The following is a 72,089-nucleotide window of genomic DNA, read 5'->3' on the forward strand; positions in this document are numbered from 1 at the left end:
ATACAACCGATGCAGAATTCTGAATTCCAGCCCCTTGCCCGTGAATTTGGCATCAATTCACGATAGCATACTGTAATTCTTAGGGTCATTTTGGGCAATTCATATCAATTACCTAATTATGAAAAGAAAAAAATCTATTGCCTAGAACCAGCCGCGGCGCCGTAGTGGCTACGAAATTCACAGGAACCAAACAGGCAAAACCAGTTGGGTTTATGTTAATTGATTTGTCCAATCAATGTCAACGGATGGACTCTCTCTCTCTCTTTTATTACTTTACTTATGAGATAGTCTCTCGTATTCGTATAAAAGCAACCCAACTCACCAAATGGCAATTATTTCAAACTAGGTGATAGGTGAATGAAAAAAAGAAAGACGGAAAACAGAATTCTCAGGAAGGAGAGCTAGAAGCAGAGGAGATGAAGTTGGTTTGGAGTCCCGAAACAGCTTCCAAAGCTTACATCGACACTGTTAAATCAGTAAGCTCTCTTCTCAGTTCAAATCCAGAAAGATTCCTCCCTGTTTCCCCTTCGTCGGTTCTAACGAATGGTTTCCAATTTGATTTGCAGTGCGAAGTCTTCCAAGAATCCAGTGTCGCCGAGCTCGTGTCGGCCATGGCCGGTGGGTGGAACCCGCGGCTAATCGTCGAAGCGTGGCATCGGGAAGGAATCGTGGCGACCAGTGTCGGTCTCGCCGTTGCCAGCCGTCACACAAGCGGGAGACACGTCTGCATCGTGCCAGACGAACGGTCAAGATCCGAATACGTGGATGCCATGCGTGAGGCAGGCATGTCGCCGGAAGTAATCGTGGGGGAGGCGGAAGAAGTGATGGAAGCACTCCCTGGCATCGATTTCCTGGTGGTGGATTGCCGGCGGAAGGACTTCGCCAGGGTTCTGAAGCATGCTAAATTGAGCACCCGGGGTGCAGTCTTGATTTGCAAGAACGCTGGTTCAGAAACTAATTCAGGTTTCAGGTGGCGCAGTGTTCTGGGCGTTGGGTCTCGGGTGGTCCGGTCGGCGTTTCTTCCGGTGGGCAAGGGTGTGGAGATAGCCCATGTAGGAGCTAGTGGTGCAGGCCTCAGTGCACCGAAGGGTAAGAGCCGTTGGATCAGGCATGTCGATCAGGAATCAGGCGAAGAGTATTTGTTCCGGAGATGAAGTTATGCCTCTAATATTTTTCTTTTGCCTGTTTCTATTGTATATATTTAGAACGAAGGAAAGTCTTCAGATTCTATTTGTTCTTTCTTGAGTTCTTCGCTTCTCTGTAATTTCTTCTGAAGGTAGAGGGATGGGAGGTTGCAGTCATATCTGATTGGACTGAATATTTAATGAGAGAGAGAGAGAGCGCGCAAAAATCAGTTTCAGCCAATACTAGAGGAATATAATATATTAATCAAAGCAATATCTTTACCAAAAATCAACTGGCAACCTTTGGGTAAAGCATCATCTTGTTGTTTTCTTGGTGGTTGGTAATCGATGATGTTATCGGCTAGGAACTACTAATTGGTTCTATTATTTTTAACTGCTTTAACTAACCCACTAAATCCACAACTTGCCCATAATTATTATTGTTTGTTAAGCAAGATTCCAGTGATTGCAATTGGGGGAATTATGAACGAGACAATTTGGTGAATCGAGCCCATTTGATACTGATTATGAAGTTCAGATTCAGACCGTGTTTATTTCAAGCCAAACTCATAACAAAGTGGAAGGATTATTTGCACTGTTCTTAATTACCTGAACTGTAGGTCATCCTCATCCTCATCATCAATTATTTGCACTGATCTTAATTACTCGGCTATCTGAATACTATTTCATAAATCTATTTTATTTAAGTCATATATATAGATAAATTATTATTGCTTAAATCATTTTTTTATTTGATACAGTCGATGGTATTTTATACCGTAGGGGGGTGTCAATTGAACTGGGCTGCCCAATCCGATCCAATCCAATGTGAGTTTATTATAAATGGATCAGGTTCAATTCAATCTAATAAATATTTTGGATCGGTTCAATCTATTTGGACCGTTCAATCTATATTCTTATCTTATATCAATGGATTAGATATTGGCTTAATCCAACCCAATTCAATATAAATTTATTATGGATGGACCTAGTCCAATCCAATCTAATAAATATTTTGGATCGGATTGATCCAATCTAATATGCCTTGTTGGTCCATCTAATCTGTCCTAATTGATTTTGGACTGAACGGGTCCAATCCAAAACCAGTCCATTGACACCCTTATTTATGCCATATGCCCAAATCATCTTAGGCTGTATTTGGCATTCTTTATTTTAAAAACATATCTCTTTTTGTATTGAAAATTTCATTGTTCAATCATAGGGGCATTTTAACTGAAAAAAAAAAGAGATAAATCCTTAAAATAAGGAATGCCAAATGCAGCCTAGTCCATCCTCTCTCATTTTACCATGGGTAACATTGGTAAATTAGACCTCTAATATGAGAAGGCAAAAGGTATCTCATGCATGTCATTTTGGACTCAAGATATAATTTTTTTCATCCGATCGCATTTCAACTTTTGGAATATTTAAATGCTATAATATCTCGATCAAGTGCTTAGTCACTTCACTACTCTACTTTTTATTTTCTTTTTAGGGGGCGTTGGAATTTTGAGAGGGGGAAAGTTGGTCAATGGGGATTTTGGTTTCCATTGATCAAGAATTTCATGTTCTTTTTTTATATTTATCTAGAGGCTAGGAAAAGTTTATTTTCCTGGGTATCGGGTAAGTGATACCCATCTCCTAGGTAAGTAAATAACTTTTCCACCTAGGGGAAAGTTGCCAACACTTGAATGGGACAAAAATGCCCTTTTTAATAATGGATTTTTATGGCTAAAATGATCATTGCCTGGGCCTTAGAATGATAATTTGCAAATATATTTGTTAAGATGAATATTAACTTTTAAATTTATTAAATAGGCCTAACTCTAAGTGTTCAATGAGTGGTCCGGAAAATTGATACACATCATACTATATACGCTAGGGCCGTTAATGGACTCCGAAAGTTCGATATTCAATTCCTCTTCAAATCCAATTGTTCCAGATTTGGATGTTAAACCTTGCATCCAATTAATAGTCAGATAAGATGTGGATTTGAACACAATAAGATGTATGGGATTAAATCTGAATCCAATCTGAAATTCGACATAGTAAATCATATGCAGATGTGAATCTAATGATTTCTAATGATGCGTGATTTGAAAGCTCCAAGTTGGAAGGATGTCTGGGCATTGTTCACGCAACGAGTTGGACCAAGCTACAAAACAAAGATCAAAGAGACCAAGATGGATGACCCGGGGAGGTCACTCCGATGCTTAAGTTAGTATCTTTGTTGTGGTTGTGAGCTGAAAGATTGAATGCTAGAGAGCTTGTGTGTAAAGAATTGCGCGTACCTAGGCCCTAGAGGGGTTGATGTCCTTATATAGTTGAGTTGTTGTGGGTCTCACAAAATGATTCCAGGATCCTCAGCTTGAGTAGATGAGATCCGTTTCCACTTTAGACAAGGACTAACGTACCAGTCAATAAAGTTTACCGTTACCGCCCGATCCGGGCAGGGAGAGGATAAGGCATGCCATTACGCGGTGTGATCTCGGGAGGTTTAGAGTCCGCTAACAAGCTTTTGGAGTTGATTATGTGTCACTTCGGTTCCGAGGCCTCGAACTGGCTTAGGTGTCGAGGTGACTCTGTTCCGAGGTGACTCTATGTCGAGGTGACTCTATGCCGAGGTGGCTTTGTGTCGAGGTGCCCGAACACCCGGGATCCCAAATCGCTGACTAGGCTCCCCTTGCCTAGTTGCCATCCTGCTAGAAAATTGCGTCCATGTGACCTTTACTTACTAGGTCGTGCCAAATTACCCCTCATCAATTGCCCCCCAATCCTCATGCCAGGGGTCCTGACCCAGCGCGGGGAGTTCATGATGAGCCTAGGTGGATTTGGCATGATGTCTAGGTGGTACGGAGAGTGGACCTTCGGTTGGACCTATTCGACCAATTGGCTCGCCCAAAAAATGACCCTAACACCGGGGTGAACAGACATTGTAGGATAAACGCCCTACCTGTCTATGCACGGGCTACTTTGCCTTACCCATGCCAAAGCGACTGGTTTTTCAGTTGCCCATGCCAAAGCGACTAGGTCTTAACGAGCCCGTGCCGAAGAGGCGACTGGGTCTTAGGCTGCCTATGTCGAAGAGGCGATTAGGACTTCTCTGCCCATGCCAGAGAGGCGATTGGGTCTTATATAATGCTGAGGTCTCTTGTTAGCTTGGCACCATTGCCCTTAGGCTTTTGGGAGTGACTTAAGGTCCTCTCTCCAGTTCGTCGTCTTTAGGATCAGCTCGATGATCCTGTGGACTTAGTCATTTTTTCAATTGCGTTGAGGTTTCAGAGATAGTATCTCCTTAGGTTGTCAGCGTTCCAAGCTTAAGGTACCTATTTTCCTTCCATGGTCTCGAGCTCATAGGTTCATTCTCCGAACACCCGTCTCACCCGTTATGGACCTTCCCAATTCAAACCGAGATTACCCACGCCGGGCTCAGGTACTATTACCTTATAGAGGACTCGGTTGCCGACTCGGAATAGTCGATTCCTGACCCGGGCATCATAATATTGAGCTACTCATTGTTGGTAAGACGCAATTCGAATGTGGGCCAGATCGCGTACCTCCTCAACGAGGTCCAAGTTAGTTCTGAGCTCATCGTCGTTCGCCTCTTCATTGTAAGCTTCGAGCCACAGCGTCGGTACTTCAATCTCTATTAGGATATAGGCTTCCGTCCTGTATGTGAGTTGAAGGGTGTGTTTCGCCAGTCACGGTCTTGATGGTAGTCTGGTAGGCCTAAAGGACACTAGGCAGCTCGTCCACCCACAACCCTTTAACTTGCACAAGGCGAGCTTTTAGTCCGTAGAGGATAGCCCTGTTCGTCACTTCAGCTTGTCCGTTTGCTTGTGGATGTGCTATTGAAGTGAAATTTTGTTGGATCCCCATCTTGGTGCACCAGTTCTGGAATTTGATGTCCTCGAATTGCTTTTTGTTATCCGAGATCATGACTTTGGGAAGTCCGAAATGACACACGATGTTTTTCCAAAAGAAATTTTGCACATTCTAGGTTGTAATGCTTACCAACGGTTCGGCTTCCACCCACTTCGTGAAGTAGTCCACTGCCACGACCAAGAACTTCCTCTGCCCGGTTGCCGACGGAAATGGACCGAGGATGTTGATTCCCCACCGTGCAAAGAGCCACGGGCTAGTCAGATACTTCAAATCGGTAGTAGGTTGATGGAAGATGTTAGCATGCCTTTGACATCTGTTGCATTTCTTAACGAGTTTGAGTGTGTCTGCCTTCATAGTGGGTCAATAGTAGCCCTGCATTAATGCTTTTTGGGCAAGCGCTCTACCCTCCAAGTGTCCTCCACATAATCCTTCATGGATATCACGAAGTACGAACTCTGCTTTGAGGGTCGCAGGCAACGTAGGTAGGGGAGCATAAAGGATCTCTTGTACAGTCGTCTATCAATAAGGACATACTGAGCTGATTGATGCTCTACCCTCCTAATTGCATTGTGTTCTGTAGGTAGGGTCCTGTGGAGCAAATAATCAATGAGCGGGTCAATTCAGCTCAGTTCCGCTTGTAACATGGGAGTGACCTCTTCTGCCCCCTAGAGAATGCTGGGCCGGGGCAGGTCTTCTATGTACACAGTTCGCATGGTGTTGTCACTGGTACTTGCTAGTCGTGACAAGGCGTTGGCCTCAACATTCTCGGACCTCGGTATTTGCTTGATGAAACAAGAGCTGAAACTCGGTAGGATTTCCCTGACTTTAACTAGGTAGGCCACCATAGTTGAGTTGTGTGCTTCGTAGTCGCCAGTTGAGAATCGCAGCACACGATGAGATGTTTTGTCCCCATTTCTTTCGCTAAGTTTAGCCCGACAATTAGTACTTCATACTCTGCCTCGAATCCGAACCAGAGAGCATACTCCAGCTTCACCTCGCTCAGGCCATACAGTACCAGTCCTGCACCGCTTCCTCGTTGGTTGGACGAGCCATCTACGTGGAGGATCTAGGGCTCCTCGTCCCTGGTCGGTATTGATCTGATCGGGACCAGTGCCACACTGGTTAAAGCCTCTAACACGCTAGCGGGCTTAGTTAGTTCAGGGGCCATTGTGCTGAATGTGCATTCTGCTACGAAGTCCGCCAAGACTTGGGCTTTGATCATTGGCCGTGGCTCGAACCGGATGTCATAATCGCTAAGCTTGATGGACCACTTCGTCAATCTCCCTGATACCTCGAGCTTAAATAGGATGTGCCTCAGAGGTCTATCGGTAAAGTCGACAATGGTATGGGCTTGGAAGTATTGACGCAATTTCCGAGCTGCTACTACTAGCGCGTACGCCAGCTTCTCGATGTCGGGATATCTGGTTTTTGCGTCCTACAATACTTTACTTACATAGTAGACTAAACGTTGGACCCAGTCTACTTCTCTAATCAGTACCAAGCTGACCACCTCATCACTCACGGAGAGGTACTACTTCAACTTATCTCCTTCCTCAGGTCGGGTTAAAACTGGGGTGGTACTTAGGTACCTTTTCAGCTCGTCAAACGCGAGCTAGCACTCTTCAGTCCATTCGAAAGTTCCGTTCTTTTTAATTGCCTTAAAAAAGGGTAGGCACCGATCTGCCAATTTAGACAAACCGATTTTGGGCAGCTACCCAGCCAGTCAGCCATTGTACCTCCTTGATTTTCTGGGGTGGTCGCATTTATAAGATAGCCTTGATTTTATCTGGGTTAGCTTCGATGCCACGTCAGTTCACTATGCAGCCGAGGAACTTGCTCGACGTGACCCCGAAGACACACTTATTTGGGTTTAACTTCATATTGTATTTCTGTAAAATTTGAAAAGCAACATCTAAATCATTGATTAAAGATCTAGAAAATTGGGTCTTCACGATCACGTCATCAACATAGCATTCCACTTTATTGTCAATCAAAGGTTCAAAAATTTTGTTTACAAGTCTCTGGAAAGTTGCTCCAGCGTTTTTCAAACCAAAGGGCATGATTTTATAACAGTACATCTCGAGTTCGGTTACAAAAGCAATTTTATCTTGGTCAACTGTGTTCATCCTAATTTGGTTGAAGCCGGAGTAAGCATCCATGAAACTCAACAACTCATGCCCTTAGGTCGCGTCTACCAGGTGGTCTATTCTAGGCAGGGGGAAGCAATCCTTTGGGCAGGCTCTGTTCAGTTCGGTGTAGTCGACGCACATGTGCCACTTGCCATTGGCTTTCTTCACAAGCACGAGGTTAGCGACCCAACTCGGGTAATAAACCTCCCTGATGAAGTCTATGGCAAGGAGCTTCCGACCTCCTCATCGACTACCCTCCACCGCTCCGGGGCAAGGTTGTGTTTTCTTTGTCTAACTGGCCTAAGTAAAGTGTCCACATTAAGTTTATGAGTTATCACACTAGGGTTGATTTCGGATATTTCTGTTGCAGACCAGGAGAAAATATCTAAATCATTGAACAAGAAACTTACTAGATATGTTCAGAAAGGTTTGCTTATCAGGGCACCGATCTAGAGAGTTTTGGTCGGCTCGGCCTCGAAAACTGGTACGTGGACTATCTCTTCCATTGGGACCGCTCGCTCCTTAGTGTAGTTTGTTGGTTGCTCCAGTTTGACGTATTCCACCAATTTTTCCTTTCCCTTGAGGGCAACCACATAGCACTTATGGGATTCGAGTTGACTGCCTCGTATGATCCCTACTCCGTAATCTGTCGGAAACTTCATCGCGAGATAATAAGTCGATACTATCGCGCGTAAAGCATGTGTGATGGGCCGACCTATAATTGCATTGTAGGGGGACGGAGTCGCGACCACCAAGAATGTATGCTCAAACCGTACAATGTTCGGCCACGTGCCCGCCTCCACTGGTACTATGACCCGACCTATAGGCCTAACTTCTCCGCTGAATCCTACCAGTGGGGTATCTGCCGGTTTAAAATCACTCTATTGTAGTTGTAACTTGTCAAAAGTTCTTTTGAAGAGGATATTGGCCGAACTGCTTGAGTCCACCAAGACCTGCTTCACCTCGAAGTCGTTGATGATCAACTTTACGACAAGGGCGTAGTCATGAGGATATTGAATCCCACGAGCATCGTCCTCGGTAAAATAAATGGGTTCTTCGACTTGAGGTCGCTTTGGTGGGTTCTCTTCTCATGCTCCAGTTCTCAGACCGAAGTCTTCCCCGTTGTTGTTGTGCACCCTGCTACAATGGATCCCCCGATGATCATATTGATCACCCCGCGGATCGATCTTTCTTCTGGTAGCGAGCGAGGTGGTTGTTCATTCTGCCTACTAGTTTCCAGGGCGTCTTTCTTCTGATTTCCCTATCGGTCCCCCTGTCCTTTCTCCGTGCGCAAAATGTAGTTCTTCACTTCTCCGTGTTGTGACCATGGTCCCGATGAAAGTGGCAATAATCATTCTGGTTCCTGGTCGTTCGGTCTCCCCATAGCCTGGGTGGCCATTTGACGATGTATGAGTCTTTAATGGCCATCAAGATCTCTCCTCACTTCGCGTTGAGGGGAGTATAGTTGGTTCTCTCTACTAGTGGGGTTCTGGAACGTTGACTTGACCTATAACTTCGGGAGGGGGACTTGCTCCTGGAGCGCGATGACTTGCTTCTTTGCCTCGAGGACTTACTCAAAAGACTCATCATACTTGTCTAGTAGTGGTACCTTGAAATCTTTCAGCATTGGGGCCGCCAGGAGTTTGGGTGATAGGGAGATGGCCGGCTTAACAGAGCAGGTGTTGTTCTTGTGGCCACCGAGCTTACCTCTTCTCTTTCTTGGCTTTGATCTACTAGATGGCTAGGCTTTGCTGGTGGGATTTTCCTTGCTGAGGAACAGCAAGTCTTGCGACGTCACCGTTGCTGCTTTTTTGGTGGTGCTGCATTTGTACTGCCGACCTCAGTGTTGTCAAGTATCTCGATCTTGCTCCAAATGATGGGGCGAGGTGGATCGGGGGTTCTTCCCGCCGCTTCTTCTTCGCCATGTGACCGGCGCTGGTTGTCAAGGGGTACCGAGTGGTCTCCTCTCGAGCCCATGCCTCAAGCCCTGAGCTGATGATCTACATTGTCTTGATGTAGAAGCTATTGACTATGCCTCTCGGGCTGGCTGGGTTCGGGCCTATCCTTCGAGTTCTCTGTTCAGGAGGTTGGGGGAGTACGTCGATCACCTACTATGCCTCGTGGCAGGGTCCGTCCCGAGGGAGGGACCGGTACCTGTGAAGTTCTCTCACCGTGGGGAGGAGATTGGCTGACGTTCTAATGAGCCCAGTGTTGGTTTTGGTTCTGAGTTTTTCATTGATGTTGTTGGCTGGTTCGACTACAGTGGTGGGAACTACTGCTGGTGCTGTTGATAGAAGTAATACTGCTGAAACTACTGGAATTGGTGAATCTGCATCGTCTGGATGCTCTGAGTGAGGTCGTTAAACTGTGCCCGACCCTAGGGGGAATCATAGAAGGCTTCGAGAACGTGGTGTTCACTTGGGGGAGCAGGACACTCACCTGTTGAGTAGTGTGCGGCACAGACAGTGATGGAACCCCCGAGACTATTAGGGGGATGGTGAACTGGCCAATGGCCACTGAGGGACCCTGGGGAATGACCATTTGCTACTCTTGTCCCCCAGTGACGTTCATGTCGCTCTTTCCGGTGTGGCTGGAAGATGCCATTGAGGTTGAGATTGAAACTAGGATGGGTATGACCTTTTGATCGTTTCCCACAGGCAGCGCCAATTGATGATGCGCGATCTGAAAGCTCCTAGCTGGAAGGATGTATGGGCGTTGTTCGCACAGCGAGTTGGACCAAGCTGCAAAACAGAGATCAGAGAGATCGGGATGGATGACATAGGGAGGTCACTCTGATGCTTAAGTTAGTATGTTTGTTGTGGTTGCGAGCTAAAAGCTTGAATGCTAGAGAACTTGTCTGTAAATAATCGCGCGTACTTGGGCCCTAGAGGGGTTGATGTCCTTATATAGTTAAGTTGTCGTGGGTCTCACGAAACGATTCCGGGATCCTTAGCCTGAGTAGATGAGATCCGTTTTCGCTTTAGACGGGGAGTAGCATACCAGTCAATGAAGTCTATCGTTACTGCCCGATCCGGGCGGGGAGAGGATAAGGCCTACCATTACGCGGTGTGATCCCGGGAGGTTCGAAGCCCACTAAGAAGCTTCTAGAGTCAATTATGTGTCACTTCGGTTCCTGGGCCTCAAATTGGCTTAGGTGTCGAGGTGGCTGTGCCAAGGTGACTCTATGTCGAGGTGGCTTTGTACCGAGGTGCCCGAACACCCGGGCTCCAAAACTGCTGACTTGGCTCCCCTTGTCTAGTTGTCATCCTGTTGGTAAATCGCGTCCACGTGACATTTACTTACTAGGTCATGCCAAATTACCCCTCATCAATTTCATAGTTAGATATGGATGGGGATGTAATTGGATACGATCTGAATCTGATCAATTTACAACCCTACTATCTACTACTAGAATTCTAGGATACTTTGAACCTTGGTAGCACCAAGACCAGAAAAAGGAATAAATATTTGAATATTCAAATATTTGAATTCTAGGATACTTTGAACCTTGGTAGCACCAAGACTAGAATTCTATGAATTCAATTAAATATTTGAATATTCAAATCGATTCAAATTCAATCGATTAATTATTTTAGATAATTAATAAATATATAAAATAAATATTTTTATTTATATAAAGTATATAAAAATATATATTATTTATATAATTTAATTATTATATTTATAAAATATTTAAATATTTTATATAATATATATAAGAATTAAATAATTGGTTGAATTCGGATATTTATCAAATTGAATCAAGTAATATCCAAATTCGATTCGATTATGTCAAATCCTGTATTTGAAATCGGATTTTCGAATATTGTTGACACCCCTAGGTGCAAGCAGGATAAGATCCCAAGTCTCCTCTACAACTAGTAGGAGACCCTACCAACCAATTGATTCACACCTTGCCTCTAAGTTTGTAAATTAAAACTAAAGAAATTTTGATTAGGTAAACATGATGGTTGTGTAATAGATTAGGTGAATATAATTGAATCGAATTCAGATAATTTGAATATCATGATCATCTGAATTCAAATATCCCATTCATACCGTTTAAGTAATCGAATCGAATTCGGATATAACCTTATTTGATTCAATAAATATCCAAATTTGGTTGATTATTTAATTCTTATATATAATATATAAATATATAACTATTTATATAATTTATATATAATAATTAAGTTATATAAATAATTTATAAATTTATATAAGTAAAATATTTATTAATTATCTAAAATAATTAGCCAGTCAATTTCAAATCAAATCAAATATTCGAATATTTAATCAAATCTGAATTCAGACATTAATTTTCAATATCCATTGGATATTAAATTATCTAATCGGAATCAAATTCGTACATTACCTCATTCAATTCGAATTCGATCCAATATTATACCCCTAATGGGGTATTGTCATTACTTATTGATTCTACAATCCCCTACACAATCAACATCAACAGCAAGTTCATGATCAGCTATATGATTTCTTATTACCGAGCTTCTTCTCTTACATCCACACATCGAAATTTCCTTCTCAAAAATCGGTCCTCATACCCACCCCACAGCTTTTGTAAACATTTTAGTGGAGATGTTCCCTGTGTGCAGCTGCTAGAGGTGTGAGGACCATTTTTTTGTGAGGAAAGCCGATTTCCCATACACCCATCTTTCTGTTCCTGAAATATGTCATATCAATAAATATACAAAAAATGTTAATTATATATTTTTTGAAAACAAAGTGATAATACTTTTTAGTTTGATTTTGGAAAAGTATTCTTATTTCTGAAATTTAAAATAATATTTTGAAAAATAAAACAAAAAAAAAAATTACTTCGATACGACTGATACGGATTGCATTTAATGTGTCCTAATTAGGGGTGTCAATTGGACTGGATTTGGTCCAATTGGATTCAGTCCAATGTGAGTCCATTACAAATGGATCAGGTCTAATCCAATTCAATGGATGTTTTGGACCATTTGGATCGATCCAATTTAATGTTTGGACCATCCAATTTATTCAAATTTATTTTAATTTAGATTTGTTTCAACCCAAATCTGGTCCATTGACACTTATATTCTTATCTTATATTAATGGACTAGATCTTGGCTTAATCCAACCCAATCCAATATAAATTTAATGGACGGATTAGGTTCAATCCAATCTAATAAATATTTTGGACTGAATTGGTCCAGTCCAATATATCTTGTTGGTCCATCCAATCCATCTAAATTGATTTTGGATTGGACCCCATCCAATCCAAAACCGGTCCATTGACACCCTTAGTCCTACCACACTTAATTAATGTGATATTTGGGAGTGATTGTCTCTAAATGGGTTTTTAGACAAGTCCTTATTAAACAAGCAATTTATGAGTGTTTGTGAAAAAAACCCTTCTTTCAAACATGGGCTGGTATAGGTATTTTGATAATTAGCTGGCGGGACAAGATAGGCCCACAATGCAATAAGCACTTATTAAAAAGTCCAAATTTTGAGCTTCTTCAAACATACTTATTTAGTTGAAAAAACGCTTATTGGAATTTTTCACCAAACAGCTGTAAGTGCTTTTTTAGGTGTTTTTAGAATCCTTTAAGCGCTTTTCCCAAAGTACTCACAAACAAAATGTTGATCTCTTATGCACCCTCCTACAAACGCTGGTTTAGAACTTTCATGGATGATGGATCATACCAACCCACGTTTAAATGGATTTAGTGTAAAAGTAAAAATAGATAAAATATAAAAGAATGAACTAATAACCTTTGGATCAGAATCTCCATCTCTATCTGAATATAAAAGGAAAACATGCTTCTGAAATTAAAAATCCAAGAAAAAAAATTCTAGTTCAAGTTTTGTACCCTTCACAATGAAAGGAGTATAGATATAAATACGACCTTGTATTTTGTATTATTTTTGTATGTATTTATTGAACCTATAAGATGCATCCCCCCTAAGTTTGGAATTCTAGTTCAAGTTTGGTCCATATACCATACTCACAGCCCTTTGCAAGTGTGCATTAAGAATATCTTCGATGAATAAAAATATACAAATATGAAAATGTTCCCAATGCAAACAAAAAGGCTGTGAAGACTCTGTGAAGACAATTTTGTGAGAATCCGGTCTCACTTTTTTTTTTATAATATTCGGTAAATCCGGTCTTCTAAGTTTGCGAAAGATGATGCAAATACTCAAATGTGAAGTATGAATATCAAATTTGCCCTTTTAAGACAAGCAGGTGTGCACGTGAACACTGTTAGATAAATTGTATGGAGAGATCACCCAAATTTGGCATTCAGCCGAGGGTATAATTTTATGCTGATCAAAGGGCCGTTTGTTCTCCAAAACGTAGAACAAGTTGGTTAAACTGAATGAGACATCTGAGTAATGCTGACAACAATAAATGCTGAAGTTGCACCCCTAGATTTAGATCTAAATCGGTTTGGGCCTTGGTTGACCTTGAACTTGAACCTAGTTCAGCACTCATACTCTCAGGTTTAGGCCCATATCTTATGCTTGGGCCTGGATTACTCTTAAACCTATTTCAATCCATTCAAATTTTGGGCCTGGGTTGACCTTAAATCTAGTCCAGACCGCTCAAGTTTCAGCTCTAGGTTAACAGTGTATGCCCATTCCTTTTCTCAAAAGCTACATGCTTCAGCTTCCATTGCAGTCTCAATAAGAAACTTTGCCCTCCCATCCAGAAAGGCAAAGGCTGCATTTGGAAACGATGTAAATGGAGTGTAAATTCTGGTTCAGGATAAATTTGCATTCTGCTGGTTCAGTTTTGTTTGTATTTGACAACATTACATTTATACATTGATAAATGACCGAAAACATATTTTTCAATATATATTTATATTAATTATAAGATGTAAAAGTACATTAATAAAAAAGAAGTAAATTTGCATTCAAGTGAGATTTTGATAAAAAAAGTCATGATTTATTGGAATTTGTATTTATATCCATTACAGCTAAAAGTCTGTTTTGGTAAGAAGGTAAATTTGTCAATACAAAACTAACCCAACTTTACAATTTATATGAACTGTTTTACACTCTACATATTTGCATCGTTTCCAAATGCAGCCAAAGTGTTTTAAACAGATCTGGTGAATGAGCATAATTAGGATTAATTAAACACGATAATTGTATAGTGGGTTGTGAAAATGATAATGCCCCATACCAATCATAAAATATATAGTGTGGATTATTATCATTGATTCCACAGCACGCTGAACAAATATTGCTTTCAGCTAATCGTATCTTGAGTGAATAGGTGCTACAACTGCACATCTTGACTATGTTTCATACTTGAATATTGTCACTGATGATTATTGATTCCAGATGTGCAGCTGTACAATCCAGGATTCAACCGATGATAGTGACGAAACCACCAGAAGGTCTAACAAATAAACGTATTCACAACACCCAATCCTTGCTGATTCCCATCTTGATAAACATTGAAAATTTTCAAAGTTATAATGAGACGTATGAATATACTGAAGTCGTGGGCAAGGTTTAAAGTATTGAAAACATTATGCGTAATGGAAAGGCAAATTTAAGAAACGTATTAGGATACACGTTGGATATGCATGGATACGGACGAAAAATTAAGATACACATGAAAATACATGAAAATGCTATAAATAATCTAATAAATCATAAATAAACATTAATATCACTAAATATAAGACATAAATGAGCTATTTATGCATAAAAATAACATGTTTTAGTGGGTTTTATGAAAAACATATTATAATCAATAAATGGAAAGTCGTGAATAGAAACATACTATCTAATTATGGACATAATAGATCAAGTAATTATTTTGCAAGTTTTATTCTAAAAATTAAATTAAAATTAAGAAAAGTAAATATGTAACAAAAAATTGAATGGATTTATGGACATAATAGATGAAATAATTATTTTGCATATTTTATTCTAAAAATTAAAAATAAATAAATATCAATGTTTTAAAACACAAAGGCATTCCACTACCTAGGGTAAGCCTCTTGAAGTAGTTCAGAATGCAAGAGGCGTAAGCCTCTCGAACACAAGGAGGCGTAAGCTTCCTTAAGAGGAGGAAGGGGGATTTCATTTTTTTCTTTATCTTTAATAAAAATGTTTTATATTAAGAAAAATAAAAATGTATAACATTTGTTAAAAGGGGGGGTCTTGTCGAAGGGGCAGGGGCAAACCACTTTATTTCCTCTTATCTTTTCTAACATTGGCTGAAAATGCAAAAAAAAAAATGAAAAAACATATTTATTTTGGCTCATTTTTTCACAACCTTGAAAAATTTATTGAATCTTGCAAATTTATAGATGTTTTGGCAAATTTTTACAAGATTTGAGTCTTTAGAAAGGTTAAAAAGTTTCTTAGAGAGTTTGGGAAAGAAAGAAGGCTTCTGAAATGGGTTTAGAATCCCTCTTTCAAAGGGAGTTTTATTTGCGTTTCCGCCAGAGTAAATTCGTACTGTCTCAGTCGACACGCTACCTTATTGGTGGCATATCGGCCAATACGGTGCCAAAACACTCTGAATCTTCACGATACAGCTATAATACAGTTATGATACAGCTTCGATACGACGAGAAGATACGACACACTCGATTTGGTATTGTGTACCATGTCGAGAACTTGCTGAAACGATATGTATCGGCTGATATGGGCCAATACGTGATGAAATTTTGAACCTTGGTCGTGGGGTGGTGTATGTTTGAACAGATGACAACATTTTTTTCTTTTTCCGAAAAATGTCTGATGTTTGGTTAGTGGTTTTTTGGAAAAATGTTTTTTCAAACAACGCTTTGGAAATGGGGAAATGTATGGTTTGAGAAAACATCATTTTTATCATTTCCCCACTTCTTCTACTGTTGCTAGCAATAGTATATTGATATTGCACCGAATAGAAAACCCAAAAAAAAATGTTTAATGAGAAAATAATATGTCTATGCAGCACCATTTTCAAAGAAAGTGCCTTTCAGGAAACAGTATTGGTTCCAAACACCGCCAAAAAACTCCAAGAGGCTTCTCCTTGCTTTGGATGAGGAAAAGCTAGCCCAAAGCAAACAGGCCTTCCATGTAGTAGGGCAGTAACTAGATCAGATTCGTTTGGATCCAATTATCTGATCTGATTATTAAACTTTGGTTTCCAAATCTGGTTCGAGTTTAGCATATTAGATATTGAATCAGATTCGGATTTAATTTGTATTTAGTTTAGGGAGAATGACGGTTCACCCCAGGGTCAGAATTTTTAGGCCTAAAGTACAGTTGGAGTGGGTGCCAGCTCAGAATTGATGCCATTCATGGTGAGTCATTGGTGTGTAGAGTGGGGGTTTTTGACATTTTGAATGTTTATAGCTCTGCAGTGGAAATCATAAATTTGCATTGGGCCGGTCCGTACTTTTTCGTTTAATTTATTGTACTTGTAATAATAAAAAATTAAAAAATAATTATTTTTAATTTATACATTTATAACAATATAAAATATTATATTTATCAATTATAAAATTTATATAATCATATATAATATCTATATACATATATTATGCTATATAATAATAATAAGAATAATAATAATAATATGTTTTAATCAGGCTCAAACCAGGTCGGACAATTGAGTGATTAATGATTTTTACAGTTAGAACCAATGTTTTAAAAATTGACTCAGACTCGAAACCGCTTTGGCCATCGGTTTCTGGGTCAGCAGTTCAATTATTTAATTTGAACAAATGACTTGTTCCAATTTAAAAAGAAAAGAATGGTTTTTGGCCAAAGAACAGGTTAAGGATGAAACAGAACCAACTATTTGGATGGTTTTCTGGCTGAACGGTCCTACCATCTGAGTCAATAACGGTTCAAAAACCATGATTTAAACTATCTAATTGGTGGGTAAACCAGTAAACCATGACCTAGTGAGCTTTTCCCTTCCTCAAATTTTTTCTCTCTCCTTGAAGTATGTAATTCTGCGGAGAGAGGAAAATAAAGCTCATCCAATCCAAGTATACCTGACAAGGTTAGTTGAAAAAAGAAAAGTGAGTTTTAAAAAATCAAAGGTTTGGGTTGAAAATTGCACGCTGTTGATGGTTTGATGTTGGAGTCTAATATAAAAACCTCCCTTGAAGTTTATGATAATCATTAAAACTTCTCCTGATGTTTCACTTTTACAAACACTTCCCCTATGGCTTTATATAAACCTACAGTTACCTTCCTCCCATCTTTATCTTTTTCCTGGTAATGGAGACTTCAAAGTTATAAAATTACACTTACAACTTAATAGGGTATATTTCAATATAATTCAAAATTCTATATATGCCCTTCCAAATTTTATTAGACCTAACATTTTATAAAGTAAAATAACTTTATTCTTTCCAATCTAATTCAGTGATTTTTTAGTTAAATGTGAAAAATTATTTTAGGGGTATTTTAATAAATTTTCATATAAGGGTAAAATGGGTACTTTTGAAAAACTAACGCATTAGACCAATGTTTTCTGTCCAAGATAATAAGAAAAGGGAGGTAACTGCAGGTTTTTTTAATGCTATAGAGGAGGTTTTTGTTGAAGTGAATCTTGGGAGGTTTTTATGATTATCAAACCCTCAGGGAGGTTTTTATATTTTACCCTAATTTATATATTCTTTTTGTCATGAAAAATAATGTATTTATAATGAATGAAAATGCAAAATAGAAAAGAAGAAAGTTGTGGGCTCTCTTTCTTTTGCAGTGTAAATCTAAACTGGATACAAATTTTTCATCTGGTGCAGTTTTAGATGATTGTATCTATTTGTTTGTAATTATGATTTGAACTCTTATAAACTTAGTTTCTCTTTTTCATCTGCCCTGCATTTCCTGGCAGTGCAAATTTTGCTTTTTAAGATTTGATACAAAATTTACACCTGCTTCTTTCCACCTCAATTATCATCTCATATAAAATGGGGGCCATAGCATCTTGCTTCCTACCCCCTTTTTTTTGGTGGAAATGCTTCCTGCACTCTCTTTTGGGGACCACACCATTTTACTTCTCACAAATAAAAAATAAAGTCAAATCTAAAGCAAAAAATAAAGTCACACCATTTTAAAAATATTTGTACTCCACGTGCATTTACAGTTACACCAGTGCAAATGACACTCATACTGCAATTAAACAAACCGAGCTTAAGGAACAAATACACAAAGGGTACAAGCCTACAACCACACATGATAAGAATATGATACACCGAAGGCAAAAGAAATACTATGCCTTCCTAAAAGGCATTAGAGCATTTCCTCTCACAAATCTAAGGGTCCGTTTGGTTTGCAGTTAGAATTGGAATCAGATTTGGAATCAAAATTCATCGAACATTTTCATAGTCTGTTTGGATCAGATAGGAATGGAAATGGAAATTGAAATCAGCAGGAATGGGATTTCATTCCCAAGGAAGGGGGAGGAAAAATACCATTAATTCTAGTAGGAATGGAAATGGGATTCCGATTCCGTCCAACCAAACAGTTGGAATCGGATTAGCCCTATTCCGATTTCGATTCCAGACCTCTATTCCTACGAACCAAACGGGACCTAAGTTCCTTAATTCCTCCTATGTAGGGGTGTCAATTGGATTGGATTTGGTCCAACCCGATCCAGTCCAATGTGAGTCTATTATAAATGGACCAGGTCCAATCCAATTCCAATGAATGTTTTGGACCAATTTGGACCGGTCCAATTCAATGTCTAGACCGTCCAATCTGTTCAAATTCATTTTGATTTAGATTGGTTTCAACTCGAACCCGGTCCATTGACACATATTCTTATCTTATATCAGTAGACCAAATATTGGCTTAATCCAACATAAATTTGTTATGGACAGACCAAGTCCAATCCAATCTAATAAATATTTTGAACTGGATTGGTCCAATCCAATCACTACAAGAAAATGGGGTTATAGCTACGGCACTTTAGCTACAGTAAAAAAACCGTAGCTAAAACATGGGATATAACAAATAGACAATTTGATGTCCGTGGCAAAAAGTTGAGCTTTAGCTACGGATATTTTGTTCATGGTTAAAAGTTATTGTCTATGGCTAAAAGACATTTATAGCCACGGTTATAATGCATCCGTGGTTATAAGTTACAAAAGTAGAAGTTGAGCTTTAGCTACGGACCACTTGTCGTGGTTAAAAGTTGAGCTATAATTCTGTGGCTATAATTACTAAAAAGCTATTTATCACTATAACCACGGATAATTAAAATTCCGTTGCTATAATTACGAAGCTAATCATCTTTAGCTACAATCATTTTATTCCTTGCTCATAAATAATAATCATATAATATTCATTTAAAATATTTATTATTTATTAATTACTTTTTATAGTAAATTAATAATTAAGAATTTATTAAAGTAAATAGATATAATTAATAGTTAATAATTAACAAATTATTAGCTCATTACTATTGCATAACAATAATAATTAATGATTTTTATTTAATAATAATTAAACTAGAAAATAAATTATTAATAATTCATAAGTACATTAATAAAAAGAAAATAATTTCTAAAATAGAAATAAATAAGTATTAATTATTATTTGATTAATTAAAACTAATCATCAAAAATTAATTTAATTATTTAAGTAAATTAATAATTAATAGAAAATAATAAACTAAATATGAAAACCACTAATACTAAATTAATTAATTGCCTATGAATGAAAATAATATTGATAATTAAATTAAATTATTTAAATTCATAAATAAATTATTAATAAAGTAATAGTGATACAATATAGATAAATAATTATTAATTAAATAATAACTACTAAATTATTTCAACCACTTTACCATTTTTTTGCCTCAAAGTGTAATTTTTAACTTTTTTTATTTGTGAAAGATGAAAAACTAAAATAAAATATAAATAAATCAATATATTCTACATATTTCAAAGCATCATTATTTATTCTATATATAATAAAACATATAACACTAACCAATATTTAGAAAGTTGGACAGACCAACTAGTTAGATTATTGTTAAACCAAGACCCAACCCTTGACCAATTCGATCATATAGTTAACCCTATTTACTCCAAAAAAAAAAGGGCCAAAACCGTCCACCAAACTAGTCTAACCCAAGAACTAATGAATTGGTCTTCGGTAACTTTTTTGCTACCTATGTGTTTTAAAGTACTGAAGGCACCTTACCCTACTATTTTTGCCATAAAACAAGCATGATCATTTGAGCGAGTTGGAAAATTTCGCTCTTGGACCTAGATTTTGTGTTTAAGCCCTGGCCGAGGCTCAAGCCCCCATTAGAGCCCCAAATTTTAGGGTTGGGTACATACATTTAACTATATGTATATTATAGATAATATATATGTATTTTATATTACATAGAAATAGGGCATTGAATGGGTTAGGTTCAACCCAACGAACCCAATGTTCATGAACTGATTAGGTTGGTTATGGTTCTAGGAATCGGAACTAATGAGCTGATTCTGGTTCCGAATATATTGTCCCAATTATTATCGGTTCGGAACTGGTTCCACCTAGTCGTGAACCGATTCAAACCCAACCCAATAATTAGATTTCTTCTCTTCTCCCCTCTTAGTGAAGCCTTTTTGTGTCGCGGCATTATCTTATTTAGGTCATAGTAACCAAAATCTAATGTTCAGCCTATAACACAGATGACCAACTATCCCCATTGACCTTTATTCACTGATGACAAAGAGACAATAAACACACTACAACCAAAGCCATGGGCCATGGCATATTTGTTGTTTCATTTTTCATCTCAAAAAGCAAATGTCATGCCACAAGCAATGAAAGCTAGGGATACTCAAATCTGGTCACTGAAATGAAAACAAATCGAACCAAACTAAATAAGCAAATTTAGTTTGATTTTTGGTTGGTAGGATCTCTAGTCATTGTAGCAAAGACCTAGGATCAAATTCCGTTGCCACTAGGGTTGGGGGATATGGTACTTCCCATTGTGTAGCCCCTTGAAGCATATATATATATATATATATATATATATATATATATATTATACGTATTAATAAGAATATATTATTCACAAGTTTATAAATACTCATATAAGTGGGTCCAAACCGAACCAAAAACTGAACCAAACTATATTAAATTCAGTTTGGTTATGACATCTAATTCGGTTCAATCCAGTTCATAAGAATGGATAAATTGAAATGCTACTTAGATTCTTAGTTTTTTTTTTTTTTTTTTGAAATGATAGGTTCTTAGTTCTAACCGAATCGAATTGAGCCAACTGAATGAAAACCACTAAAAACTTATAATTACAAAATTTTATTAAATAACTAGTAAAAATCATGAAATAATTAAAAATTATAAAATATAATTAAATAGTTAATAAAATAATAAAATAAAATATTCAATGAAATTATTAAATAACTAAATGATAGAATTATCAAATAATTAAATAATTAACAAAAACTACTAATTATTGCTGAAATAATATAATAACCATGTTAAATGATTAAGCAACTAATAAGACATTAATATAATTAAAATGACTAAAACATTAGTGGCTTAGTGCATGCAATTAACTATTTGACTCTTCGTCTCTCTTTCGCGCGCGGGGTGTTTTTGCGCGGGCTCCATTTTCCCGTCTAAACTCTCTGCCTCTCTCTCTCTCTCAAATACTTAGAAGTTAGAAGAAAAATTGACCACTCATTCAAACACCCTTCTCTCCGCCTCTCTTCTCTTTCCATCCTTCCTTCACCAAACCTGAAGCAAAACAATCCTCTCTTCATCTCTCCATTCTCTTTCATCCATCCTCCACCAAACCTCTCTCTCTCTCTCTCTCCAAAGAGTGAGATCTCACTCGCACTCCGAAGCAAAAAAATAGAGGTCTGTGTGGAATCTGTTGCCATGGGATCCGTTGAGATGATATTGCGGTCACCACTAGATAAACGCCTCAATCAGCTCACGGAAGAGGACATCCCTCCGCTGACCTTGTTACTCACTTGCTCCCACCGCATCGGCTAAGGAAATGAGTGCCGATTTCCAGGTTTTTGTTTCAGCAGATGAATCGGTTTCGTATCGGCGAAAAGACTCCCTGAAACTCGTGGTTCTCGGTGATGTATCGTGCCGTCTCCCAGTCGTCAACAATGACACAATTTCCCCTAGGTTTTCTCCTACTGTCATTTTTAAATTATTGTTCTCTATCTTTTATCTTTTCGTATATTTTGCTTACATGCACTGCAATGTTCTTCCGGTTTGATTTTATTGTTTGATTCTCTTCAAGGAAGAACCTGCTTGTACCATGCTACGTACTATGGACATTCCGTTTGTCTGCAAGCCATTCTAGTTGCTGCTCAGTCAATTGATGTTGCAGATTCTTTGAGGGTATTTTTTATGTTATTTTGGTTTTACTTTTGCATCTTCTATAGAGAATTGTTTCAAGGCTTGATGGGTCATGATCAAAAGCTTATTACATTTCATTTGTTTGATTATTTCGTGGTTGGGTTTAAATTACAAGGGGTTTTCACACTTTGTAAATGTTAGAGATGGTAAAGGAGCAATTTCCATTGGTCCTTGTAGACTGATAGAGACGACCTGATTGTGTCAATATCATGTTAGACAGAGGAGCTCTTGTATGTTCTTTGATGGGTGGATATGGGTAATAAACCCCTTGCAAAGTATACTTTTTTCCATAGTTTCAATAGTTGCTTCTGTAATACTGATCATGCCCTAATTGCAGCTTCATTTGGTGGCTCGAGGGGGCTCTTTGGATTGTTTGCGTGAGTTGCTTTCATGGGGAGCAATCAGCTTCAAAGAGATTCTTCTGGATAAGAGTGTATGTAACTCATGGAAAAGATATAGTGAATGATGACGTTTGATCTCCCGGTCGTGGTTCAATCTAAAATTTGAAATTATTCCCGGGCTAACTGTAGTTAAATTAATATGTCTTATTGGTCCGTCCAGTCCGTCCAAATCGATTTTGGACTGGATGGGGTCCAATCCAAAATCGGTCCATTGACACCCTTACTCCTATGAATATCAAAAATGTGATCAGAAATATAATTCAACCTCTGCGAACAAAACTGAATTGATTAATCTTTAAATCTTTTCTTTTAACATTAGCATAGCAAACAGACTTTTTCTTTTCCTGTTGATGTGAATTGTGAAAGAAAAAGGGGAAGAAAGGAGAGGGGTAAGGGCCGGGACCGGCCGTTTGGTTGAAGATGTCTACATTGCTTTATCAGTCTGTCTTCTAGTAAGTAAAAGCAGGCCATGCGAGCTGTTACATTCTGTCCAAAGCAGCTGGACCCTGACTATTACTGAAGAAATGTAGCCGTGTCACAATCATTTCTTACTGTCCATTGCATCGTTTGTAAGGAGATAATTTACAGCCAGAGAGGCAGAGAGTACTTGTGTTCTCACATTCAATGGAGCGAACACCACAGTACTTGAGTGAGGTACAGAATGTATGTCTCTTCTCTCTCTCTCTCTCTCTCTAAGATAGACAACCGGCCGGAAAAGAAAATCTGGAAATGATTACAAGGGGTTTGCTTAATTAACAAAATTTTCAAAGATAAATACAAGGTAAGGAACAAGAAAACCCCTCAAAAAACAAAAAGGCTATGTGGGTAATACATGTCCAAAGCAATATTTACAAGTTTGCTCTCTCTGTACTCTCTCACAGCAAACGCTCAGCGGAGATTTGTTCTAAGTTCTAACCCACCGCTCGGTATTCTATTACCTGGCTAGCAGGAAGAGTTTTAACTTTTAAACATATATAGAGACAAAAGATCTAAGCTTGAATCCCGTTCCTGTGTGCAGATGTGATCCTGAACACATGCTCCTCACCTGTGCACTTGTCTACTGTAACAACCCACCGACTCCTCCTGGAACTACCACCATCACCAACTTTGGGGGTTGCCGGAATCCGGGTCACCAGCAACCCCTGTCCTATGGGCAACAACTGCGTATTCGATCCACTTTTCCACCCAGAGCCTCTGCTGGATGCATTATATCCCACAACCACAGCCCCACCATTCTTCTTTGCACCCGCCTGCACTACTCGGAAAACACCTTCGTAGTCCCCCAGAGTACAATCTATGAGAACGAAGTCCGCTCCTCTATAATCATTGAACAGGAGGGTTCGAGCTTCTCCGATCACGAACTCAACGCAATCGGCATTGACTCCTAGAGCTTCTTCTGATGAAAGGAGTTCCTCCAGCCCAGGAACGATGCACACCACATTCCCACCAGTCTGATGAGCCGCGGCAACTAGAGCTAGCGTGGTTGCGCCTGCAGCCCCCGCGCATACCTCCACCATCAGTTGCGAGCTGTTTCCTGCGGCCAGCGCAGAGACGAACTCGGCCACGTCTGGCTCCTTTGCATTCTTTCCCTACAACAAAATCAAAAGCAACCCATATGAGATCAATTGCAGAGAGTTCAACCTAGCTAGTCCAAGCAGTAGCAATGGTGGGTCTGTGAGATTCATGGAGTTGCTCATACTCACCATCTTCAGGGTTCGGAGATAAGCTTTAGAAGCATTTTCAGCAGACCAGCAAGCCATATCTGTGTTTCTCAACTCAGACTCAATCACTCAACCCTTGATTGTTTCAACTTTCAACTACTTTTGAACTCTATAGGGCTTTTGGCCTAGCGTGTGGGTGGATTTATATAGCAACCGGGGCAGCTGGTCAGTTGTTGATAATTGAAGGGACGGTGTCATTCCAACTGGCAACCTTAGAACAGAACATCGAAATATATTAAACAAATCTAGCATTAATAGACTAATAATTCTCCACCACTAGAGTCGGAAGCTGTGCTCCTCAGTCCTCACCAATTTGCCTCACATGTCGGGGTGTTGGCACTTGGTACCCTGCCATCACATGGGTCCCTAACTAAGATATTCCCATGGAATAAAATATTGAAATATATTCTGATGATTCCAACCATTCGATCAGAATTTATTTTTGACAATCAGACAAGAGGGAGAAACATCCAATAGGATCAGATGATCACTGTGGGTTGTGCAATAAGCCAACCATTTGCATGTGGGCAACATGTCATCAGGATGATTACTTGTTTTGTTTTCTTGCATAGTAGAAATAATATTCTTATGAATCAAATAGTATTATAAAAAAAAAGAATCAAATAAAAATAATAATACTGTTCATTTGCAAAAAGATTTTTTTGCAACACTACACAATATTGTTGTTAGACTCGGGTTGGACCGGACAGTTGAAGCAGTGACTCAATGAGCAGCTAGCTCTGAAAGGGGTTCAGCTCAACAGAGGACAATTGAATCATGTAGGTCTTTCTTTTCTAGCTAGTTCAATATACAATTTCTAGCTTGTCTAAAACACTGATAATGGCATTCAAGGATTAATTAATTAAAAATAACATATATAAATAAAACCAAAACATGAACACAGCATGCATGCGACCAACTAGTTCCAGCAATGACACCAAGAGTAGCATTGTCATTTAGGGGTTAATTAATCTTTTGTAAGCTTCCCAGTTAGCAGCTTAATTATTACATTATTGATTTATTTAATAGTTAAGAGTTAAGACTTAGCTTAGTCTAATCTAAGATGAGAAATATCTGGTTTTCTTTATGCCATTCCCGAAATATTCATGCAGTAGCTGTAATGTCCTAGACTAGACAGACCATAACACGGATAAAAGAGGAAGACGCAGAGATAAATCTGGTTTGGTGCCATTTCTCCGAGACAAACTAAACAAGAGCCACGTTCATTTATGCAACAATTGCAAGCAGCCAACAAAATTGTATATATCGTTTCTAGTATTTTTATTCAAATTCTGAGCATACTGGTTGTTCCAAGGAGCCGAACCCATTTCAACAACTGAACTTCAGATCTGCCCATGGCAATCCATAAACATATACCAACCCATTTGGAGGGTGACAGTTATCATCAGTTCAGTTGGGTTGAGACAAGACTGAGGGAAGGAATGACCACCCTATTCCGTCTCAAATTTAGGGTTCGTTATCGGAATTAGAGTCAGAATCAAAACAGTCTATTCTCATAATCTATTTGATTCATATAGGAGTCAGAATGAAAATTGAAATCAGATGGAATAGGATTTCATTTCCAAGGGAAAGGAAAAGAATGATTATTCCCTCAAATGGGAGAATGTCGTTCCACCAAGAATAGGAATGCGATTTCGATTCTACCCAACCAAATAATTGGTCCAATTCCAATTCTAGACCTCTATTCCTGCAAACCAAACATGACCTTAATTGGTGGCCCCGTATATCTAATCTAACTAGCTATGAAGAATATATACTGAAGCTTGAGTGGACTGAACAATAAAAACCCCAAGAATAAATTCAGTAGCTTTAGGGCTGATTTTTTAAGTGGGTCATCTGGGATGCTTGCCCATGAATTGGATTTGAAATTGGGACAAGCCGACCAAATCCTGAACCGGGAAGAAGCCAGGCAGGTTCATGCTAGAGTAAAGAATTGCTATCCCTAGCAAATCGAGCCACAGCCGACCAGGACAGGTTGTTTTGAGAAGACTGAGCAGCCCAACCATAATAGAATATACCAAACAAATAGTAAAAAGAAGATGTAATAGATTAATAGGATTAGCCAATTATAAAGTTACAACATATTGTTTTGCCCCGACAACCCAATCTGGATCAAAGTGTGATGAAGTTGCTTCAGTTGTAAAAGATATGAAATAAAAATCAAGAAGCCACCCCATTAAAGTTTTGTCTGGTGGTGGTCTCGGGATTCAACAAAATATATAGTTAGGTTCCCCTTGTCTGATGCACTGAGAGAAGGGAAGTGGATGCCGACGTTAAGCTTAAAAAAATTAGGGTCATGAGATCGATTGTTCTTTTCTTGCTATTTTATTGTTCCAATTCACAAGCAAAATTCTTTAAACACAGAACGTGGGAGAGAAGGTGAAGCGAAGTATACATGGACAAGTTATGGGTGCTATCACAGGAAAATTCAAAGAACCAATCTGGGTTTTTTTTTTTTTTTTATTTATTTTTTGGGTAAATCAAGAAAGAATCTGGTTGAATTGAAAATACAAACCATTAGAGGAGACATGTCTGGATGGGTCAACACACGTATGGTTGAAATCGTACCATTTTTTGTACCCTTACATACACTACATCGTTTGATATTATATGATTGATTGTGTTCAAGAACAAAATAATATGGCATTGTGGGTGTTTTAGGGGGAGGTGGGTCGGACTCGGATGTTACCCAACCAGATTATTAATTATTAATTATTGAGATTGATGATGAGAGTTATAACCCACCCACAGAGAGGAATGATTAAAGATATTTAAACTAAAATCACTGTTGCTAAAGCATTTAGTCGGTCCGAGTCCAAGAAAATTCGATTGGTTTAAGTGGGTCGGGTTTTCAGGTTAATGTTTCTTAAGCCTCTACAGGATGACAAGTAATCAGGAATAATAAGGCCTCGGAAGAGAGAGAGAGAGCATGTGTTGTTTATGAAACAAAACCAATTTATTTTTAATTTTTAAAATAAACACTGTTTAGGAATGTATTCTTGTTTTTTGGATGATGTGGTAATTTCAAAAACAACTGAAAACAAAAACATTCATGTTTTAAGAATGCCCTTAAATTGGTATTTTGTGTTTTTTTTTCGCTAGAAGATATTTTATGATGTTTATTTGCACATAATAAAATAGCTGTGAAAAATGAAACTTAATTTGCAAATAATTAATGCTTACCGTTCCTTCTACTTAATTTTTCCTAGATCATCATTTTCCAATCTCGGGTCCTCAGTCCTCTTAATTGATGCATATTTAGTTTCATCTTTCAAGTGAAGCCAGACATAAGAAGAATTAAAAATATACTGGCTTTCTTATAGAATATTACTAGTGAGAATCCGTATGATATATGGATTTTGTTTATTTTTAAATAATTAAGATAACTGTTTTATAATTTATTTTTAAATAATTAATAATTATTTATATTTTATATAACATTTTAATAATTTTTTTGCAACATAAAAATAATAATAATTAATTTCATATAGGGATGTTCATCAAGCTGATGAAATTGACCCAACTCAACCTAAGTTGGCCACTTTCTGGTATTTCTGGTCGGCTTTACAACAATTTCCCAACTCGACCAAGTCAAGTTAGTTTCGATTTGATCATTTGTAAACTAATCAAAATTGAACCAACCCAATTATAAATATATATATTAATATTTTTATATTTTAAATATATTTTTTTTAATATAAGAAAGTGGAATAATTTCCAAATTTCTTAGTCTAAAATATTTAATACATATATTATATGTAAAACATAATTATACACTATTTATTGATAAAATATGTATTTGCACACATATATACATATATGCACATTTATATATGTGTATAAATATATAGAGTACTAACGTGGAATAGTCAAACTCATTCAACTAGGACGGTTGAACTGGTGACCGCAACCCATATGCAAAAGTCGATCGGTCTCTGGGTTGGTATTTAAAACATTGACTGATACAACTTGAGTTGGTTAGTTTCTATTAATAGTTGGATAGTTTCGAGTGACCAATTCCCCAACTCGATCCGATCAATTTCGCTGGCCAAACATTCTACAACCAAATTGAACTGCCTAGTGAACACTCCTAATTTCAGCTAAATTGATAGTTTAATCTCTAACAAATAACAATAGTTTAATCACCACTAATTATTGGAAATGTAATAAATAACTAATAAAGCTCCAAGAATTTTGTGTCATTAATAAAATTTTGAAGTTATTACATAATTTCATTATTTAATTTATATTTTGTTTTTTTAAAATATGATTTAGTATTAATTTTTTTTTATATTTAAGACATTTAAAAATTAGTTATTTATAATATTATTTATTTATTTTTTAATTATTTATATTTTGTATGCTTATTATCAAATATTATTAAATCTATTATAATTATTTTTATGTTTTTGGTAAATTTTCAAAGTTATAACATGATTTCATTATTTAATATTTTTTTTGTTTTTGAAATAATATATAAAATATGATTTAGTTATTAAAACTTTGATATTTAAAGTATTTAAAAATTTATTTGTTTACAATGTTATTTAATTATTTAAATAATACTATTATTTAAATTTAAAAATATTAATTATTTATCAAATTTAATAATATAAATAATACTATTATTTAAATTTCAAAATATTAATTATTTATCAAATTTAATAATAAATAAAATTATAATTTATACTATTATTACATAATTTCATTATTACATTTTTTAAAATATAAAATTATTATCAATTAAAATATTAATATTTTTTTTCAATTCATTACATAATTTACATTATTTTAACTATTTAAAATTTAGCTATGTTAAATAATCTGCGAAATATTTAATATTGTTTTCTTTTAAAGTTATTACGTAATATTAATATTTTGTTATACAATTAATTTGATATTTTTAATATTTTTTATTTAAAATATTTAGTTATTGAAATATTTAAATAATATTTTATTTTATGATTTTAAGTTTTATTATTTGAGTAACATTTAAATATTTTTTATTTAAAATTTTAAAATATTATTTAGTTATTAAATTAAATAATCCATAAAATTATTATTTATATTGTTACTATATAACTTCATTATGGATTTCATAAAAATATAAAATTATTAATTATATAAATATTATTAAATCTATTATAATTATTTTTTGTATTTTTAGTAAACATTTTAAAATTATTACATAATTTCATTATAATACTTAAATAATTGTGAAATTTTTAATTGAAACTTTCTTTAGATAGATATAGATGAAAAGTGGGTGAGAAGATAAATAGGAATTAGAGATAGAGTCTTAGAGATAATTTAGAAGAAAATGGGGGATAGTTAGTTTCCTAATAAAAAGGAAAGAAAAAAAAGATAGCCATGTTGAGGTGGCAACTCCATGGGCTTCTAAAGGAAATTTTGAACCCCCTCTAGGATTGCTCCGCTTGGGGTAATGAAGCAAGGAGAGGCCATCTGACGTGGCATGTTCTAAAAATATCATTTTGCTTATTGTTTCATGCATCCAACCAAACTTAACACAGCCATATATGTTTATCAAAAAAGAAAAAAAAAACACAACCATATATTTTCCATTTTCAAGGAATATTGGTTCAACTTCAAGCAAGAGATACCTCTGGACCTGTCAATGAAATAGAATAATGATACTTATTATTGGCCGATATGATTGAGGCCTGCAAGCAGCTGAAATGGACACATGGGATTGGATTAATGACCAGAGAGGAAGAAAATGTCCCTATCAAACCCATACCCATCTGCAGGCTGCTTCTCCCTGCAAAACAAGGAGCATATGAACGAAGCTGGTGATGGTGTAGACGATTACAGTATGTATGGTCCATTTCGTACTTAACAAAGATAGTTAAGATATATGTTAGAGCAATATATACAGTTGCTCAAACTGTGTGTTGGAGTGGTTTTCTTTTTGGGTGGCCAAGCCCATCCAGTACACCGTCAAGAGAGTACGATCAACCTGCTTGGGGGTTGGGACCGTCCACTATTTCCTGTACAACTTACTTGGCAAAAACGTCGAACACCTTGTGCATGCATAAGGTGCACAAGGTTTTATAATAGTCACTTTCTTCTCGCAAAGTCAGTAAGCCAATAAGTGTTGTGATTAATTTCTATGCCGACAAGAAAAGGAAGTTCTATCTATTTCTCTCTCAGAAATGATGAACCCCAAGAACTATAGCTTAAAATAGCCAACTGGCAAATCTGATTGCATTGTGCAAAGATAGAGATAGAGTGCTCCCCACACCAAAGTGAGTTAATATGCAAATAGGAAATGTGCTATGGGATTGGTATGGAGAGATATATACAAATTCATGGAAAACCATGAACAAATCTTTATTTTTGGACACCCATCCTGTGCTTAGGTTAATTGTGACAGTTAGCCTCTCAAACCTTTATTTTTGGACAAAGATCCCTCTATGTCTTTAGATTCCAGCACCTTGCTCCTAATTATTAGTGAGTTAATAATGAAAGTGAAATTACCAAATTCCTGGCCCATTCGAGATTTCATGAATTGAGGGAAAAATGATGAACCACTCTGCAATGAAGTACAAAGAGGTTGTGGCAAAACAAACTTGGGGTTAGAGGGTGGGTGCATGTAATTTACCCATGTAGGTTCAATATTCCCATTATACAACACAATGATTTTTTTTTTTTTGATATCGTCCAAAAATGTTTTTTAAATACACGAAATGCAAATAATCCAAAAAAAAAACATATAATACGTGATTAACATAGATTTTAAAAATGAGGGATTGATAATTCGAAAACTTTAATTCAATATAATTTTTAAAGCTTTTAAAATATCTGCGTTTCCGTATAAAAATATGCTAATTTTGTTAAATCTTTTAGATGAGAATGCATTAAGCATAAATTTGTATTTTGAGTGGCACATAGCTGTTGGATGAATTCAGGTTTAGGTCCACTCAGGTGCGGTCATGTCCAACAAGAAGTTGACCCACATTTAGGGTGTATGAAAAAGACACCCACTGTAAGTCTGCAACCGATGGAGAGACAACCAGACAGGGTTGATAGGTTCTTTGTAGGAGGATGGTTTAGATGAGCAGTGGGTTCTAGGTAAGGGATGTCAATGGATCAGGTTAAATGGTAAATCCGGTTTGACTTGATTTTTACAAAGTCGGGTTAGGATCAGGTCTATTTAAGTGTAGGGTAGGATTAGGGTTTTGATTTTTTAATCCATCGCATCAGGTCATGATACCCTTCTAATTCCATACCCTTCTGTTATTAGTGGAGAAAGTGACTCCTTAAAACATTTAAACCAATTTTTCAATCTAAATTAATGACTTTAAGGTTTACAAAATGTGTTATATTAAAAAGGTTACAATTGAAAGATTGCAAATCGGGTTGGATCAGTATCCGGTTGAACCATTTATGATCAGATTGGGTAATTAGGTTATGATTGAGACAAACTCGCATCAAACCTGACCCATTGACATCCCTAAACTAGTTGGGTTAGGTCTGGAAGCTGCCCAATCCCAACATAAACTGGATTAGATCGATTAGCCAGCCCAGATAAATAAAAAACAGAAGATAACAAAGGGTCGACAGGCAGGCTGCCAGGTAATGAAGTAAATCAAAAGATGCCTCTCCCCTACAAAACACTGAAAAAGGTTTGAAAGTCTACTGTTTGGCGTACCAGGCCAGGTTGTCTCTAACATGACCAAGCATCCCAGCCATCTTGGAATGTTATGTGCATGCATGATGAATAAAATTAAATGAAAAGAAAGAGGCTGTCTGTTAAGATTCAACGATATTTATTCTTAATTCCCTCCAAACAGATGCAGGATCTAAGCACCCATTTTGATTTTCTGTCCTGTGAATGATATCTCATAAATTTTGGAATCCAGAAATAAAAAATTAAGGCTCCGTTTGTCAGATTTTGTTTGGAGGGAGGATGCGGTGGGTCGGTGGTAATAATAAAAGTTTTAAAACCAAATCGGAGAACGAACCATCATCGACGTTCTGTTTGAATTAACTTTATTAAGATCATAAGATTGTTTTTCTTTTTCTCACTTTTCAGGAGAAGCTCATCAGAAAGATATACAATGAACGTACGATCGAATTATATCTTTTATTTTTTTAAGGCCCAAGACATTGCATCCGGCACCAGGAAAAAAGATACTACGATGAGAATTAAGAGTTGGTATGTTAAATGGATGGAGTGAGAGCTGGTGGATGGGAATGAGAAACAAAACCCCAGTAGAAGCTGGCAACATCCACGATTAATTAGCAAAATCGTTCTTTCCGATTTTGCTGATGTGGCAGCTTTCTGGTTTTGAAACAACATCATACAAAGGCTACTCTATCAGTGCAGGTGAACTATTAAGGGCATTAGACGTTTGGATTAGTGGTTAGTGGTTCCTAATTGCTAATTACAAAACTCCAGCATACAAACAAGCAAAAGCAAAAGCATAAGTAACCTCTTCAGGCCAATCCCATAACTTACCAAAAATCCCATAGATCAAGAATAATTCAGATTAATGTGAGGACTAGGCAAAGTTTATTTTCCTGGGTTTCCTAGATGGGCAAATAACTTTCTCAGTAGGGGGGAAGTTTCCAACACTTGAGGCCTCGTTCACTTTTTGGTAAGTTTACTTGGGTAAGTGCATTTACCTATATTCTTTTATTTCTCATGTAAACAAGGCAATGACTATTTTAGTCATAAAAATCCATTATTAAAAAAGGCATTTTTGTCCCATTCAAGTGTTTGTGGATTTTTATGGTTAAAATGGTCATTTCCTTTTTTACTTGAGAAACAAAAGAATATGGGTAAATACACTTACCTGGGTATGGAAAAACTTACCCATGTAATTAATTGCATTTACCCAAGTATAAATAACTTACCAAAAAAGGAAATGCTTGCTTTTGCAAATGAAACCTTGGTGCTGGGGCCTTCTTATCATCATCATTATCACAAGTTCAGCTTTGGTCAATGCAGGGCATGTTCGAACACCCTTTACAGCCTTGCATTGAGAATATCTCCGTACTTACATGATTTATTTCATGGGGAGATATTCCTAATGCAAGGAGAGGCTGTTCGAACAGTGTGAGCACTGACTGAAGCCAATCTCCGATATCACCCAAGTCTTGTCTCAACCATATGAAGTCAGTTAACATGAATCCCGTTTTATGATTGTACTCTCTTTAATGTCATCACGAATCCCGTTTTATGAAGTCCGTTATCACCCAAGTCCTAATCCCTAAGACTAAGTTTGGTTTGAAGGAAAATGTAGGGAAAGGAAGGGAAAGGTAGGGAAACCTTTATAAACCTTATATAGGTTTTTTCGTCTTTCCCTTCCTTTCCCTACCTTTTCTTTCAAACCAAACATAGCCTAAGTTTCTACCCCTATTAATTCAATAAATCACTTCGTAGAAGCAAAGCATTTTTCGTTTCAGTAAGTTGAGGGGCAAAGTAGGTCAATGAAAAATTAACCAACTTTCCCCTATTCTTTTAGGCTCGGATTGGAAGGAGTACAAATACAAATTTGTAGAGTGCAAAACTTTGTATTTTGTATGTATTTGCACGGTACATATTTGTATTTGTACTCCAACCAAACTGAGCCTTAGTGGTAATTGTGAGACCATCAAAACTCAATTATTCCCTGGGTGACTTGAAGAAGTCTTACCCTCCTTCCAGGTGGATAACTTATTTTTCCACTACCAATGAGACAAAATGTCCATTAAACAAGATTTTAAAAACCAAAAAAAGTCTAAAGGTAATATGATAACAGAAAAAACATAGGTAAATGCATTTATCTGAAAAACATTTACCTGCATAAATAACTTACCAGTAAACGAGCAAAGCGTTAGATGTATCGGCCTTGAGACTTAACCAGAAATATTTACGGATGGATCTCTATCCTGGAGAGAGAGAGAGAGAACATAACTTTTAAAATAAATAATGGGCGAATTAATGTTTATAAATATCCTGACTGGATAGGATAACTTGCCCAAACAGAAACAATATTTGACACAGGACCGTGTTAATCTCTTTTCCCCTGTTAGTAATTCCAACTAGACTTCACAACCAAAACTCTCAAATTTATATAACTCCATTATACTCAACAGAAAATTGAGCTTATATGACTATATCAAGTGCAGCATACCACAGCAGAACCCATAGAAGTGTATACGACAACTCAAGTACACCATCTAATAATCTACCAGTCAACATATATGACTACTAGATCACAGCTTAACCAAGGGTATCTAAGTAACTCGTGAATCCTCGGCCTGTCATGGTATAATTGAATCAGTCTATGCTTATCCTGGTAGTTGCTTTACTTCTACGTACCCTTGGATGTCCGTTGCCTGGCTACACCATCCCACCCCATTCTCTCAGACATCCCTGGCTGTTGTGTGGAATTATGGAAGAGCCCATCCACGCTGCCTATCTTGCCCACTGCTACTAGCACCTACATTATCAATGTATTTGAGGACATGAAACCAGTCAGTATTACCAACTAAAGAGGGCCGTTGAAGAACAAACCAAAACAATCTATGCAAAAGAACTAGTCACCGAGGAAGAGAAAACAGGCTATAACATTTGATAGAATGTACAATAATCAGCTAACAGGACTCCATCTACGTTTTTCCTCAACCTTCCCCCACCCCCCCCCCCCCCCCCCCCCCCCCCCCCCCCCTTCCAAATCCTCTCTCCACTGTAATTATCCTTGTAACAGGAAATAATGAGCATATGATTTAACATAATATCAAAATGTATCAGTCCGTATCTCAACGTATATGTATCAGTTTTTTAACCTAGGACATGTGGCCACTTTTGAACAATAATACCCTTCCCAAAGATACCTGAATCAATTCTTGAATTTACTTTTACAAGCTTGTGCCTACACTAAAAACAGGCAGTCAGGCACAAATACGTAAATCAAAAGAAAGCTCTCTTTGGCATGAGCTGAATGACTTATCCCCCCTTGTCGTTTAGTTTATAAAATAGTTTGAGGATATAGTAATCAACCCAACTTCAGTTTCAACCACTAAGAAGCCTACAATCTCCTGAATGAATTATTTTCCAAAAGACAAGCAATAAGTCATTCACCTCAGTAACTTAATCTGTTATGGAACAGCCCCCAAGTGTCAGAAATGAAATGAATACCCTGTTGAAGGCTACCAGCGCCTACCATCCTAACAGATGCAGGTAAAAACATACCATCTTAATTTAGGGGTGATGCCACTTTTTGAATTTCTAAATCTAATTGATGGTATTGAAAGATTAAAGCCAATCTAGGAGTTTTATTTTACAGCATCCAGGCTAAAGCATAAAGGCTGTACTTACCCTGATTTCCATGCACAATGAGCCTCTGATCCCAGCCAGGCAAGTGCTTTCTGGCATTTCCTTTCCAAGCCTCTTCAAAACCAGTAAGCTCATCTAAGGAAAGACATGTCAGTACCCGGGTTACCCCTGCTTAAGCAATATAATACTTTCAGTGTTGCTCGATGATTAAAGGCATACCCTCATTGAGATTGTGTAAGGTCTGCATAGTATCCACTTTTCCATCAGAGTTAAGCTTCCTTGTAATTGAATGGCCCTACAAGCGCAATACAAACATCATATTTTCACCTCCACAATTACAAAAAGAAATGCTCCATTCAGTACAAACCAACTGTTTTTCCAGAAGTATTAAGTCCCAATTCACTAACATACTAGGCATAAATAACATAAACAAATAGGACACGACTGATCAGTTTGGTCAACAGTAACCAAATGCACAAATGCATCAAAATGCAAAGGAAGAGGACTAGCAGACAAATACCTTACCATGAAGTCCCCTAGATATCTTATGTGTGGCTTGACCTGTAGTTTTATCAGCTTCTCTGTTCTCTTCTAATGTGACCTGATCAAACAGAAGCAAATTAGCAAAGTAATAACCTAAAAGTTCTATTTCATCACTCTCAGCCAAACAAAGTACAAATACCCCATCAGTGCCTGCCCTTCTGGTTGTGGAAGAAGTATAGTATGCCCCATTAGCACCGGCATAAGTAACTGAAGAGCTGTGAAAGCTGTAACTGCGAACTTGGGGACGTGCACTATGTGCCTTCTCTGCAAGATAAAAACCCGAATAATTTACATTGTCAGAATCTGACAACTGCTACAATCTGAATTCTGAAGATTGCATATATTGTTTTCAGAAGCCCAATTACCCAAAGACTCTTACCCTGAACCTGAACTTCATCATCTGGATCCTCAACATATGGCTCCTTCGAGCTAGAATGCATTCTAGGTTTCTCTCTCTTTCCTTTGGCTTTAGCATCTTCTTCATCCTTATCTTCAGAAGTAATTTCTGTGATGATCGGCCCCTTTGGTTTATTAGACTGCGGGGCCCGATTATCCAAGAATCCAACAAGATGCATATCTGAATTTCCAAAGGGAATCGCATTTGGCCTGAGCATGTTTGGACCAAACATGCTTTGAAATGGAGTTGTGAAGAAAGGATCATCAAAAGGGTCCCTTCCTCCAAAAATGCTAGACGCTAAACTCCTGTGGCCACCGAAATCAACAAAAGGATCGCCAAAATCGAAGGAATCACTTCTGCGTGCTCTTTCTCTCTGCATTTTTTTTTCTACGTAATAACCTACGAAAAATCGAAAACAAAACTATAACACTATTAAAATAAGACCACAATGTACTACTGAAAATAGTAACAGTAAAAAGGACGGAAGCCAACAGCGAAGCAAAAACCCAGAAGTCCTCTCAATGAAGGTATCTTCCCGTTACAAAGCTGAAGAACCGAAATACCAAATCACAGAAACACAATATACACATTACCAACTATTTAAGAACGATGACTGCACATGCACAAACAATCCATTAAGGCTGTCTTTGATTTGATGGAAAGTAAGAGAGAAATAGAAAGTTGAAGGAAAGTTCGTAAACAAGTTTTCACAAAATTTATTAACAACTTCCTCAATTTTCTGTTTCTCTCTTATTTTTCTATCAAACCAAACATAACCCAATGAAAAAAGGAAATGGAAAAGAAAACCGATGACGAGTTGCAGCGGAGAAATCAACAGCGAGGCAAAAACCGAGATGATCCTCTCAAGTGATGGCTTATTTTTTCATATAAATTTAAGGAATTGACGACGTTCACAAATAAAAACACCATTAACAATAAAGCAACAAAAACAAAACATATCAAAATGATACCATCGATGCCATCTTCGATCAATTTTAAAGGCCACGAGGAAGCGGAAAGCGTACCTTTTATATGTAAAACTTGAGAAATTGATTCAGGGGAGAAGAAGAAGAAGAAGAAGAAGAAGAAAAAGAAGAAGAGAGGCTTCGTGTTAGCAGGGGCCTATATCGTTGCCTCTAAAACCAGAAGGAAATCAAGAATATGAGGAGAATCGTAAATTTCAATTTATACGAGACAGAGAAAGAGAGGAATTGGAACCGTCCAGAGTCCAGACTCAAAGAATATCAACAATAATCTGGTTAGTAGTTAGTTGCAGTCGTAGAATCAGGAGGAATTCTGGGGGGTAGTGACACGTTGAGCAGAGAAGAAACGCTAGCTTCTTGGGCAAAGCATATTGAGTCAATGGAATTTCACCATCCGATGCCATTTTCAGGTTTAGGGTTCTGAGTGGTGGCGAAATTGGGTTGAAAAGTCATCAACAATGTCTGCAAGATCCTTGACCGTCAGATTGTGTTTAGGTGGGAGTCATGATATTCATCTTCATCTTGTCTATTAGACTAATAACCACAAAGACGGGACCTTCCTTCTGACCCATAAGCGGTAAACTACCGACCGATTCACTACACTAATTCAGGATAGACGATAGAGCAGGCTGGGAAGGTTGCTATATTGGGCCAACGTTAGTGGGCCATGGGCCGCAATATTGGCCTCTCATTTAATTGGTTAGATGTGATGATAACCAACAATTTTCCGGTCAATTATAAACTGACATTTATATAGACGAAAGTACTGTTGTTAATATCAATCAAAAATAGTTATTTTACCAAATTACCCGTAACAATAAAATCATTAATTTTATCACCAGCGGCCTCATTGCATCTCAGATAAGTGGCTGTAGTTGAGTCATTTTTGTTCCCATGTATTAATGCTTTCAATATATATACGGTGTTCGTAGAGAAGGGTACTGTTGTTAATATCAATATATATTGAAAGCATTAATACATGGGAACAAAAATGACTTAACTAGGGCCATTTATCTTAGATGCAATGAGGCCTCTGGTGGTAAAATTAATGCTTTTATTGTTACGGGTAATTTGGTAAAATAACTATTTCTGGCTTAATTCTGTTTAATAATAATAATAATAATGTGTTTTATGCTAATTAATTAATTAATTATTTATGAATTACTATTAATTTTATTTAATATTAACAAACTATACTTAACTCTATTTACTTTTAGTTAATTACAGTACCTAATTAGTGTTATTTTAATTGTGCTAACATATATCAAATTAGGGACACTCCACAAACAACAGATCTTTTTAGAATTGTTGGATTTCGCTCATATGAATGGATTTAATCTCATATATAGTTGTATGGTTGTTGCAAGCACCATTAGTTTGGAATCTTTTATTGGGCTACTAATACGTATTACATAAAAAACGAAGTTCAAAAACTAAGGTGGCGTTCAATAGCTTGTATATATCATGGACGAGACCATTTTGGTCCTATTCATGGTAAGATATGGTGTTATACTATGTGTGGATGGTCCCGTCCACAAAATAACGTGGACAGGGACAAGCCACACCCAAATTTATTATCCATAGTATTTTCTTGTGGATGATCCATACTATGGTGTGGACAGTTTGTGGGAAGGTTTTAATGTCCAACTACTCTCATTTTATTTAATCTTTTAATAATTTTTAAATTTTTAATTTTTAATATTTTATCAATAAAATAATAATTTTTAATGTTAATTCTAGCACAAGTCCGACGATTCTCCTTCTCAACTCTTTTTTCATTATTTAAATATTATTTTTTTAATATTTTTATCAATAAAATAATACTTAAAATATTAATTTTTTTTATTTTTTTATATTTAAAACAATAAATTTTAATTATTAAAAAAATACAATTGTTGTCTACATATTGATGCTTTTTTTCAATTTATTTACCACATAAAATGCAAAAATTAGACATTTATGATTGACTATGTAGATCTCCCATAAAATGTATATGAGATACATGGAATCAAAAGTCCACACACCACATCTATAGAATGCCACTGTTGGTGTGGAATAATCCGGTCCACACAATCTATCCACAGTTTAGAACAATTGTGGACTATGGTGTAGTATGGATTGGTCCCTGCCATGGGGTGTGATGTGGACGGTGGACTAGTCCACACCCACAAATTTCTCATCCACACTACAGAATACCCCCTGAGTTGATGAGTGTAAATACAATCCGGTCATTGATGTTGATTTTCAGCACTTCCCATCAAGCATTGAGGTAAAAGATTCCAAAATGAAAGTCTATGCAATTGGGCTTATAGCTTGGGAGGTAAGGGCCCTTTACTGCACCACTATGAGATGTTCCTAATACACGGCGGGGATGTGCTGTGGGATGTTATGAGGCACTTCCTTATTGAGGGTTGATTTGAACTCTTTACCCATGGACATCTACAAAATTAAGTGTTGAGTCGGGTTTGTGTTGTTTAGCTTGGGCAGTAAGGGCCCTTTATCGCACCACTATGAGATGTTCCCAATACACGGCGGGGATGTGTTGTGGGATGTTATGAGGTGCTTCCTTATTGGGGGTTGATTTGAACTCCTTACCTATAGACATATGCAAAATTACTTATGGACATATTTGATACCTTTTTTCATATTTGTTAAAAATTGTCTTAATATCTCATTTTATTTACAATCGGGCTATGTTGGGTCGTGTTGAGTCGGGTCATGTTTCCCTCCCCAAGGATACTTTAGGGGTTGGCCCTACACAGACCTCGGCCCGAGCCTGCGTAGGCCTATGCCATGTCGTGGATCGGACTGGTTCGCGGGCCAAGTCTTAGGCCAGGCCAGGCCAAGCCACGAACCGGGCTAAGACATGTTTTTTTTAAATATTTTGAAAAAAATAATGAAAAAGTTAACATCAATTAAAAACGATAGTAAAATTTTATTTTATATGAATTTTGATGTATACAACTATTTATATATGCAATAATAAAATGAAATAATATAACAAAATTATATATTAATATTTATATAATTATTGTATATAATATACGGCCTAAGCCCACATGGGTCCATGTCATACCACTGGCCAGGCTAGTCCATGAGCCAAGTCTTAGGTTAGTTTAGGCCATGAAATTTTATAAAAAATGAAAATTTTAACATAAATTAAAAAATAGATAAAAAAATAAAAAAGATCTTAAAATTTTATTTTAGCCCAAGCCTGCATAGGCCCATGCTGTGTCGTGGGCCTGGTTGGTCCGCAGGCTAAGTCTTAGGCCAGGCTAGGCCAAGAATCGAGCTAAGCATGTTCATGGGCTCGGTAGCACAATAGTTTAGCCCGGCCCATTAACAATGCTAAATTAATTAATTAATTAATTTGAGATAGCATTTACCAATCTTGTGTTGATAATACATAAAGTTATATTTATTTATTTATTCATTTATTTTACTGATTTATTTAATTAGTTAATAATTTAATAATCTAACAAATTATTATTGCTAACAAAGTAAAACATAGAATCATGTATATATTTATATATATTTACTCTCTCACTTGATTGTCTATTTATCGCATTTTTTTGTTTATTTATTATACTAAATTAATTATTATTTAACTATTTACAATTATTCTACTATATAAAACAAAAATACAATAACAAAAGTCATCTCTCCCTCTTTCACTCTATTGCTTGATGGTCATGATTATTTATTTATTTATTGTTTTATTTTATTAAATTAAATATATTATTATACATAAATTTTTATTTATTTTAAATAGATCTTTTTTCCAATAAAAACTTATCTTTCACAATTGTTTCCTATATAATAATTTAGCTTTGATAACCACTTACCATCATGTTTTGCCCATGCAACACAGGGACCCCTTCACTAGTAATAATGGTTTCTCTTATCATTTTCAAGGAAGCAAACAACCAAATAATTTTTTCTATTTAATAAAAATCAATAATAATAATAATAATAAAAAAGAAAGATGGAGAAAACTTGGTTGTGTGTGAAAGTGAGGCATAGAGATTACCAATCTTCCATCAATATTGTGTTCATGTTGATACACATATCTGAATACCCCTACCTCGATACAACACAAGTACCGCACGAGAATATGAATTATCACCCCTTGTCTATTCAGAGTTCAGATCAGCTACCAATACAACGTCCCCACCACGTCCCAACAAGCCATTGTAGTTGTAGGAACATCTCCTGATGTAGCGCGATCTAGTCACTCCTAGCTGGCACTCGCGTGGCTCCTGAGAAGTACCTGGGACAAGAGGGAAGAAGAAGAACTCCCGGGGGTTTGCCTGGCGGGAACACTCCGATGATTAAGTCAGTATCTTGTGCAAGAAGCAAAGGGTAAATGAAGGCTAAGAGTGAAGATTGCGCAGATGATTCGAAGATACCTTGTTCCTTGAGAATAAGCCCCATATAACTGAATTTCGTTGCTTCAGGCCCCCTGCTTCTGACAAGGCAGGTATAACCGCCACTATTAGTCTGCCACAGCCGTTACAGGCAAGGCTGAGGTGGCACGCGCGGGGCCGTCATTGCAGGGTATGTGCCTGTCAGGTGTGAGACACCTTTCTAAAGGTGACAGGCGCGACGCTATCTGACAAGGGACATGTCTGTTGTCCACAGATTTTTCGGGTACGACGGTCGAGCAGGAAGCCTTCCTGTGGTATGCCGAGCTACCCTTCCATGAATTACCTTGAGCCGGGCTGTCTCTTGAGTGACGAGATGCCTGTAGCAAGTTATGCCGATCTGGCTGACCCGAGGTGTCTATGCCTCGGGGTGTCCAGAGATGGATCGGTGCGTTCCCGTCTGGGAGTGGCTCGAGGTCCATTGGGAGGAGCTCGGGCCTCAAGAGAGGTCAAGATGCCCCAAACTCGGGGCGCCCGAAGTCCCTTAACTCCGGAGAGGAGGTGCGAGTGAGGCGGCTTCCAGCGAGTGGTTTATCCGCCCAGTTGCCGAGCTGAACTCGGTGGGACCTTCCCTTTGAGTTGTGGTCACGTCCGTTGCGCTGTCCTGCTGAGTCACTATTTGAGCAAGGTCACGCCCATGTGTACCCGTATTGCGAGGTCGGGCCAAATCACCCCCCATCAATTGCCCCCCACTCCCTACGCTGGTGGCGATGACCTAGCGCGAGGAGGTCATGACTAGACTTGTTCATGGGCCGGGTGTTCCGACGGGCTGGCTCGGCCCAACCCGACCCCTAGACGGACTTGAACAGGTATATAGGCCCGCGGGCTTAACCTCGGGCCAAAAAGCCCGACCCGCAATAAATTCTAGCCGGGCTCAGGATTTGCAAAAATAGCCCGGCCCGAGCCCGGCCCGACCTATAACTAAACCTAAAAGCCCTAGTTGAATACCCCTCTTTTTTTCACCTCCTTCCCTTCTTTTTCCAACCGAATTCTTCTTCTCCACATCCTCTTTCCCTTCTTTATATTCTTTTTTTAATATAAATAAATTTTGAATTTATATATTTTTTTAATGTAAATAAATTCTGATTTATATTGATTATTGAATAGGGAAAATTTCTAATTTTTTTATTAGGTCGGGCTTCGGGCTCGGGCTCGGGCTCGAGCCTAACATATTTCTGTTAATGGAGAGTAAAAGCCCGGCCCGAGCCCGGCCCATGAACAGGTCTATTCATGACACGCCGGGTGGGTTTGGCGTTGGTCTTCATGCCGCTTTGTCGCGCGCTCCGTCCAGCTGGACCGTTCTAGCGCCCGGCTTGATCAAAAAGAACTCGTGTCGCATCTGGATTACGCGCGGATCTCACGCGATTTGGACTTCGCGGACGTCAAAAACACGCTAAACCATTTTCGCCTTGAGGAACCCACAACTGTGGCTATAAACAGGGGTACCCTTGGCCATTTTCTTCGCCACAAAGCTCTCGTCATTAGTGTTTGAGATCGCGTCGGAGGTCTCTTAGCTCGGGTCTTCCAGTTCGTCCTATTCTCTCAGTCCGGTTGCGTTTCTTTTGGTGAGTCCTCCCGAGCTTCCTTCTCCCTTTTCAATTTGTTTCTTCCCTTTAGTTTGCTATGTCGTCTAGTGTAGACAGCCTTATCGACGAGCTCGAGGTGGGTACCTCGGCTCGGGGTGACTCCTCTGCTGCCCAGCCATCCGAAGTACGGGTGGCTTCGGGTCATCTGGCATCCACCTCCCACCGAGGTCGAGAGCCAGATCAGTTCGGGCCTTCTAAAATGACTTCGGAGAGGCTTCAGGACCTCATACAGAGGTTCCACCTCCCTAAGGAATACTCATATAGCCTTCCCACCAGCAACTTCCCATGGGAGCACGGTCCTGATGAGATCGTGATCTTCAGGGAGCAACTGATAGCCGGGCTCCGACTTCCTCTTCACCCTTTGATCGTTGAGGTGTTGGTACACTTTAACATCACCCTAGACCAACTCCACCCAAACTCCATACGGAATGTGGTGGGGTCCATCTCTCTTTGCTTTGATCATTCCCTCTCCATAGATTTAGATGTTCTCAGTACAATTTTGGCCATAAAGAAGAGCACTTCGGGCGCTCTCCCCGGGCACAGGCGATCCTACTACCTGTCCCCCCGCCCAGGTTTCAAACTCATGCACAAGCTCCCGAGCAAAGTCCCAGCTTGGAAGCGGGACTACTTCGTAGTCCGGAGCAGTACGGGGTGGCCCTTTCCCACCGATTGGAGGATAGCCATTCAAGACCCTGGTGTCATCCGGAGCAGTCACTGGCTCAGCTCGGGTTGAATTATAAAGACTTCACTTTTGAGGAGAAGCTTGTCCAGGCGAGCTTGAGCCCGGGTAGGTTTTCCTCCACTTCGGTTTTCTGTTCATATGTTTACTTCGGGTTGCTGATGTCGTGTTTCGCTGCAGGTCCCATGGAGGCGGAGAGAATAGACAACCAGAAGCTCTTCCGCCAGATGAAGAGAAAGAAAGGCGTAGCCAAGAAGGCGCATGTTGAGTCCCTGTGAGCTTTAGCCGAGCCCCAACCTCCGCAAACTTCTGCCTCGGGGCCCGAGGTGGTAGCCGCGCCTGTCGTCGACTTGGAAGAAGGGGCCGTACCTAAGGGGCCCGAGGTGATGGCGAAACCTGCCGTTAGGCCCATCGAGCCTGCTGCCAAGCCCATCGGACCTGCTGGTGAAAGCGTTGTCGAGGCCAATGTTGCTGCTGCCGGGGCTCATCCTACCAAAGCTGCCGCCGAGGCCTCTAAGAGTTCCACTCGTGATGTGGAGATGACAGCTTCCAGCTCGGAGGATCAGGGGAGCCAAACCGTCCTGAACCCCCAGTGTAGCCTGAAGAAGAGCAAGCTGGCTGCATACCCGGGGGAGGTCAGCGAGTGGGCCAAACTCACTCCTGGTCAACTCAGCGCCCGAGCTGCCACTCATACTATGGTGGTGAGTCTTTCTTCTCTTTCCGCCCCCCTCTTCTTTATTTATTTATTTTTTGATTTCCCTCTTGACCGGTTCCCCTTTTGCAGGTGAACACCGCCATTCGCACCTTGACCCTTCAATCAGATCGGCACTTGAGGCGTTCTCTGGAGGCTGAGAAGTCATCTCGCGCAACCCATACTGAGTTGAGGGCAGCTCGCTATCAGGTCCACCGCCTAGAGAGTGACGCCTCGGCTCAAAAGAGCTTCATAGAGGTGTTAATGGCAGAGAAGGGGGAGCTGGCCCGAGACAAAGACAAGCTGAGGGCCGAGGTGAACGGCCTCAAGGTCGGTCAGGAGGCTTTGGGGCTCGAGGTGAACGACCTCAAGGCTGAAAGGGATGCCTTGAAGCTCGAAGTGCAAGGCCTCAAGGAGGCGAAGGGGAAGTTGGAACATGAAGTGGGGTACCTCCAGGAAGACATAAGAGAGAAGACTACAATCTTCGAGGGTGCTCTCGAGGAGGCCAAGACTCAGACCGTCATTGACTACGTCAACTCTTCAAGGTTTGACGACGTGATGACGGAGGCTTACCGTAAGGGCTTCAAGCTTAGTCGGTGGCTAATCAGGCACCTCTACCCCGAGCTGGACACGAACGCCATCACTACTTCACGGATCACTGACGACATCGTGCGTCAGTCAAAAGATGACCCCAATTCCGAAGATGAGGGCACCGAAGATGAAGCAGAGGATGCTGGTCCAGATACTGTCCCCGAGGAGGTCCCTGATAGAGGCGACGAGCTCCCGAAGTAGTTTGCTCTTTATATTTGTAACTGAATCTTCTCCCCTTTTCTTTCTTGTAGTTAAGACATTCTCAACGGAATTTATGTAATGAAAGTTGGGTCTTCCGCTGAGGTCGGGACTACGACTGTTTCTTCCGTGGGCACGGCTCACTCTTCGCCTTGCTCCGTGGGCCACTCCAGTTCGAGGTCGTCGTCCATCTTGGTTTTTCCCTTCAGGGTGGCGACATAGCACTTGCGGGACTCGAGTTGGTCGCCCCGCGCTACCCCCACACCGAAGTCTGTTGGGAACTTCATAGCCAAATGGTAAGTGGAGACCACCGCCCGTAGGACATGGGTGATTGGTCAACCTATTATGGCATTGTAGGGGGAGGGGGTCGCAACCACCAGGAAGTCGTGTTTGAAACTGACCACACAAGGCCATGTGCCGATTTCCACAGGTATTGTTATTTTTCCAAGGGGATGAACTTCTTCTCCATTGAAGCCCACCAAATGAGTGTCTGTAGGCTTTAGGTCACTTCTCTGCAACTGAAGCTGGTCGAATGCAGCTTTGAAGAGGATGTCGGCTGAACTGCCTGAGTCAACGAGTACGTGCCTAACCTCAAAGTCGTTGATTCTTAGCTTTATTACGAGCGCGTCATCGTGGGGATAGTGGACCCCTCGCGCATCATCTTCTGTGAAGAAAATTGGGTCTTCCGTCCTCGACCGCTTTAGAGGGTTTTGCTCCTCCCGGGTGGCCTCACGAACTGACGTCCAAGCTGCTGCTGAAGTGCAACCCACAACGATCGAACCTCCCACTATCATGTGGATGGTCCCCCGAACTGGCCTCTCCTCCGGAGGCTACCTCTGCGGTTGTTCGGCCGGCCTGCTGTTGGACTCAGGAGCATCCTTACCGTGTTCCCCTTGCCGACCTGTTTTATTACTATTGTTATTATTATTATTTTGTACAAAGTTTCTCAAATATCCGCGACGGATGAGCTCCTCTATCTCGTCGCGGAGGTTTTTACAACTCTCGGTACTGTGACTGTGATCTTTGTAAAAACTGCAATACATATTCTTATTTCTTTCATTGGGATTCCCCCTCAGATGGGGTGGCCACTTCACATACGGGGCATCCTTGATCGCCATCAGGATTTTGGCCCGCTTCGCGTTCAGTGGGGTGTAATCAGCTCGGTCCGCTACAAGAGCTCGGAATATTTGACCCGGCTTTGCCCCCTGAGCTGTATCCTTTTTCTTTCGGCTGTCCCCTTGACTGGAAAGCTCTCCTTCCCTCTTTCTTTTTTTGGGCGCACCCTCGCTCTTTTGGTTGATCTCCTCTTCGGTGGCTATGAACCTGTCCGCGAGTTTCAGAAACTCGGTTATGGTCGCTGGTTGGTTGACGACCATGTGCCATTTGAACTCTTTGTGTGTCACGCCTTTCTTGGCTGCTGCAAGGCGTACGACGGGGTCCAGGCGTGGTATCTACATACAAGCATCGTTGAACTGCTTGATATAGCCCCAGATGGACTCTCCCTTTCTCTGCACTATGTTGAGGAGGCTTTCTTCAGTTCGCGGGCACCGTTTGCTGGTGACGAAGTGGGACGTGAAGGTTTGTGCGAACTGCGCCCAACTTCTTATCGACCCAGGTGCCAAGTTCCGGTACCACGTGCGGGCTGCTCCTCTAAAAGTAGTGGAGAAGACCACGCACATGCACGACTCACTGGCCCTCGCCAGGTGCATCTGTGGCTGAAAGGCATCTACATGATCATTTGGGTCAAACGACCGTCATACTTGTCAAGAGAGGGGAGCTTGAAGTCTTTGGGCATTGGGATTACCAGGAGTTCGAAAGACAGGGGGGATGGAACTGAGAGGAGGAGAGCTTTGACTTCGGCCAAGCTTACCTCTTCTTTGCCCCCGAGCTCGGGCAAATCGCGGGTGACAGATCGGCGAGCTCGGCGGTGGCGTCTCTGCTTCTTGGTGGGCTCGACGTTCGTGCTGCTCACCTCTGCGCTGTTCGGAATGGTTTGTGCAGGAAGTAGCCCGGTCTGCTAGTGATGGTTGCGGACAGAGGGGTCCTGCTTGGAGTCTATTGCCAGGATCTCGAATCGGTTCTCAAGGATCGGGGTTTCAAACTTCGACTGCCGAGGTGATGTAGACCTGGTGAGTTGGGGTCCTCCCGACCTGTCTGCCCGCGACGAGACTGGGGTAGCCGGTGTCTCTCGTCTGCCGTCGGGGGAGGCCTGGTTTTTTGGGAGGTTTTGGGGGGCCTCACCCTGGCCAGAGGGGCGCTCATCCTAGTAGCGAGACCAAGCTTGCTGCGAGGCTGGGTGCCGAGGCGGGAACTACGGCTGCTAAAGCTGAGGTTGAGGCAGCTGGGGGAACTGCTGCTGATATTGATACTGGGAGACCTAGTGCAACACATGTTGTTGATAGAATTGAAGTTGTTGGAACTGTTGCATTTGGGCCTGCATGGCCCGCATGCACTGCATCAAGTCCTCCAGTTGATTCGGGCCGGCTGCTGGGGGCACGACCAAAGGTTCGGTGAACGTCGCTCTGACTGTAGCAGGGAGTGGGGCGATGACAGGTGCCACTGTAAGAGGCACATTCAAGCTGGGGATTCCGTCCGCCGAGAGAGGGACGGTGAACTATCTGATACAAACAGTAGGAAGCTGGGGTTGTTCCCTGGAGTTATCCATTTCCGTGCTTCGTCCGACGTTGCTAGAGGAAGCCATGAGTGCTGAATTTTTTCAAGGAAGAAGAGAATTGTGAGAGTTTAGAGAGAAAGGCCTTTTGAAGCGCTTCCCACAGACGGCGCCAAATGATGTAGCGCGATCCGGTCACTCCTAGCTGGCACTCGCGTGGCTCCTGAGAAGTACCTGAGACGAGAGGGAAGAAGAAGAACTCCCGGGGGTTTGCTCGGCAGGAACACTTCGATGATTAAGTCAGTATCTTGTGCAAGAAGCAAAGGGAAAACGAAGGCTAAGAGTGAAGATTGCGCAGATGATTCGAAGATACCTTGTTCCTTGAGAATAAGCCCCTTATAACTGAATTCCGTTACTTTAGGCCCTTTGCTTCTGACAGCGCAGGTATAACCGCCACTGTTAGTCTGCCACAGCCGTTACAGGCAAGGCTGAGGTGGCACGCGCGGGGCCGTCGTTGCAGGCTACGTGCCTGTCAGGTGCGAGACACCTTTCTAAAGGTGACAGGCGTGGCGCTATCTGACAAGGGACATGTCTGCTGTCCACAGATTTGTCGGGTACGGCGATCGAGCAGGAAGCCTTCCTGTGGTATGCCGAGCTACCCTTCCGCGAATTACCCTGAGTCGGGCTATCTCTTGAGTGACGAGCTACCTGTAGCAAGTTATGCCGATCTGGCTGACCCGAGGTGTCTATGCCTCGGGGTGTCCAGAGATGGATCGGTGCGTTCCCGTCTGGGAGTGGCCCAACGTCCATTGGGAGGAGCTCGGGCCTCAAGAGAGGTCAGGATGCCCCGAACTCGGGGCGCCCCGAAGTCCCTTAACTCCGGAGAGGAGGTGCGAGTGAGGCGGCTTCTGGTGAGTGGTTTATCCGCCCAGTTGCCGGGCTGAACTCGGTGGGACCTTCCCTCCGAGTTGTGGTCATGTCCGTTGTGCTGTCATGTTGAGTCACTGTTTGAGCAAGGTCACGCCCACGTGTACCCGTACTGTGAGGTCAGGCCAAATCACCCCCCATCATCTCCCATGAATAATAAAGTAGATGTTCCCAATGTACGCCTACAATGACTTGTTGGGACATCAATTGAAGGACATTGATTGGAGCATTTTGTTGGTAGCAGTCTCTACCCATCTAATCACTATCCAATTATCCTAATTAATAATTGCTTTAGTTCTATGTCTATATTGTAAAACTGATTAATAATCAATTCATGACCAATCCACCGAGATCACATCCGCACCCCCACAAAGTGCACCCCACAACACATGCAACCATTAGAGCTGTAAATCGGGCCATGCAAGGTAAAAGAGCGAGCCGAGCTAGGTCGTGCTTCCCTCCACTGGGATAAGTTAGAGGGTCGGCCTGACACAACCAACAACCCGAACTTGTACGAGCCCATGCCGTGGGCCTGGGGTGAGCAGGTTGCAAGTCGTGTTGTGGGCTTGGGCTATGCTTGGATGGGCTACATGTCAGGCCTTGGCCTAGGCAAAACCTGGCCAAACTGTTTTTTTTTTTTTACATTTTGATTTTTTTTGTTAAGTAAAACTATAATACTAAACTTTCCTTTGGGAACAATTGAACAAATTGAAAAAATAAAAATTCTAACAACGAAATGAGAAAATACTTAACAAAATACAAAATGCCAAATGGACAACAAATTGGAAAATAGTAGGAATTTTATTTCATTGAAATTTGAAACTTGAACAATACAATGGTGAAAAAAATACTTAACAAAATGGAATAAAATATAAAAGATATAATTCAATTACAAATTGAAAATTGAAAATTAAAAATTACATTATTGAAAAAATAACAAATAATTTAAATAAAATTGAATAACAAAATTTACAATAATTTTAGAAAATGTAAAAAAATTATTGAGTATACAAAAAATATTGTCTTCGTCATTTTTCTTCAAGTTCCACCTCCATCTCCATCATGATATTGATCATCTGCTTCTGGTGAATCATCAAGTGTAGTGTCATGCCCTCCTTTGTCTTGTAATATATCCTTAGCATCTAGCCAATCTTAGCAGATGCACATCTCCAGACTTTCATCATTCATACAGTTTCTCTTGTCATTCAACACCCTAGTACCTGCACTAAAACAAGACTCCGATGAAACTATAGACAATGGAGGGGTTAGTAGATCACGTGCCATGGTGGCAATGACAAAATAATTTTTTTGGTATCCACTTCACTAGGCTAAACTATCAAAATTATTCATTCCTTCTGAGTCAAATGAATCACTTAAGCTAGAACAATTTGCTTGTAAATAAAAATTAACTTCAGTAAATGAACTTGTTGATGAAGTGGCAGCAGATTTTTGCATCCTACTTATTAAAAACCAAACTCTATCTTTCGCACTACTAGAACTAGTTGTTTCAAAGGTCGAAGTTGCACTTGTACAAGTTGTAGATTTTTTATTCCCTACCATATTAGATTCATATAAACTATACATTTCAAATAATAAACTATTAACTTTTTCTTTTTGATTTCCAATTTCAATATTCATATTTTCACAATATGATTCAAGTAAAATATCTACACCATCTTTTCTAATCCTATAATCTAATATTGAGCTAAACAATAAAGAGGAGAAATGTTCTCCCAATATTTTTTAAATTTACTTTCCATTATTTCAACAATACTTTTAAATTGTGGATTGTTTCTATATTTTGCAAAACATTCACTAATCATGAATAATTGATTAACTAAAAGACAACCAGTTGGTAATAAACACCCAAAAATTCCTCAATTGCATCATAAGAACTGTGTAAAAAATCTCTTATACAAATGGTCATTTTCCAATCTTCATGAAGTATAATATAATGTGGCATTTTTGAATTATAAAAATAAGAAAGAATTTGTTTATATGAATACAACTTTCTAACATAAAATAGGTAGAATTCCACATATTATGAACATCTAACATAAAATGTTTAGATTTTAAACCATAATTATGACATAAATATTTAAATTCTTGTTTTCTTGCTCCAGAACTTTTAATATATATAATACAATTTCTAATTTTACAAATATGATAAGAAATAATATTTAAAGCATCATGAAAACATAAATTTAAGATATGATATGCACATCTAATATGAAAAATTTTACCAATACAATGAGGTTTTAATTAAAATTTGAAAATATTTATTACTGAATCATTATTATTGGCATTATCAAAACTAATAAAAAAAAGTTTATTGTCAATTCCATAAGCATGTAAAGTATTTAAAATACTTACAGCTAAGGGTGAGCATTATTAGGTTAAAATAAAAAAACCGAACCAAAAATTTTGATTTCGGTTTTTTTGGTTTTTGGTTAATTCGGTTTGTTTTTCTTTTGTTTTTAAACATTTCGGTTTCAACTTAGGTTTTTAGAATTAGAAATTTGGTTAACCGAAAAAACTGAATTAACCAAACTTTGCTATATAACATGTAATATATAATAGATAATATATAATATATAACATATTATATTTAATATATATATATATATATTAATATATAATATAATAAAATGGGCCCGTGAGGATATGTTTGACCACCGCATTTGAAAGTGTCATCCGTTTGAGCAACGAAAGGATATGTTTTACAATCATGGGTCGCTCTGCAAGAGCATGAGACTATACCTGCCTTTTTTTGGGGATGCCAAGGAGGCAACGAGGACGACATATTACTCAAAGGAATAGCGGTGATGGTTTCATAAATTGAAAAAAAAATAGGTAAATTTAAGTTAATTATAAAAGGGTAATTTGGGCATTTAAAAAATTTTAAACACTCAAATGAAAATATTTTTCGAAATTAACTGTACAGGGGGTCTTTGTCACAGACTCCATAGTACAAGAAGGGGGTCTTTGTCACAGACTCCATAGTACAAGAGGGTCTTTGTACTTTACCCAAAAAAATAAAAAAAAAATAGCCAAAAACATTACTCAAGTCAAACGAATTGAGTCATCCAAATCAACGAGATATGAATTAAGAGTGAAACCGAACTGATTGCCTGAACAGTTTTTCAAGCCGAACAGTCGAACCATCCGCGGTCAATGACAGTTCAAACTTCAAAAACCATGCCATGCATCAATACGTTGCAACACACATTGTACCAAATTTGATCCAATTGGATCTGGATCCACCACTATCTTTGATCTTCATATATTACTTAAAATTTTAATATTGTAATTTTACTTAATTAGAGAGACAGAGAGAGAAGTAAAACTGATCATCTTTACGTGTTGCCAGGTCGCCAAGATTAGCTACAATAAAACATACAACACATACAAGTAAACTATGGAATGTGCATCCCTTCTTTTACAATAATAATATTTCCCAAGTCCCACAAAATCACCAACTTTTACAGTTGATACATGAAGAAGCACCATCCCGTAAAGCTATTTCCCTTCTTCGCTCTTAACCCCCCCTCTGTCCTAACCGCACTACCTGAGCTGAGAAATTCCCTTTTGGGCGCTGAAGTTTATTCGTTGCTGATGATTGCAAAATCCGATGTCCGGGAATAGATGGAACCCATGCCCAACAATGTGCACCATCTGTTTATAGATGTTTCTTCTTTTGTTTGGGGGAAGGGAGGGCCAGATATGTTGTTACAGGAAACAGTTCTGGAGTTCCACAAATTGCGCTACTACTTCACCGTTAGTACTCTTGGGCATCCAAAACAGGATTTGATGGATACTCTAGACCCTGAAGTGCTGGCATCCGTCTTAAATCCTCTTCTGAATATGCAGGGATAAACCAGTATCTCTTGTCTGTCCCGAACACCTGATACTCAAAAAAATGTAAATCCTATCAGTCGAATCAATCAATAGAAAAATACTAAGAGTTCTACTAAGGTGCATCTGGATCTGGATGCACGTCTCATTGATTGGCATTTCACAAATTATTCTTTTCAGTTTTTTTTTTTTTGGTATTTGGTGCCCCGCACCACTAATACCCCCCCCCCCTGCTGGAATGAACCAGCTAACATACGAACAAGCAACACCCTGGGTTGGTAATACAATCATGTCTTTTGCTGCACAGTTCAGTGATACAATCCCAACACATACATGGTCCATTTCAATAATCCCCCTTGCCTTTTCAGCTAGTGTTATGCATCTTTTTAATTTGAAATGGCAACTTTCAATTAATAAAAAGGAAACAAAAAGAAAAAAAAAAAAAAAAAAGGATCCTCCATCTTCCTCTTCCTCCTCATCCCCCTCCCTCTTAAGGAGGCATTGTGCTCTGGAGGCTTATGCCTCTTATGTTCTGAACTATGCCTCATGTCTCAGATAGTGGAATGTTTCTTTTAACGCCTCCATGTTTTAAAACATTGGTAATACCAAAGAAGAAGATAGGCCAGGTTTGGCATATCCAATAGATTATACGGCTTAGTATGCTTCCAGGATAAATGTGAATAACCATCACCCATCTCCAAATCTCCACCGTGCACATGTAAACATGCAGGGGTGTCATAAAAGATAATTGACTGTATGCTAGAAACATAGTATTGGTGGCAGATTGCTTTGAAACTTTCAATGATCAGGTGATCTAGCGTCCCAGTTTGAGAAGGAACCTAAACAATTGGGAGATCAACAGCCGAACAGAATTATTAAGTTCAGTTAACTCAGTGCAGCCTCAATTATTGAGCCCTGATGCCAAGGTTTGGAAGGGAGATAGTTCAGGAACATTCGCCACCAGATCCCCTGCAGCAAAATCTGGGTGACTTGTGTTCCTTCAAAGGCCTCATTCCTAGGGATAGCCCGATCAAAAGAGGCTTTCAAATCAAGTCCAACTTATGTCTGATGTGTGGATCAGAAGTGGAGACTGTGGACTACCTGTTTGTGCATTGTAAAGTGGCTAATACATCCAGGACATTGTATCTAAAGCTCTTCAGGATAGTGATATTCTTCCCAGACAGGCTGGAATTTGAGAGGTCTATCTAAGAAAGGGAAAGTGGTATGGAATAGCATCTAAGCAGCAGTCATTTGGAACATTTGGAAGGAAAGAAAGTCATGCATTTTCTGGAATGTGGCATGCAATGAGGAGAAGCTTCAGTCCAAGATAACATGCACCTTAATATCTTGGAGTTCTAGTCATGAAGGATATTTTGGTTTGAGACAGTTCTATTTTGTTTTCTGAAAATATGCACAAAGATACAGACATACAGATAAAGTAAGCCATATACTTGTATGTCCCATTATACACAATCGTACTAGGGCTTTTACTTTAATGAATATACTTTACCTTAAAAAAAAAAAAACAAATGTGCAGCAGCAATTCTTTCCACCCTCTGGATGACAAAATTGACCTCCTAGGGGTGTCAGCAGGCCAGGATCGGCACCGGTTTGCCTCAACCCAAACTTACCCCGACCCGAGTTAATAAGACAATTTCTAAACATGCACCAATTCTATAAAGTTGAACCTCATACCAAAAAAAAAATAAAGATTAGAGGAAAATAGTTCCTGGAAAAAAAAAATATTCAAAATTAAAAGAACATCTGAGGGAATACCAAGAAATGTAGGTAATGCAGTGTCATCTATTAGGAGAGGTCTCAAAGGAAAAATATTAAAGCTTTACTTCGGTCACTCTCCATATCCAAGGTTTTCAATGTTGGTGAAGAAGAAAATTACAAAGAAACAATAAAAGTTAACTTCCATGATAAGAGCAAAAAGCAAGAAGCAAAAAAAAAAAAATGCAAATGGAATAAAGAGACAAGGATGTTTAAGAAGCAAGAAGAAGAAATAAAAACAAGAAACCTCTTATTTGTAGCAGAACCCAGTAAAGCTCTCTTTAGCATTGTTTTAACCCCAAGTTTTGCACAGCACAAGCAAGCATTAAGTAGTTCTTTTCTTAAGGAAGAAAAAGAAAACTTACCACTGATATTTACAAAAGAAAAACTAGGTTGTAACTGCTCTACAGTCTGCTTATGGTTGTCCCTTCTCCTTTTCCAATCTATCTTCTCTTCAAGAAAATAAATGAAAGAGGGACCAAAAAATGAAAACAAAAGAAAACCCTAGGGTATATTACAAGAATACCTTCTTTATGCAGGGAACATCATGACTCAATGGGTCTGAGTAATGTAACCCAATACTGACCAGAACCCGACTCAGATTAGAGTATTAAAACCCTATCCCGATCCTACAGCCAAAATAACCTGCCTCAAACCCAATCCTATAGGATCAGGTCAAGGTGGTTTACCATTCAACCCACACCCCCTAGGTTATCCCTAGATGAACAACCAACAAAGACAATTAACTATGTCACCAATTTTCTTTTGACAAGTCGCAAAGCTGTTGTCACAGCTCCATGTTGTTCCTTGTCATCTATTCCATTATGTTTTGGTCACTAACATTGTGCCAGTTCATCCACAAAAATATGGATGTACATTCTGCCTTGAATGGTTGGTTTGGTTAATAGTTAATGATGCCTTCAAAAGTTAGTTTTATGGTCTGGTACTTTTCATGTAATGTAAGTACCACTAAACATACAAGCATAAAAGCATCAATAATCTCAAGAAGAAAAAGTAATGTAAAACATCTGTTATCAGACTCGCTAAGAAGCTAGAAACCTGAAAACACAACCTTGTATTTCCAATTAAGAGGACTTCTGACAGTGCAAAACGTGGTATTGAGCTGAACAATCAGAGAAACCGACTTGACCATGATCTTAGTCAGTCATGCAAACCAAGGAGGGACACTTAGCAAAACCAGCGTAAAGTCTTCAGTCAGGAGTAGCAACAATACACAGTCCTGACACAAAGTTCAACCATGGCAAACTGATCTGTGTATTAAGCTTGGTTTACTTTGAAACCTTCAAGGATGGACAATTACCAAGACCAGTGTCAAGTCTTCAGTCAGGAATTTCAACAATACATAGTCCTGACGACAAAGTGTAACCATGGCAAACTGATCTGTATATTAAGCTTGGATTACCTTGGAACCTTTCATGGTTGAGGCATTAAACATGGGTTACTTGTACTCATCTAAAAAAAGCATGGGTTACATGGTTTAACAGAAGGCTATCAATAATTAAAGATTTAAAAGTTCCAGTAAAAGAAACAGAAAAAAATCCGCAATGTGTAGGAAAATGCAACCACCTGTTCAAAGTTCTTCTTGCGACCAAGGTCATAACGCCATTTAGGAGTGGTCTTCTTCTCATATGCCTGATTACAAGAAAACCAAGCCACCATTAATTATATGGAAAACAACCTGCATACCAACCATGAAGTTGGGCGCTCGAGATACACAGACAAATAATTTTTTTTTTCTTTCAGAAAAGGCTAAGTATATTTGTATTACTGAGAAATAATAATAATAATGACAACAACAACAACAACAAAGGAGTGAAAGAGAAAAAGTAAAACAACCTGATACACAGAGGCATGGGCTCGAAGGCATGCATGCATACACACACACACACACGAGAGAGAGAGAGAGAGAGAGAGAGAGAGAGAGAATGAATGAATGAATGAATGAAAAAAATTTAAAACAACCTGGAAAACAGATATTACCTCAATAGTGGTGGTATTAGCAGCAACCAGTGATATATGCATGATCAGAAATCCCATCACACTCAATGCAAATGCTAAGTTTAAAACTGGATAACAGAGTGAAGCGGTCATATTTAAGAAGAAGATAGAAGAAGAAAGCATGAAAGCAAGAGAAAAAAAAAAAAAAATCTTCAGAAATTAAACTTATTGAAACTCACCAAATGTGAGAAAAGTGGTTGCAAGAGTTCCTGGTGTTCCAGGTATTTCTCCATCACTAAAGAATGCTATGAAATGTGGCAACAATGATAAGGTGACCAAAGTTGTCTCAAGAAACGTGTAGAACTGCATTGAGATTAAACAACAGAATATAACAATCAGGATTGTCGTAATTGGTTCTTTTCTTTCTTTTTCCTTTTCTTGTGGTGATTCCAGCATATCTAGTAAACAAATAAATGGATGAAAGAATGATTAAAACCATCCACAACCCAAATTAATAGCTGATAAGACAGTAAGACACCTATTTAGAAGACAAAAACATTCCTACATGTTGTGCCCAAAAACACAAGGGGGATGCAAACATATTATGCCCACAGAAATGCAAAGCCAATCTTGTAAATTGCAAAGATGATGATATATAAACTCTAAATACAGAAGATATTTCGACGGAAGTAGCTTTGGAAATCCAGGGCCATCTGGAATTGGAGGGGTTTTAAGAAATGAAAGCAGAGTGATCATGGGAATGTACTCAGGCCCCATTGGAGTGTGTGACTCTGTAGGAAAACATTCCCACATGTTGTGCCCAAAAACACAAGGGAAATGCAAACATATTATGCCCAGAGAAATGCAAAGTCAATCTTGTAAATTGCAAAGATGATTATATATAAACTCTAAATACAGAAGATATTTCGACGGAAGTAGCTTTGGGAATCTGGGGCCATCTGGAATTGGAGGGATTTTAAGAAATCAAAGCGGGGTGATAATGGGAATGTACTCAGGCCCCATTGGAGTGTGTGACTCTGTAGGAAAACATTCCTACATGTTGTGTCCAAAAACACAAGGGAGATGCAAACATATCATGCCCAGAGAAATGCAAAGTCAATCTTGTAAATTGCAAAGATGATGATATATAAACTCTAAATACAGAAGATATTTCGACGGAAGTAGATTTGGGAATCCGGGACCATCTGGAATTGGAGGGGTTTTAAGAAATGAAAGTGGAGTGATCATGGGAATGTACTCAGGCCCCATTGGAGTGTGTGACTCTGTAACAGCAGAATTGAAGGCAGTAATTTATGGGATGCAGAAATCTATGGAAATGGGGACTCGAAAGCTAATAGTTGAAGGCGACTCCGAAATAGTAATAAGCTGGTTAAAACAGAATGAGAAGGTTCCTTGGTTTTTCAGAAACAAAACCAAACAATTCAAGAGGTTTTCAAGGGATATGCAGCTGATATTTCAATGGACTCCTAGGTCGGCAAATGGCCTAGCTGACCAACTAGCAAAGCAAGGGGTAAATAGGGTAGAGTGCTTCTGGGCTCAGTTGCAAGACTGAATATTAAATTGTCTCTGTATTCTATTGATGGTAGCCGATGCTGCCCTTGTTTCTGTACTCTCTTCTTTCTCTAAGTAATAAAATTTAATGTTGATTACTGATAAAAAAAATAAATAAATACAGAAGATATTTCAAAGATTATAAGTCAAAGTTGAGAGCATCCTGGAGCTTGTGAGTGCCTAGAAGTTAAACTAATGTGAACGAAACTTTCACATTGGAAGGTAAGCAATAGGATCATGGCCATTTCTATTTGAAATCTAGTGGTTGAAAGGTTGAAAGAAACTAGATTTGAGAAAATATTGCAAAAAGAGGAAGGATAATGTTAGTACAACAATCTTTTTTTTGGTTTTTTTTAAGAAGTTTGGTGGAAAAATCGCCTTGTAGGTTGTAACTTCTTTTATCTGTTTTCTACCAGTAACAAAAAGAACCACCATGTAGCTTCACCACTTGTTGCTTTATACTACTTCCCATTCTCCAGAATATGACCCCCAATGGAACAACCGAACATCTAAAAATTTGATATCAAATGTTGCCTATATAAGAGGAGAGAAAAATAACTATCCACTTGAATTTTACCCCAGAATTCTCATGTTCCTGTTGTCCCCTTTATTGCATCAGGACAACTATGATGGTTCAGCAATTCCCCTCTTGAGTTGATCCCCTTGAATTATGATGAATCACAGACTGCCTTTATGCTACTACGTGCAAGCAATAAAGATCCCTTTTAAAATTTGTGTAACTGGGGACTAAATGGAAAGCACATAGTAAAAGTAGCATTACTAACATCCACATATATACACTTTCATACATTAATGATTTTGTATTACTTATCAAAAAAAAATGCAACTTATCAATAAAATTTTTCCTCACAAAGTGGGAATATAATCCATCAGAACTTAACTTTTACATTCAAAGGAATATAAATGAAGACTTGAGAAGGCAGAAGGTATATAAACAAGAACAACAGACACAATGCCTCCAAGATTCACAACAGATAAAGAAAAGACAAGTTGATATTGAATCCAAAACAGAACTAATGAATGCAGCATGTAAGAGAGTTTGGACATGGCAGCGTAAATCCAACATACCAAGAAAAGAAGGAAATACTTGTAGTTTAATGCCCCAACACAATTGACGACCCACACGCAATGATGGTCCATTTTCAGGACACACCTCCCACCTAAAACCAATTGAATAATTTCAATATTTTTATTGTCATTTTTTCTCTTTTTGGTGCCTCTCATAACAAAACCAGTAAGTTTATGAAAAGAAAATGCATGTATAGATGGAAGAACTCACAAACGGAGCAATGATGGCATCGAGGTGGTTTCAGCTGGTTACACTTCCGGCAGTACCGGAATCTTGGATTTGCTGGGTCAGGCAGCATAGCTGATTGCTGCAGACCTGCACCTGCGGCACCAAACTCTATACCCGTTAATGGGTCGTTTTCTCCTCTTTCCTCATCTAAGGTTGGCCTCCAGTTTGGTGGAACACTGCCAGGATCGGTTAAAACAACGGAAAAGTAGCTCCACAACAGCATCACCAACTGCATAATCAAAATAACCTCTTAAAACCATAAGTGTGTCGATTCCAATTAGAATAAAAAGCGTAATACTTAATAATAGTTCCTCGCTTCATTTTTTGCTGGATCAGCTATTTCTTTTCAGCAGAAAAAAAAAAACTATTTTTTCTAACAACCCCACAAATAAAAAACAAAATGGAAGAAATTAAGCTCTGCAGTTTCTTGGAAATAGTAATCCTTAACGGTTAAAATTTCCTGACAAAAAAACATCCAACTAATTCACCCAACTCCAAAACTACAAATGTAACCTTCTCAGCCAAAAGGCAAAAAATTAAAAACCAGAAAATTAGGGCAAAAACTCTACAGCTAAATAGATAATGAAAAAAGTTTGTGGAACATGAGAGAGAGAGAGAGAGAGAGAGAGAGAGCTTACCAGGCCATGAAACAAGATCAAGACAGCAAGAGCCGTGATGGAATCAAGACCACCGTCGTACAAAGCCGGGACGTAATTGGTAATGACGACGGCATAATACGTGACTCCGACAACGCCGAGGACCAATAAGATCATTATAGACCCAAGCCCACGTAGAGCCGTACAAAACTTGAAAACGTTCCACGCCATTACAGCACCGGATCTGTGCATATTGAAATCAAGAAGACAAATATCTTGATTTTTTTTTCCACTCTATACAAAAGTTTCTTTGTATATAGATATGGGCTATATGAATCTAAATGGAAGCATGCACATCAATCTGTATATCCGATCTCTGTATCTAGGGTTTACAAGTTAAGCAGCTGGGATTCTGGAATTCCGGGCGATGCGTGGAATTCCATACCCAGTCGGGCCTCTCTGGTTTCTCCTCTGTCTTGAAACTAGAGAACAAAACGAACCCAGAAATATAAACTCCAAATTTTGCAAAATTTAGAAAGAGAAATAGGAAATGCGTGGGAGGAGACTCGACGAGACGACGAGGGCTCGGATCCGAAGGCGGGTGGACGAAGCAAAGAAAATTGTAATACTCTTAATTTAGATTGATTCAGACCTTCAGATTGCCATTAATTATGCTTTATTCGGAAAGAAAAGCTAAAAGTAAAAGCGGTTAAAGCAATTTTAGGTACCGTTTGGCAATTATTTTTGCCAAGATCTTCTAACAGCCAAAATAGTCAAAGATAAAATTCCCTATCACTATGCTCTACTTTCCCTCGAGTGACAATTTGGTTCTCTAACTTTCAAGACGCCGCAGGTATCGGATTGTCGCATTTGAAAGTTGGGTATTGGATTGTTGCATTTTAAAGTTATGGAGATTAAATTATCATTTGAGCCAAAATATAGGGTATCAATCCAAAATTTTTCATAACAAAAGAGGGGTCGCATTTGAAGCTTTCAGATTTTTTATGGGTTTAGACTTTTATAAGGGCCCGTTTGATAAGTCTTTTTGGGAAGATCTTCTGGTAGTTCCGCGAGTCAAAAGATGCAATGAGCTTTTGCATGAAGATCTAAGTAGCTTGAAGCTAATTTGGTAGATACATGTATTTTCATGTCTTTTCATGCAAGAATAAAACCTAAAAGATACAAAAAGCTTTATTTAGAGCTTCCCGAAATCAGCCCAAAATGGGTTTTTTGCGTCTTTTCAGCACTCCAGCTTTTGGCGGCTAGATTCCTACGAACCCAACAAGAATAGATCGAAAATCAATCTGCTTGGCTTATAAACAATCAAAAGACCACATGGAAAGATGTGCCAAACGGGCCCTAAATTTTCAGGGGTATAGGTCCTGTTGGTTTCGTATCACACAGAGAAAATCAAATTTTGGTTTTCCAAGTTTTAAAAAGCCTGAAATACCATACCAAAAGACATGTCAAACATATTACTACTCAGGGTTAGGGATGGCAATTTTTCCCAATGGGTGAGAGGTGGAGATTGTTTTATGCATATATACATACGTACATACATACATGCATATAATATTATTTATATTTTAAAAACTTCCTTTATTTTAAGTAAATCTATTTATTTTTTAAATATCATTATTAACAAATTTCGAGATTCGAATCCCCATGAGAAACCCATCTCCACCATAGAGGATAATTTTTATCTCTGATGGTGATTAGGATTGAGGACGGGGATTTATTTATAAATCAAGGTCAGAGATGAAAAATATGATCTCCCTCCATTGCCATTCCAGTCGAGACCAATACAATGCAAAGCATAGTTTTCAAAATCGGACCAGACCGAACAGTTGAACCAGAAAAATTGGGAACCAGTCAAGTGACAAGTTCTGTTTTTCCCCAAAACCAGATATTTACAAAAGAACGTTGATTTGGTCAGCAAACCACTGACTTGGGTGGTTGAATCGTTCAACAGTTTCGACCGTTTTTAAATTTTTTTATTTTTTTGTCAAAATGGGCCGACCATTTGGACCATTCGACCCGAGAACCTGACCCATGACTGGTTCAATCTCTGGGTCGATTTTAAAAACCTTGATGCAGAGGTTTTATTAAAAGAAATTGTGGAAAATTAAAAAAAAAAAACGCTATGACATTACTAATTAGACCGAGCAAGATCGAGTCGAATCTAACCATTGTTTTTGGGTTATGTATTATTGAGCTGGACCTTTGAGTTCCGGGCCCAGGCTTGTATTCACCAAAAAAAAAGAATCTAAAGGCCCAATAAGCGCGTAATTCCTGTTTATTATATTTTAATAAATACAAGGCCCAATTCTGGTCAATGCGTTATATTATATCAACTTGGGAATAGAATCCCACTCGGGTTCCAATGTCTGAATTTAGTATTTGATTGGGATGATCGAGATTTTTTGATTGGTTGAGTATAGATCAGGCCCATCCAATATCCGATCCCTTTAATTTTCATATCTTGGACTCATTCTTATTTCTTACAATCATGCATTCACCCCCTGTAAATGCGGTCTGTCCCAACTATGAGATCCATTAAAGATTCAAACCTGTTTTCTTCCATTTCCATATTACTCCAGATTTGACCCATTTCATTCCCTGGGTAGAAACCATCTTTGGCATCCCAACAAGACATGGTAGCATAAAAATCTGGTTTGGGTCCTAATTTGTACCAATTTTGGGGACTGGTTCCAAACCAAGCAGTTTTCTGGATCACTTCCAAAACATCCTCAAAACATATGTTAATGTAATTGAAACTGTATAATCATGAGAACTAAATGAGATTCCTAAGAAATTGAATATCTGTAAGCTATGTGTCTTACCCTCTTGCTATGAAAGTTGTTCCATATGTTCATGAGTTTAGGATTTTTAGAAATTCCAGAAAAATCTACCATTAACTATAATTATTGTTTTCTGATTCAAGTGGTAGACACCTAATTGCAGTCTATAGACCTCAATCAATCTCTCCTTATAATTTTTAATAACAGATATAAAGTCTATACTATATTCTAAAACGCAGTTGTCCACATCAGACTCCAAATATTGCTTTTCACCCTTTTAGAATTTTATGGTTTTTTCAATGTTTAAGAACATAAAATTAATATGAGGCTATTTAAGCCCATCCATAGATGTGTCAAGGGACCAGTTTTGGATTAGACCTTGCCCAAACCAAAATTAATTTGGATGGATTGGATAGACAGGACATATTGAATTGGATCAATCCAGACTTAATGGTCCAAAGTACTTATTGGATTGGATTGGATCTGGTCCACTAATAGAAGATAAGAATATAGGTGTCCAAGGACCAGGTTTGGATTAGAATTATTAATCTAAATTAAAACAAAATTGAACCGATTGGACGGTCCAGACATTGAAATTGGACCAGTCCAAAATAGTCATCAGATTATATTGGACCTGGTCTATTTGTAATGGACTTGCATTGGACTGGATCGAATTGGAGCAAATCCAATCCAATTGACACCCTTATGGCCACCCACAACAAATTCAGTTAAGAAACTAAATATAACATTGGCATCTCAGCCCACGTATTGTACGTGTCTCTTCTAGAATATACTAAGTGAATAGCTCCAATACCTTTTAGGGTACCAAATATAAGTCCTCCCTTTTTCTTTAAATACAAACACAGACTTAGGGATTAGGGTGATTAATAAACCCATGAATGTTGAACTTTGCAAATAATCAAATGGGTGGCAAAATTTTGGTATGACATCCAACGTGAAGACACAGGATCAAATGGACCGGATTGGATTTGAAGTAGGGTATATTCGAATATGATCCGACACTATTTCATGTTGGTTCCAATTCGATCCGAATATCTGATCGAATCTGATAGGACTCGATTTGAATTTGAATCGTATTGGTAAGTTGAATTTTCGGATCTGATCTGATTTGACTTGTTTTTCTTTAAAAATTAATAAATTATTAAAAGAAAATAAAATATACTAATTTAAATATAGTAAAAACAAAAATACAAGTATTTTTTTTTGTTATTTTCATCATATATACATGTTTTTTATAAAAAATAAATAATATAACAAATTTATAAAAATATAATATAAAAAATATATTTATAAATAAATAAATAAATAAATAAATAAATATCATATATATATTGGATTGGTTCTTCTTGGATTGGATAGGAGATGATCTGAATCCAATCCAATTTTTTCATCGGATCTTATTATCCAATCCGATCCGAACAGGGATGATCTGAATTTGACCAAATGAGATTGGATCTCGGATCCGATCCATTTGCACCCCTAATCAACACTACTAAGTGGAGGCTTTGTGGAATGGATAATAGGCCTCACGTGCACAGTACATGGATCATGGATCCAATTGCGTTTAGATCTCATCTAGTTTTTTAAGGACTACGAAGTCTAGGAAATGTAGAAAAAGCATCATCATCATCATCATCATTATTATTATTAGGCACACCCCTTTGCAGGAGAGGCAAAAAAAATTGAAACAATATCCAAAACAGAATAAATTGGGCCTAGTTTGTTGGCCCAATCTAGCTAAGACAGAAGTAACTTGAGGTTGTTAGAGACAAACCATTGCTTTCCTTCTGTATCAAAACTCAAAAGTGATTATTTATCCAAAGTTACGTATTTAGTAAGTTTGCACCAAATTTCAGTTTTGAATCTTTTGATTTGCTTAAATTGCTATGTGATTTGGTGGTTTTTTGAAGGTGATATATGATCTATATCTATACTACTTTAAAAAGCATGAATGGCCTTAAGAATATTTCCGGAATTTTCTAAGGATAAAATTTACCCTTCTATATTTAATTTTATTGATAAAAAAATGAGGGCAAATAGAGTAATCAGTTCTTGATATTAAATGAGTTGAAAAGAGGTAATTTAAAGATATTCAATGCATTAAATTCTCTATCATTAAACATTCAAGTTATTAACTTGCATTCGTGTTCATTGAATCATATATTTAAGCAATTTTTGTTCTTCTCATCATTAAGTTCTATTAATTAAATCTATACTTAATAAATTAATAATTCCAATAACATAAAAGCTTATACTTTTAAAATCTACCTAGCAAAAATAGTGTTTTCATCTAGATGGTGGTAAGAAATTAAATCATTTTGGGTCAAATGGGTTAATCCATGTTGCCACAATTAAATAATAAAATTAAAAATAGATAAAATAAAAAAATAGAAATAAAAAATTGGGAACATTTTTAACATATATATATATATATATATTAAACAATAATAAGCATGATAAATAAGAATTTTTTTTATTAATGATGGAAATGGAATGTAAAATTTAAAACAATTGGAAATAAAACTATTTTCCTATTCTCTCTCATTAAATCTTATATTTAAGATATATTAATTTTTCTCATCATTAAATTCTTGTAATTAAATCCACAATATTAATTTTAATAGTATAAAAATAAATATTTTGAAAAGTAATTTGAATACAAAACAATTTCCTTCCCTCTCAGTGGTGGGTAAGCAATTCGACCATTTGGGGTCAAATGGATTAATAAATAATCCATAATTAAATAATAAAAATTAAAATAAATAACTATAAAATGTAAGAAGTATTTTTATTAATGATGAAAATTGAATGCCAAATTCAAAATCTACCTAGAAATGAAATGATGTCATAGTCAAATAATAAAATTTTTAATAATAAAAAATACAAAGAATCACAAAAATAAAAGAAAAAAAGATAGAGAAAATTTTGGGCACCTATCTAATGTTATATATTTATAAAAAATAAAATATTGGGTACATCTATAATATTGTGCATTCATTATATTGAACAAAAATAAGTTTTATACATAAGAAATAATTTTATCAATGATGGAAATGTAATACAAAATTTAATGTCAACTTAGAAATCAAACAATTTTTAGTTTTAGATGGTGGACAAACAAAAATTAAGTGTGATATATAAAAACTATTCTATATAATATAAATGAAATATATAATTTAAAGGGAAAATTATAGTCAAAGTCAATTGTACATTTAAAATTAGGTTGTAGGTTGGTCCTGAAACCAACAAAACTCTGACAATCGGCTCTACATTTAAAATTATAAAACCCCTCGCCAAGTCATCAAGACTTATGTGGCTGTTGCCAACATGGAACTCTTAGTCCATGTTGGACACGATAAAAAACCTATACTGAAAATAGGTTTTCAATTTCTCTCCCACTCCCTCTGTCTCTCGATCTCCCTTCCTTCTCTCACTCTCACAGTCATCTCTCAATATCTCACTCCTTCTATCTCTCTCACTTTCTCAGCTTCGGTCTATAGCCAAATCAAAACCTCTCTCTCTCTCTCTCTCTCTATTGTTTTCCTTCAATCTTTATCATTCTCTCTAGTTGGTGTAAATTTCATAGCCAAGAGCTTCTTGTGAATTTTTATCGAATTGGTGTAATAATTTTTTAACCATACCAAGTTGGTCTCATGTTCTTTTATACAATTCAATTAATACTATATAAGTGTGTAAGGAAATAAAAAAATGAGAGAGGGAGCAGGAGAGAAACTGAGCAAGAACGATAGAAATTAAGAGAGAATGAGAAATTAACCAAGAAAGAGAATGAGAGAGATTGAGGGAGAACGATATGTAGAGAGCAAGAGAGTGAGAGAAATTGATATAGATAACGTAAATACAAAAACCATAAACCATTTTTATTTATTTTCAAATCACATAGTTATTGGGCAGATAAATATGACTGTGAGTGAGAGAGTGTGAGGGAGATAGAGATAGAGAGAGAGAGAGAGAGAGAGAGAGAGAATAAAAACATTTTTCTTATTTTCCAATCACCCAACATTAAAGGGCAATTTCAATATAAGCATTTTCTTGTGTCCAACATGGATTAAGAGTCCCATGTTGGCAATAGTCACATAAGCCTCTGATGACATGACGATGGTTTTTATAATTTAAAATGTAGAGCCGGTTGCCAAAGTTTTGTTGATTTATAGACCAACTTGTAGCCTAATTTTAAATATACAACCAGCTCTGGCTATAATTTTTCCTAATTTAAAACTAATCCAAAAGCAAAACTATTTTCTTATCTAGATGGTGGGCCAGTTAACCAGCTTTTCAAAGAAACCCATGATGTCATAATTGAATAATAAATATTTAAGTTTATTTTTAATCATATTGTTATTTTTGTTAATTTTCAATTTCTGTCTTAACTATGATATACCTAAAATTCAAGTAATTGATATGAAGAAAAATTTCTCACGTGCAACGCATGTGCTTAATTACTAGTACATATAAAGATGAAAACAGAAGTCAACTGGCGTAGGTTACAAAAGTACTAGTTGTAAAGAGTTTATGTTAATTCAACACAACATGAGTTTGAATCAGTGTTATAGGGGTATGGATACAGGAATCAGAACCTGTGGTGGTTCACACATGCACCCCACATAGAGCACCCTACAAACGCTTCACAACATATCCCAATCGTTAGGGACATCTTCCACTGACAATTTCGAAAGATGTTCCTAATGCATGCTGAGATGAAATCAACTTCAGTCAGTGCAAGGCTCGTTCAAACACCGTTCAAACAGCCTTTACAGCCTTGCATTGGGAACATCTCCATACTTCTGTGTTTTATTTCATGGGGAGATATCCCCAATGCAAAACTATAATGGCTGTTGGAAATGGTTCTAAACTGACTGAATCAGGTTTCTGCTGAGATATGTATATGGGGTGCAGATGTGATCTCGTATTTAAGAGTGTCTCCACTTGACAAGTTGAGAGACAAAAAAATAAAAAATAAAAAAGCTAGAACTTGTCCATATTTATTGAAGGAAAAATCTATGATGCCGGAAAGACATGATATAGAAAGAATTTTTTGATTGAATTTTAACGTTACAAACTTAAATAAACACAAGGAAAAGGTGCTCCTAAAACTATTTTTGTTAGCTAAAAACATAATCCAACTGGTCCATGCTTCTGCTTCCACCCTGCTTAGCAGATTCATTTATTTGATTTAGCGGGTTTGGATCTTAAAGCGGGATCTATTAAAAATGGGCGGTCATATTGGTGTTGACATTTGATTGAGATTCAAATGGAATTTGGATTTTGGAGTTGAGATTTGTGTTAAATGCCTTGGATCATGGAATGGACTGATCATCATGAAGTAACACAACGAATTATTACAAAAGAAAATGGTACATCTAACCATACTGATGACCCAATATCTGCCGGGCCTGAAAGTTGACTGACGCTATAGGCTAGATTAGAGGTGCAAAACGGGCCATGCTGGGTCGGAACGGCATAGCCCGTGTGTGGCCTGTGCAAAGTATGAGTTGGGCCGTGTCGGCCCACAGGTCATCCCGGGCCATGCCTCTTTCCCCTAGGATATTTTGAGAGATGGGCCTGGCACGGTCCATGGCCTGAGCCTGTATGGGTCGGTGCCATGCCAGACTAGGCTGGTCCATGGGTTGTGCCTTAATCCGAATCGGGTTAAAACTATTTATTTAAAAAATTTTAAAAAATAAAATTTTAATGTATACAATTACTTATATATAATAATTAAATAAAATTAAAAATAATTATTTATTTTATTAATATATTATATATTATTATATAATTATAATTTAGATTATAATTAGATATAAGTGCATATATTAATTTTCCGATTATAATCGAATTTGAATGGATTCATACTTAACTTTATTAATAATTATAATATAAATTTAATTATATATAAATGCACATAATTTAATTGAATCGAATCGAATTATATGTGATTAGATAGGGGTGGATTTATATTTGATTCAATTATAAATGATCTAATTCACATCTGGACAATTGAAATTATTTGCTCATGTTACGGGCACGATTCTGGTTGACTTCCAACAAAGTTTGAGAAGTTTCTATGTAGAGACCAGTTGGAAACTCCAATTAGAAAGCCATCTCAAATGGACACCAAATATCCCCTGGGCTTTTCTTATCAAGTTTCATTTTTGGCATGAGATGGTTTTAGCGCAGGGCTAAAACCGAGAATAAGAGCCTTTGATATATTGCTGTGGCCCCACCATAAGGTCACTTCATGTGATTCTAAGGTGGGGCCACAGGCCCACAGCAGCACATCGAAGGGTTTGACTTCGTTGCTTTAGCAAAGCGCTAAAACCACGGCGTAGCAAAAAATGATTTGCTCCCAAACGACGGAATTTGGACGGGAGACCGGAGTGGACAATCAATACTATGTCAGAAACGATGATGCTGGAAACTGATGATGATGTGCAATCGGGTGCTCCTTGCTGGTAGATAGTTGGATGTTAGATTGAGTAGGTCATTTTGGTTGAGCTGCAAGAAAGTGATTATCAAAGTGTTCGGGTAGTTTAACTTGGGGTGAGCACTTCGATGCTTAAGTTAGTGAGCTGGTAGTTGTTTGCAAGAAAGTAAGAGAGCTAGAGAATTGCGAGAGCTAAATTGCGCGTACATTGTGAGGTTGGAGATGAGGCCTTTATATAGGCGAGCTGTCATTAACTTCACAAAACACATCCGAGATCTCTGGCCCGTCTGGTTCGGAGGTGGTTTCACACCTGGAGGTGGACTCCGTGTAAGCAGGTAACGTTTATCTAGTCCTACCCAAAGCGGGAGGGGTGATAGCCAGCTCTTTTGACGTGGCGTCATGATCCTAAGGAATTCGAAGACGATAGCCCGCTTAAGGGGGAGATTGCTTGACACGTCAGGCCAGTCACTAACTGGAGTCGGGTCAGATCGGTGGAAGCAGGTTGCCTCTTATGCTGACTTGAGGTCTTACCTGGCTGTTCGCAGTTTGGCCTACCGGAGTGGTGCCGAGGTGGTTGTGAAGTGTCCGAAGTGCTCCTGGGGTCTACTTACGTGGTGCTAAGATGTCACTGTATTGTTCTACAGTGTCGCGTGTCATGATATCATTGGAAGACCAAATTACCCCTCATCAATTGTCCCCCACTCCCAAGTCTGGCGTAATCATTCTAGTGAGGGAGTAGTCTTAAATCAAGGTGATTTGGTCCGAGTTCCATCCTTGATTGTGGTCCGACCAATGGCTCGGGATCGGGTTGGCTCGATCAGTCTAGCCTAGGCACGAGGTAGCATATTAGGGACGTGTGGACGCCTCGTGGCCATTAGGTTGCGTGTACGTAAAAAGCACACTAAGCTGATTTTGCCTCAAAATACAAACCGTTGCGTCCTTGTGAACCGTTGGATCCAACTGATCTCAAGCATCCATAGTTCAGTTCAACTACCTATAAATAGGACCCTCACGGGCCCATTTCACTCATCCCTAACCTTGGAGTTTTGGTGCATAGTGAGATCGCTGAGCTCGGCATTATTGAAGTCATCGGTGTAGTTGACAAGGTAGGTCTATTCATTCTAGGTGAGTTATCTCCCCCTTGATTCGTTCTTTGCTTTTATAATGTCGGGTGTCGAGTCTGGGGAAGAGAGGGGTCCGTCATCAACCCAAAAACAAATCTGAGTTTGGTCCCACCAAACTGGCTACTGAAGATGTTTACGTGCAAGTAGATCAGTATAAGATACCATACCAGTTTGGATATTCCTTACCCTTGGGCAGTTCTCGTAGGAGCATGACGATGACGAGGTCACTATCTTCAAGGAGGCCTTGAAAGTGGGTATTTGATTCCTCCTTTACTCCCTTATTCTTGAGGTGCTGAACTACTACAATGTTAGCCTAGATTAGTTCCATCCCAACTCTATTAGGACTTTGGTCGGTACCATCTCCTTCTATCACCATGCTGGCTTCCCCTAGATCTCAAGACCTTCACAGGCATCATCCACTTAAAGAAAAATCCCTCTAATACCATCGGGATGTGTAGCTACTACCTGTCCTATTGGCCTAGGTGTAAATTGCTGCATGGCTTCCCTTCCAAGGTACCAGATTGGAAGATGAGGTATTTCTTTCTTGAACATAATGGTCGATGGCCATTCTTAACGGCTTGAAGAATGGGGACTAGGGATTCTAGGGAGGATACATTTGAGTGAGCGGATGCATATTAGAGTGCAACTCTTAGTGGACAAGAGGTCGGAGCTGAGTGAATTCTTGGTTGAGGAGAAACTGATACAGGCCGGGCTGAGTCCTCCGGGTAGGTCGTCATTTCAAGTTTTGGCATATTTCTGTCATGCGTACCAACTTCCTGGCTGTTTCATGCTATGATGAGGAAGAAGAAGAAGGTGATTCCATAAGAAGCTCCTCAAGTCGTAACTTCCGAGCCCGCTGGACGGGGTGTAACTAAAGCCGTGCCGGTGGTTGACCTTATTGAGGACGATTGACTAGAGGGGACCTCGCTTGAACCCAAGGCCACCCGGACTTCCGAGGAGCCCCTTCCACAGCTTGGCCAAGGTGACCACTAATTTGGACGCCGGGGCCACTTCCAAGGAGAAGCACACCATCATGGATTTTTGGACAGTCCTAGTAA

General features: G+C 38.4%; 4 protein-coding genes and 1 long non-coding RNA gene across 5 annotated transcripts; 2 read left to right on the forward strand and 3 right to left on the reverse strand.

The window, feature by feature from the left end:
• The first annotated feature begins 272 nt into the window (after positions 1 to 272).
• Positions 273 to 1,301, forward strand: LOC104596244 (uncharacterized). The gene is made up of 2 exons (XM_010257321.3): positions 273 to 476; positions 567 to 1,301. Exons 1-2 carry the CDS (start codon positions 417 to 419, stop codon positions 1,152 to 1,154), a joined length of 648 nt encoding a protein of 215 aa, XP_010255623.1. The 5' UTR covers positions 273 to 416; the 3' UTR covers positions 1,155 to 1,301.
• A 20,475-nt stretch (positions 1,302 to 21,776) lies between these two features.
• On the forward strand, positions 21,777 to 23,480 carry LOC104596304 (uncharacterized). Its single transcript, XR_016080830.1, has 3 exons — positions 21,777 to 22,270; positions 22,389 to 22,763; positions 22,845 to 23,480. It is a non-coding gene; the product is annotated as an uncharacterized LOC104596304 (long non-coding RNA).
• Positions 23,481 to 23,660: 180 nt separating this feature from the next.
• Positions 23,661 to 24,847, reverse strand: LOC104596245 (uncharacterized). Its single transcript, XM_010257323.2, has 2 exons — positions 24,612 to 24,847; positions 23,661 to 24,497 (listed from the first exon to the last, which is right to left on the reverse strand). Exons 1-2 carry the CDS (start codon positions 24,666 to 24,668, stop codon positions 23,898 to 23,900), a joined length of 657 nt encoding a protein of 218 aa, XP_010255625.1. The 5' UTR covers positions 24,669 to 24,847; the 3' UTR covers positions 23,661 to 23,897.
• Positions 24,848 to 34,560: 9,713 nt separating this feature from the next.
• LOC104596246 (uncharacterized) lies at positions 34,561 to 38,342 on the reverse strand. The gene is made up of 7 exons (XM_010257324.3): positions 37,903 to 38,342; positions 36,860 to 37,276; positions 36,620 to 36,744; positions 36,458 to 36,538; positions 36,157 to 36,232; positions 35,980 to 36,072; positions 34,561 to 35,101 (listed from the first exon to the last, which is right to left on the reverse strand). The coding sequence occupies exons 2-7, from the start codon at positions 37,254 to 37,256 to the stop codon at positions 35,052 to 35,054; spliced, it is 822 nt and encodes a 273-aa protein (XP_010255626.1). The 5' UTR covers positions 37,257 to 37,276; positions 37,903 to 38,342; the 3' UTR covers positions 34,561 to 35,051.
• A 14,562-nt stretch (positions 38,343 to 52,904) lies between these two features.
• On the reverse strand, positions 52,905 to 61,512 carry LOC104596247 (putative protein S-acyltransferase 14). Its single transcript, XM_010257325.3, has 7 exons — positions 60,686 to 61,512; positions 60,030 to 60,276; positions 59,819 to 59,910; positions 57,397 to 57,520; positions 57,200 to 57,285; positions 56,786 to 56,851; positions 52,905 to 53,471 (listed from the first exon to the last, which is right to left on the reverse strand). Exons 1-7 carry the CDS (start codon positions 60,893 to 60,895, stop codon positions 53,346 to 53,348), a joined length of 951 nt encoding a protein of 316 aa, XP_010255627.1. The 5' UTR covers positions 60,896 to 61,512; the 3' UTR covers positions 52,905 to 53,345.
• Between the last annotated feature and the right edge of the window lie 10,577 nt (positions 61,513 to 72,089).

Source organism: Nelumbo nucifera, chromosome 1, assembly GCF_055504915.1.
Source record: "Nelumbo nucifera cultivar China Antique chromosome 1, China Antique-T2T, whole genome shotgun sequence".
Lineage (NCBI taxonomy): Eukaryota > Viridiplantae > Streptophyta > Magnoliopsida > Proteales > Nelumbonaceae > Nelumbo > Nelumbo nucifera.

What these genes read in the sequence shown, in the direction of transcription:
- LOC104596246 (XM_010257324.3), bottom strand. Translation starts at nt 37,256, where the DNA reads ATGCAGAGAGAAAGAGCACGCAGAAGTGATTCCTTCGATTTTGGCGAT. An exon ending in TGATGAAGTTCAGGTTCAGG is followed by an intron (nt 36,745 to 36,859) that starts GTAAGAGTCTTT and finishes TTTATCTTGCAG; the next exon opens with AGAAGGCACATAGTGCACGT. An exon ending in GAAGGGCAGGCACTGATGGG is followed by an intron (nt 36,539 to 36,619) that starts GTATTTGTACTT and finishes CTGTTTGATCAG; the next exon opens with GTCACATTAGAAGAGAACAG.
- LOC104596245 (XM_010257323.2), bottom strand. Translation starts at nt 24,668, where the DNA reads ATGGCTTGCTGGTCTGCTGAAAATGCTTCTAAAGCTTATCTCCGAACC. An exon ending in ATCTCCGAACCCTGAAGATG is followed by an intron (nt 24,498 to 24,611) that starts GTGAGTATGAGC and finishes ATTTTGTTGTAG; the next exon opens with GGAAAGAATGCAAAGGAGCC.
- LOC104596247 (XM_010257325.3), bottom strand. Translation starts at nt 60,895, where the DNA reads ATGCACAGATCCGGTGCTGTAATGGCGTGGAACGTTTTCAAGTTTTGT. An exon ending in TGATCTTGTTTCATGGCCTG is followed by an intron (nt 60,277 to 60,685) that starts GTAAGCTCTCTC and finishes TTGATTATGCAG; the next exon opens with TTGGTGATGCTGTTGTGGAG. An exon ending in ATGCCATCATTGCTCCGTTT is followed by an intron (nt 59,911 to 60,029) that starts GTGAGTTCTTCC and finishes AATTGGTTTTAG; the next exon opens with GTGGGAGGTGTGTCCTGAAA.
- LOC104596244 (XM_010257321.3), top strand. Translation starts at nt 417, where the DNA reads ATGAAGTTGGTTTGGAGTCCCGAAACAGCTTCCAAAGCTTACATCGAC. An exon ending in ACATCGACACTGTTAAATCA is followed by an intron (nt 477 to 566) that starts GTAAGCTCTCTT and finishes TTTGATTTGCAG; the next exon opens with TGCGAAGTCTTCCAAGAATC.